The sequence below is a fragment of the Schistocerca nitens genome, chromosome 5, assembly GCF_023898315.1.
Source record: "Schistocerca nitens isolate TAMUIC-IGC-003100 chromosome 5, iqSchNite1.1, whole genome shotgun sequence".
NCBI classification, from domain to species: Eukaryota; Metazoa; Arthropoda; class Insecta; order Orthoptera; family Acrididae; genus Schistocerca; species Schistocerca nitens.
Window position 1 is genome coordinate 25,709,395 of NC_064618.1, and position 72,089 is coordinate 25,781,483.

General features: G+C 44.6%; 1 protein-coding gene across 1 annotated transcript; it reads right to left on the reverse strand.

Moving 5' to 3' along the window:
• Positions 1 to 23,462: 23,462 nt before the first annotated feature.
• LOC126260949 (uncharacterized) lies at positions 23,463 to 41,443 on the reverse strand. The gene is made up of 7 exons (XM_049958460.1): positions 41,311 to 41,443; positions 38,605 to 38,628; positions 32,242 to 32,453; positions 31,922 to 32,045; positions 30,127 to 30,279; positions 27,993 to 28,168; positions 23,463 to 23,619 (listed from the first exon to the last, which is right to left on the reverse strand). The coding sequence occupies exons 1-7, from the start codon at positions 41,369 to 41,371 to the stop codon at positions 23,512 to 23,514; spliced, it is 858 nt and encodes a 285-aa protein (XP_049814417.1). The 5' UTR covers positions 41,372 to 41,443; the 3' UTR covers positions 23,463 to 23,511.
• Between the last annotated feature and the right edge of the window lie 30,646 nt (positions 41,444 to 72,089).

Below are 72,089 nucleotides of genomic sequence, written 5' to 3' on the forward strand. Positions count from 1 at the left end.
AGAGGCGTTCAATGAATTCGAAAGTAAAGTTCTATGTACTGACTTGGCAGAAAATCCTAAGAAATTTTGGTCTTACGTCAAAGCGGTAGGTGGATCAAAACAAAATCTCCAGACACTCTGTGACCAAAATGGTACTGAAACAGAGGATGACAGACTAAAGGCCGAAATACTAAATGTCTTTTTCCAAAGCTGTTTCACAGAGGAAGACTGCACTGTACTTCCTTCTCTAGATTGTCGCACAGATGACAAAATGGTAGATATCGAAGTAGACGACAGAGGGATAGAGAAACAATTAAAATTCCTCAAAAGAGGAAAGGCCGCTGGACCTGATGGGATACCAGTTCGATTTTACACAGAGTACGCGAAGGAACTTGCCCCCCTTCTTGCAGCGGTGTACCGTAGGTCTCTAGAAGAGCGTAGCGTTCCAAAGGATTGGAAAAGGGCACAGGTCGTCCCCGTTTTCAAGAAGGGACGTCGAACAGATGTGCAGAACTATAGACCTATACCTCTAACGTCGATCAGTTGTAGAATTTTGGAACACGTATTATGTTCGAATGTAATGACTTTTCTGTAGACTAGAAATCTACTCTGTAGGAATCAGCATGGGTTTCGAAAAAGACGGTCATGTGAAACTTAGCTCGCGCTATTCGTCCACGAGACTCAGAGGGCCATAGACACGGGTTCACAGGTAGATGCCGTGTTTCTTGACTTCCGCAAGGCGTTCGATACAGTTCCCCACAGTCGTTTAATGAACAAAGTAAGAGCATATGGACTATCAGACCAATTATGTGATTGGATTGAGGAGTTCCTAGATAACAGAAAGCAGCATGTCATTCTCAATGGAGAGAAGTCTTCCGAAGTAAGAGTGATTGCAGGTGTGCCGCAGGGGAGTATCATAGGACCGTTGCTATTCACAATATACATAAATGACCTGGTGGATGACATCGGAAGTTCACTGCGGCTTTTTGAAGATGATGCTGTGGTGTATCGAGAGGTTGTAACAATGAAAAACTGTACTGAAATGCTGGAGGATCTGCAGCGAATTGACGCATGGTGCAGGGAATGGCAATTGAATCTCAATGTAGACAAGTGTAATGTGCTGCGAATACATAGAAAGATAGATCCCTTATCATTTATCTACAAAATAGCAGGTCAGCAACTGGAAGCAGTTAATTCCATAAATTATCTGCGAATACGCATTAGGAGTGATTTAAAATGGAATGATCATATAAAGTAGATCGTCGGTAAAGCGGATGCCAGACTGAGATTCATTGGAAGAATCCTAAGGAAATGCAATCCGAAAACAAAGGGAGTAGGTTACAGTACGCTTGTTCGCCCATTGCTTGAATACTGCTCAACAGTGTGGGATCCGTACCAGATAGGATTCATAGAAGAGAGAGAGAAGATTCAACGCAGAGCAGCGCGCTTCGTTACAGGATCATTTAGTAATCGCGAAAGCGTTACGGAGATGATAGATAAACTCCAGTGGAAGACTCTGCAGGAGAGACGCTCAGTAGCTCGGTACGGGCTTTTGTTAAAGTTTCGAGAACATATCTTCACCGGAGAGTCAAGCAGTATATTGCTCCCTCCTACGTATATCTCGCGAAGAGACCATGAGGATAAAATCAGAGAGATTAGAGCCCACACAGAAGCATACCGACAATCCTTCTTTTTACGAACAATACGAGACTGGAATAGAAGAGAGAACCGATAGAGGTACTCAGGGTACCCTCCGCCACACACCGTCAGGAGGCTTGCGGAGTATGGATGTAGATGTAGATGTAGAACCTTCTTAACAGGAACTGGCGGTGCGTTAGCGAGCAGTTTATATATGTGTGAAGATGGCGGCTGTCGGTAGGTGGCGGAACTCAGATGACAAACCACAGGCGGCGGCTCTGGGAGCGACGGGGGCGGCGTGGCGCCAGGTCAGGCGTCGGCTGAGGTGTCGTCCGGGGCTCTCTGGCCCCTCTCCCCTCTGCAGTGGTCGAAAAGTTTGCTTCAGAGTCTAAAAGTTAAATATACATGTTTTATTGTTATCGGCACAAATATATCACGCAAGCACAGACTCCTCAATGTGGCAACGTTTTTAAAAGTTACTGCTTCATCGCTAAAAAGATATGACACATCAGTAACAGTTTTAACGAACAAACTAACCTGGATTTCATGCCACTTTACACACAGCACATGGCTGACATTATATGCAGCGTATTGTTTTACTTAATAGTGGTATATAAAAGTCTGTGAGGAACTCGAAAAACGTTCCTACAGAGTTTTTTTTATACACATCAACTGACATCATAGTGTTAGTGGAGCAAAATCTCGTTCATTCATTTTTGGGTCATAAATTAAAGAGGCGCCATGGCTGAAAGTGGCGTATAGTAATGGAGTTATAAGTTGTAGTGGGGTCCTGGTTGAAAGTGACACACAAATAGGGCACCGCCTTGGATAAATATGGCATCTATGCAGCTTTCTAGCCCAGTAGTAACTTCCATTTTTTAATTTCCTGATATTTACGCAGCACCCAGTTGGCCTAGAGAAGAAAGGAATAGGGTAGGTGGGAGTTGATCTGCAAACAATGCAGACTGCACTCATATAGAATTAGGCCCGTTACTGTTTGAATTTCCCACCGCTCTGTGCTTAGGACAATTGGTGTGGTACTGCTGAGACGTCTGAAGATGTCAGGGGTGCTGGATATTAAAAGTGCAGCATCTTGAAGACTATATGGACGGCCCTGCGGTGCAGTTGGGTCCTAGCTTGTAGTCTGCATTACCTGTCTCCACTAACCCTGTGCCAGAACCCATACTATTAATGAAAGCGAAAATTTGTGTTCGGGCACTGCAGTTCAGTAGTAAGAAAAAGGAGGAGAAGGAAAAATAGACTGTGAAAATAGAACGTGTGAAAGGAATGAAAGGAGAAGACAACGGGTTTTTCTGTGTCAGAAAACGTATGAGTTGCAATTTGTTATAGTTAACCCTTACTTCGCTCTCTCAAAATCACCTGCCGGAAACATTGTATAAATGAACATTGTACATAGGAAAGAGCTTCCAGTCTTACTTGCTCTAATTTTATAACTGGCCACTTCACTTCCGAGGATATTTCCAGGTATTAAAGTACACATACGGTATCACTCTCGTTGTTGTTGTTGTTGTTGTTGTTGTGGTCTTCAGTTCTAAGACTGGTTTGATGCAGCTCTCCATGCTACTCTACCCTGTGCAAGCTTCTTCATCTCCCAGTACCTACTGCAACCTACATCCTTCTGAATCTGCTTACTGTATTCATCTCTTGGTCTCCCTCTACGATTTTACCCTCCACGCTGCCCTCCAATACTAAATTGGTGATCCCTTGATGCCTTAGAATATGCCCTACCGACCCCTCCCTTCTTCTGGTCAAGTTGTGCCACAAGCTCCTCTTCTGCCCAATTCTGTTCAATACCTCCTCATTAGTTATGTGATCTACCCATCTAATCTTCAGCATTCTTCTGTAGCACCACATTTCAAAAGCTTCTATTCTCTTCTTGTCCAAACTATTTATCATCAACATTTCACTTCCATACGTGGCCACACTCCACACAAATACTTTCAGAAACGACTTCCTGACACTTAAATCTACACTGGATGTTAACAAATTTCTCTTCTTCAGAAACGCTTTCCTTGCCATTGCCAGTCTACATTTTATATCCTCTCTACTTCGACCATCATCAGTTATTTTGCTCCCCAAATAGAAAAACTCATTTACTACTTCAAGTGTCTCATTTCCTAATCTAATTCCCTCAGCATCACCCGAAGTAATTCGACTACATTCCATTGTTCTCGTTTTACTTTTGTTGATGTTCATCTTATATCCTCCTTTCAAGACACTGTGCATTCCGTTCAACTGCTCTTCCAGGTCCTTTGCTGTCTCTGACGGAATTACAATGTCATCGGCGAACCTCAGAGTTTTTATTTGTTCTCCATGGATTTTAATTCCAACTCCGAATTTTGTTTTGTTTCCCTCACTGCTTGCTCAATATACAGATTGAATAACATCGTGGATAGGCTACAACCCTGGCTCACTCCCTTCCCAATCACTGCTTCCCTTTCATGCCCCTCGACTCTTATAACTGCCATCTCGTTTCTGTACAAATTGTACATAGTGTTTCGTTCCCTGTATTTTACCCCTGCCACCTTCAGAATTTGAAAGAGAATATTCCAGTCTACATTGTCAAAAGGTTTCTCTAAGTCTACAGGTGCTACATACGTAGGTTTGCCTTTCCTTAATCTATTTTCTAAGATAAGTCGTAGAGTCGGTACTGCCTCTCTCCTTATGCACTCGTATTTAGTGTTTACATTAAAGTCCTACAGCTTCTGTTGCAAAATCGAAGTAATTCTCCTGTATACTGTTTCTTATAAGTGCACCTTCAAGTCATTATAGTATTACTAAAGTGGGATTTGTAAAGGATTCTTATCAGTCTTTACGTTTATTCTGCCGGAAGCAAATTAGTAAACCTCAAAACCCAACATCGATTTTTATCTGATGGCAGCATATGCTGGAACGACGTGTGCCATCAGACAGAATAGTGTCATAGTAACGACAGCGCCATTTGTGTCAACCCTGTAATAGGGAACAGCCAGAAGGATTAGTGTGCTCCAAACATGTGAAGGAGGCAGGGAACCAGTTCACGAGGATGCACTAAAGTTTCCTACACCAGCTGAGCGAGACTGAAAGAGGTCAAAGCGTGGTCTTCTAAGTGGCGGGACGGTTCCTTCGAAGGACTGTCACACAAACTGGACGTGCTGCTTCACTTGTGCAACGATGCTGGAATCAGTGGTCACGTGACCATTCTGACACTTTCACAGGTTCTGCACGTCGAGACAGCACAGACTCCCGCCACGATCGTCGTATTGTAAAGGCATCGGTGGCTGAGGTCAGCACGAGCTGCTGCGAACCGTCTGTCAGCAGTGGGACTAGGGCCGCGCACACCTCTATCCCGTCTTCTGCTGCCACCACAGCACCGGCGCGCACGGCTCCTCTCGTGCCTTCAGAGGGTCACTGCGAAGCTGGAATGGCGCGCTGTGGGCTTCAGCAGTGAGAGCAGATTCTGCCTTCACGCGAGTGTCGGTTGTTTGCGTCTACAGTGAACGCTGTCGCATAGAACGCATTCGTCCAAGGCACACAGCCCCATCCCGGGCCTCACGGTCTGCGCCGCGGTAGGCTAAGGCCCTCGTTCACCTTTGGTGTTGCAGGAGGGGACGCTAACCAGCGCTAGATACATGCAGAATGTTGTTATACCTGTTATTTTGCTATTTTTGCAACAAGAAGGTAATATGTTGTTCACACAGGGTAATGCTCGCCCACAGACTGCCCACGAAACTCAACATGCTCTGCAAGACGTGCAACTACTTCACCGGCCAGCACGATCTCCGTACTTGTCTCCAGTCGAGTGCAGGTGGGATGTGATGGGACGAGAAGTGACCTCGTGTGACTCGTCAACCGACAACTCTCACACAACTCCGGGAAAAGGCTGGGCAGACGTGGCGTAACGTATCCCAGGCCAGAATTCGTCACCTGTGTGATCGACTGGATGCAAGAATCAGCTCCTAAATCGATGCCCATGGAGGCGACACCACATACTAACATGGATGATACACCAGGAGTCATTTCCGGGTACCTCAGAACCGCTTTTGCTATTGCTCTATAAATGCAACCATTTCATGTACGCTGCTGCAACAATAAATCTTGAGTGAATTGCAAACCTCTTTGAAAGCGCGTTTATTTTTCCAGCAGTGTTGTGTGTGTGTTTGCGACAAAAATTCCAGAATGTTTTGTAAACGCTCTCTTTTAAGTACAGATATGTGCTGTCATTTCTCTTTCATATTCTAGCGTAAATTTATTTATTCAACCCATGGCCTTCGCATTTTGATACGTAATGTATCTGCCAGGGGTGTTTTTTAGTTAAGTACCGTTTTGAAATTAAAAAAAGACGTGCTAAGGTATCTCAACAATTTTATTTTTACATGAAAGCCTGTACCTTAATCTAATTTTCTACATGATTTCCGTCAATATTGAGCCACTTCCTCCTCATATAAGTCTGCCGCCTGACTTGTTAACCACTGCATCACCACTGTTCGTCATCGTCTTGAGGACGCTGACCGCCCAGGTGTTTCTTCATGTGCAGGAACAGATGGTAGTCACTGGGTGCAAGATCGGGGCTGTACGGAGGATGATCTAGAGTTTGCCATCGAAAAGATGTGATGAGATCTTTCGTCTGATTCGCCACATGCGGACGGGCATTGTCTTGCAGCAAAACGATGCCCTTGCTCGACTTCCATGGACTGTTGCTTTCATTCTGGTGTGACATAGGCCACCTGTATTTCATCGCCCGTAACAATTTGGCTTAAGAAATCATCACCGTCGTCGTGGTACCTCTCAAGGCAAGTCGGTGCACTGTCTAAACGTTTGGTTTTGTGCACATCCGTCAACAATTTCGGTACCCAACGTGCGCACAATTTTCGGTCACAATCCCATACAAAACACTACGAGAAACATTAGGAAAGTCATCCCGCAAGGAGGAAATCGTAAAGCGTCTGTTTTCTCTCGCCTTATTGTCCAGTTCCTGCACCAAACTTTCATTACCGACCGAAGGACGCCCACTCCGTTGTTCGTCATGCTCATTTGTGCGGCCATCTTTAAATGCTCTCACCCACTTCCTTACCATTCCATCACTCATAATGTTTTCTCCGTAAACTGTACAGATCTCCCAATGAATATAGATCGCTTTTAGACCTTTATCACTAAGAAATCTTATAACAGCCTGTGCTTCACAGTCGGCGGGACTCACGATTATCGGAGGCTTCTTAAACAATCAGTACACAACGTAAACAGGGAAGAATCAGACTGTAATGGCATCAGTGCGTAGATTAAGGTATAGGCTTTCATGCAAAAATAAAATTATTGACATATCTTAGCACTTCTTTTTTATTTCAAAACGGTACTTACTTAAAAAACCCTCCTCGTACTATTGCTATATAGGCCATGTTTAAAAGAAAAAGAAAAGTCCTGACTGGAAGTAGGAAAAATGTTAATTTGCCACTGATTCTACTGCAAAACAAAGAGGGTGACGCAACAGAATTTCTTTAAAAAAATCTATGTTTAAAAAAGAAACTCGTCACTTGCAGTATCCTATGAACTTTAAGTCTTTCATTTCAATGTAATGTACCGTAATATTTTCGGTGGTTTTCTCGGAATCGATCGCGATGCAACAGTACCATTCCACTGGACATACCGATCTCATGACGAAACATGCCACCATTCATTGGATTTTATCTACCTCTTTTATTAATCCAGCCTGGTAAGTACCTGAAACTAACGAGCAATCCACCAGAAACGACTTTACATCTCTTTTGTAAGTCTCTTCTTTCGTGGATGTATTGCATTTCGTTAAGTTTCTCCCAGTGCATCTCAACATGGGATCTACTTATCCTATCATTTACTTTATGTGATCATTCCATTTCAGGTTGGTCAGGACGGTTGCTCCTAGACGTTAAGTGGAAATTAACGTTTACAAGCGCTTTTTGCCGTCAGTATTGTGGTACGGTACTGGATTTCTTTGCCCATTTATGTGCAATAGTTACATTTATAATTTAAATAATGAAAACCACACTAGTTTATAAGTTAACAGTTAAATTTAATTATGATAAAGCCCTACCCCGAGAGCCATTGACGACAGTCGATTCTCTTCGCTAAGGGCCACAGGTGCCGCAGTCCTCTTACTGACAACTGCAGTGTCAGCGAACATTTAAACACACACTCCGTATGCCACTATTAATTTCATGTTGGAGGATTCATCATAACAGTCTTATCAATTTCCTTTTCTATTTCCTGCATGTACTGATTACTTATATGTCTCTGTACATGACCTAATCGCATTTATGTTATTCTTCTGATCGGTATGCAAGGTATATAAAGGCCATTCAAATGAAACCCGATCACTAGTGTAAAGTAACAGTAACGATTTTATTAACTCAAAAATGTAGCTATTCACAGTACACATACTCAAAAATAATCACCAAAACTGTTGGCACACTTATCCCATTGTGACACTAGCCGATCGCTTCCACCCTTGAGGAAGCTAGTAGGCTGCTGTCGGATCCAGGTACACACTTCGTCGTCCGTTGGGAATCGATGTCCGCGAGTAGCTTGTTTTAGAGGTCCAAACAAATGAAAATCACAGGGTGAAAGGTAGGGACTGTACGCTGGATGTTCCAGCGCTTTCCACCGGAACTGTTGCGATGTGTATTCACTGCGTTGGCCGTGTGTGAGTGGGCATTATCATGCGGGAGGATAACGCCATTGGACAACATGCCTCGGCGTTTCAACTTGATGGCTCGTCTAAAGTTCTGTAGTTGCTTGATAATGCTGGGCATTGATGGTGGTTACCTGTTCCAGGAACTTGACAGGCAGTGGGCCCTTGTGGTCAAAAAGGAAGGACATCAAGACCTTACCAGAACTGGTGTGCACGGCCTTTGACTTCTTTGGAGGTGCTGAAGTCGCATGTTTCCACTGCTTGCTCTGATACTTGTTTTCCGGATCAAAATGGCGCACCATGTTTCGTCACCTGTGACAATACGAGACGGAAAGCCGTATTGCTCCTTGTGTTAACGTTGCAGATGATTCATAGACTGTGCTATTCGAGTATTGCGCTGTTCGGCGGTCAGTTGGTGGGGAACCCACTGCGCAAAGATTTTTCGAAAGTTCAAGTGTTGATGCATTATGGTGTGGACGGTGCCCACGCTAATACCCAGTAGCCGATGGATCTTGTCCACGGTGATTATGCTGTTGTCCAAGACTTAAGCATTCACTTCCGCAACCATTACCGGTGTGACGACACTGTGAGCCTGTCCAGGACGAGCATCGTCTTCCAGCGGCACACGCCCCTCGAGGAGTCGTTTGCTGCGCCCGTCCACAACGCCCGCGTGTTCGCTAGTGGGCGATAGCTTGTGTGGCCACGTCCTCCTCCTCCTCTTCGGCGTGAAGCCACACTGCCACTGTGCTTCATCGTACGGTGCGCGCGCCTCACTCTCTCTACCAACAGACGGCGCCGCCATACCCGTGGTTACGTGGTGCCACCTTACGTGTAAGGCAAAGGTAGACGGACTGACCAGGTTTCATTTGAATGAACGTCATGCGATGGTTCTCGCATGAAGGTCTCATAGTCTTTGTTGCATACAGTGTCTCCAAATTTATCCAATAATTTTTCATAGACTCTCATTCAATTTCCCCAAGCATTTCTATCATATTTTTCGAATGAGATATTCTGACGTGATACAATCCAATTAGCGTGGAGTGTCTAACTTTATCCACAGGATCATGTATACTGGTATGGCTGCTTCATGGGTCAGCTACAGCAAATCACGAAACGTGATTTCATCGATAGTAGTGTTTCTATATTATTTTTACTGCTACAGAAAAAATAAAAAAAAAATATATACAATTTTATTTTCACACAAGGTCGAATATTTTTCGGTCACAATCAGACACATACTGGTGTATTATGATAAGCAACCAGCATGTGTTTTGTACACATACCACTGCTCTCCACATGAATTGGAGAGGAAATTCAGCGGTACACGTGTATTGAAGTCATATTTATAACTTCACAGGTACATAGCATTGTTGCAAAGTAAGGCAATCTATTCTGCAAAACTGCAGTCTATTTGACACGTTTTTGATGATTATGATCCCAAACAGGAATCATTGACTGACTGGCAAGGTGGTCTCAAGGGTCCTTAGAGAAGCGCACCCGTACCTAATCCTTGTTTACACAGCCTGTACTATTTAAAACAGATAACGTTGTACTGTTGTCCAGCAGAAAAGCTTTGTTGTACATGTTTAAAATTTCTAAAAAATTATACCAGCTTAGAACTGAGTGGGTTAGAGCTGAGCTGGTGTGCCAATCAGTACGCCAATGGCGCCTATGCATCAGACCTCTGAACAAATCAGACAGAAATAAAGTGCTGCTGTGGTATTTAACAAGGCAGTGCGGGATAACATTACGTATCTTCGGCACCCAAGTGACACTGCAAAATCAACACAGACAGAAAAGAACCAAGCTCAGCGATCCACAATTATTACTGAATTATCACAGTAAGGCAAGGAGTGTTGACGGGTTAGGTAAATGAGGGAAATGCACTCTTACACTCAGAACTGCTGCATCATTGGGAGAGACTCGCCCCATCAAATAGAGGCTTTCAGAGCTAAAGGACACTTTCTATTCTGCTGCCATTTCTGTCAGTGTCGCTGCATCCAGAGAGGATGACGAACTATTGAGTTTCAGTGAAACTACAACAATCTGATCGATGATGTCTCCAGCCTGCTACTTGCATGCTGGAGCAGCCGTGGTCTACCAGTGCTGACAACTGGGTGATCGCGGACGAGAAGACTGGCGAGTGGCCAGCACCGCTCCACTACCAGGTTATTCGGATGATACGCAAGCTGCCATCTTCGTACTGACCAGGCGGGCCACATCGCTGCAGCCGCCTGGCTGACTCATGAGCGACTGCTGCTGTCTTGCTCGCTCCATTGTGGTTCACCAGGGGCCTAGTCTTAACAGCTGACAAGCTGGATCACAGTCGGCAGTGCTCCATATGAGCGCAAGATGGGCTGTACTCGACAGAGCTGAGTTGGGAGCTGTACAAGATCATTGCGAATCGTTGGGCGGGCAGCCCCTTCCTCGCCGCTAACTGAAGCTATGAAGACACTTACACGTCTGAACACTGTGCTTGAGAAATAAATGTTATTACAAGTACCGCTGTATGACTGAAGCCTTTTTCTGGAAAGTTAACTGATGACCCAACTGCATTCTTTGACAATATTAAGGCTACCGCCACAATGAGTAGGTACTCTCTGTGTAGCTAATCTGCGATTGGCAGGTGAATCAAAGACACGTGTATTGTACCACGAAGTTCTCAATAAGACATAAACGTTTCAGCAGATAGCTGAGAGGTTACAGCAATGTTATCGGAAACAAACCGGCACAAGGTTTTTCAGGAAAAAAAATTGAGTACCTTAACACAGAAACTGAAGGAATCGGTAGAGAGATGTTTTTAGACAGAATCCAGATGACAACTGCACAGACATACCAGTTGACGCAAAATTTGGAAGCAAGTAGTGTGTTGCTGCGGGAAACCGAGAATAGGACTCTCGACGTTCCCCAATGTGGTATCGCTGCAGTAATGTCACGTAGGATAATGATGGAAAACACTAGTCATTTATTGGTGACTCCGATGGTAGCGACGGAATTAAGAGATATTGACGTTGCTAGTAGAACACTATGGGCGCTGGGTTTTTTTCTGTGGAAATAAAGCGTTATTCGAGACATGTTCAGAGAGTAAGTGCATTACGTTTTTTTTTAGAGAAAAGTGCATTTCAGAACAAATTACAGGATATTTGTGATACACAAGCTGACATACTGACCGTCCCGTTCAATGTATGTGGTGACCCATCGCACAAGCTTCTTAAAGCCCTCCTCGAAAAACTCTCCCAACATCTCCTTCTACTACTTCAGAACCTCTTTCTTCACGCGATTGCCATTTGAAAATTTAATTCCATTCACATGCACATTCAGGGAGGTGAAAAGATGATAATCTAAAGGCGTCAAATCAGGGATATGTGTGTGTGTGTGTGTGTGTGTGTGTGTGTGTGTGTGTGTGTGTGTGTGTGTGTGTGTGTGTGTATGGGGGAGGGAGAGAGGAAAAGGGGTAGTAGAAACATCCCAATTGATGAGTCCAAGAGTGCCTTTGTGGCTAAGGCTGTGTGAGGATGATGGGAGTTGTCGTGTCACAAGTAACTTCCTATCGTCAGCATCCCTCTCATTTGTTTTGAATGCTCCTCTTGAGTTTTTTTCTCACAATATGGTTGTGCATTGACGCTGTGCCCCCGAGGCAGAAATTCCACCAAAATGATGCATTTTTTGCTCCAAACCACTAAGGTCACGCTTATTTTGCCCAAAACTATTGTTTATTGTTTTGAATTTTTTAAAAGATAAGAAACTGATGTGATTCCATTGCGACGACTGTCTTTTTATCACATCGGTATAATGAGCCACCCACGTTTCATCCCTAGTCGCGATAGAACTCAGAAAATCCTCTCCTACCAATACAAGTCGCTCAAGAAATTTGCGGGTTCTATTGACCCAAGTTTTCTTGTGCTGCTCTGTCAACTGTTTTAGGACAATTTTGCGCACTGTTTTAGGTATCCCAGCGTTTCTGTGAGTGTCACGTACAAGCGCTCTGCAGAGCTGTAGGAACATCGCAGAAATTTCATCCACTGTGTCTTCGGTCTTCACGGACAATTTCGTCGATTTTTCCCAGGAGGACTCAGGGTGTTATACCGATCCCCTTATCCGACAAGCTCGAGGTGCTGTCTTTCACTGAAACTGAAACTGAGCTAGTGGAACTCATTTCACCTGTTTTGAGGAAACCTGCTTTGTTCTGTGGCAAGAGGAGGCATATGCCAAAGGATAGAGGTCTATTAACTGTCGGCGTTTCAGATCTATGGCGAATTATGGTACCCCTGAGGGAATGTTACAGGAAACAACATCCAGTGTACTCAGTGAATATGCCTGGGGGCCTCATTCAACTTGCTGAAGGGGCAACAAACTGCAGATTGTGAAAGAAACGGTACTTGTTATCTGGGCTCAGAGGTCACAGTTGAATCATTCCAGCAACTGGCAGAGAAGGCTGAGAAGGCCAGCCTCACTCATGAAGTTTCTGCTAAGCTCACAATTTGAAGCACTGTTCCTAGAAATGATCGTGGCCCCCTGGTTCTGCGTCGAGTAGAAGCACTGGACCAGAGACTTCGGAGGTGCTGTGACAAGCTGGGCTGCGACGTCCTGGATCCGAGCTATGGGTCTGAGAACAGTAGGTTTCCCCAAAAGTGTTGCGTGTGCAGTACACATCAGAAGCTACTACCCAGGTAATTGACTATTTCCAATTTTCTCTGCCTCGTGATGGCTGGGTGTTGTGTGCTGTCCTTAGGTTAATTAGGTTTAAGTAGTTCTAAGTTCTAGGGGATTTATGACCACAGCAGTTGAGTCCCATAGTGCTCAGAGCCATTTTTTGACTATTTCCATATAGCAACAGATGTAGGAGATCCTGAAGTACAAGTGTAAGGTCCGAAAGAATGTCCCCCTAAGGCGAGAGTATTAAAATCTAAATAGTTAAATGCCGAACTATTCGCAACAAAGTGCCAGCGTTTGCAGCTTTCCTGAAAAGCAGTGATGCTCACCTAACACTAGGAACAAAAAGCTGGTTGAAACTTGAAATTCATAGCAGTGCGAATTTTGGAGAAAATTTAAGTGTATATCGAAAAGATAGGCGAATTGGAAATGGAAGTGCTGTATTTGTCGCAGTGGACAAGAAACTCAAACCCACCGAAATAGAAATTGAAACAACATGCGAGATTGTTGGAACAAGACTCATTGTCAGAGGTGGGCATAAAACGCTAACTGGGTCCTTCTATCGCCCAGCAGACTCTTCTGATAAAACGGAAAACTTTAGAGAAAACCTCAGTTCACTTGTACGTAAGTTGCCCAATCATACTGTAATCATCGGTGGAGACTTTAATCATCCAAAACTCAAATTGCAGTGTTGTTAGTGATGAACGTAACAAGACATTCCGAGAAAATACTAAAAAACCTCTTTTTTTAAACTACGTAGAAAAGATAGTTTGGAAGCGCACTCGTTATGGAAATTTATTGGTTATAATGGCAGGAAATAGACCTGACGTCTTGGAGGATGTCCATATCGCACCTGGTGACAATGACCACGACGCAACTGTGGCAAAAATAGTTACCAGATTACAAAGGATAGCTAACACAAGTAAAACGGTACAACCAGTAAACTAGGTAAATCTCAATGAGGAATTTGATACTTTCACCACAGAGAAGGAGCGTGTGTAGAAACTATGATTCATGATTAAAAGTATCACAGACGATGCACTGCATAGATATGTACCCAGCAGAATAATTCATAAAGGTGTACGTTCACTGTAAAGAAAAATTTAAAGAAACAGAAACTACTGCATAACAGGTGTAAAACAAAGTGTAGGCTTAGAGACAGAGAGAGAGAGAGAGAGAGAGAGAGAGAGAGAGAGCGAAAACACGTTTGCCTACCAAGAGCTATCTTGAACTGTGGCAAAAATAGTTACCAGATTACAAAGGATAGCTAACACAAGTAAAACGGTACAACCAGTAAACTAGGTAAAAAGCAGCCATGTCAATCTCAATGAGGAATTTGATACTTTCAGCACAGAGAAGGAGCGTGTGTAGAAACTATGATTCATGATTAAAAGTATCACAGACGATGCACTGCATAGATATGTACCCAGCAGAATAATTCATAAAGGTGTACGTTCACTGTAAAGAAAAATTTAAAGAAACAGAAACTACTGCATAACAGGTGTAAAACAAAGTGTAGGCTTAGAGAGAGAGAGAGAGAGAGAGAGAGAGAGAGAGAGAGAGAGAGAGCGAAAACACGTTTGCCTACCAAGAGCTATCTTGAATGATTACCGTAGCAGAATATTATCAAATGACATTTCACAAAACCCAAAGAAATCCTGTTCGTATGTAAAGACTGTTAGTGGCACCGAAGTTAGCATCCAGTCCCTAGCAAATGTGACAGCAATTCAGACTGAGGGTAGCAAAGCAAAAGCTTCTATAAGGAGACATGAGAACTCTTCCCTAGTCAGTCGATGTTCCTGTGTGAGATCACAGTAATTGACAACATTGCAAATTGATTGGAGTTTTGCAATATGTATTGCTTTACTGTACAACAGAGCAATGTACCTAGCAAGTTATAAGTATCACTTTAATAAATATATCCCACTTCAATACATATACAGGGTGTTACAAAAAGGTACGGCCAAACTTTCAGGAAACATTCCTCACACACAAAGAAAGAAAAGATGTTATGTGGACATGTGTCCGGAAACGCTTACTTTCCATGTTAGAGCTCATTTTATTACTTCTCTTCAAATCACATTAATCATGGAATGGAAACACACAGCAACAGAACTTACCAGCGTGACTTCAAACACTTTGTTACAGGAAATGTTCAAAATGTCCTCCGTTAGCGAGGATACATACATCCACCCTCCGTCGCATGGAATCCCTGATGCGCTGATGCAGCCCTGGGGAATGGCGTATTGTATCACAGCCGTCCACAATACGAGCACGAAGAGTCTCTACATTTGGTACCCGGGTTGCGTAGACAAGAGCTTTCAAGTGCCCCCATAAATGAAAGTCAAGAGGGTTGAGGTCAGGAGAGCGTGGAGGCCATGGAATTGGTCCGCCTCTACCAATCCATCGGTTACCGAATCTGTTGTTGAGAATCGTACGAACACTTCGACTGAAATGTGCAGGAGCTCCATCGTGCATGAACCACATGTTGTGTCGTACTTGTAAAGGCATAAGTTCTAGCAGCACAGGCAGAGTATCCCGTATGAAATCATGATACCGTGCTCCAGTGAGCGTAGGTTGTAGAACATGGGGCCCAATCAAGACATCACCAGCAATGCCTGCCCAAACGTTCACAGAAAATCTGTGTTGATGACGTGATTGCACAATTGCGTGCGGATTCTCGTCAGCCCACACATGTTGATTGTGAAACTTTACAATTTGATCACGTTGGAATGAAGCGTCATCCGTAAAGAGAAAATTTGCACTGAAATGAGGATTGACACATTGTTGGATGAACCATTCGCAGAAGTGTACCCGTGGAGGCCAATCAGCTGCTGATAGTGCCTGCACACGCTGTACATGGTACGGAAGCAACTGGTTCTCCCGTAGCACTCTCCATACAGTGACGTGGTCAACGTTACCTTGTACACCAGCAACTTCTCTGACGCTGACATTAGGGTTATCGTCAACTGCACGAAGAATTGCCTCGTCCATTGCAGGTGTCCTCGTCGTTCTAGGTCTTCCCCAGTCGCGAGTCATAGGTTGGAATGTTCCGTGCTCCCTAAGACGCCGATCAATTGCTTCGAACGTCTTCCTGTCGGGACACCTTCGTTCTGGAAATCTGTCTCGATACAAACGTACCGCGCCACGGCTATTGCCCCGTGCTATTCCATACATCAAATGGGCATCTGCCAACTCCGCATTTGTAAACATTGCACTGACTGCAAAACCACGTTCGTGGTGAACACTAACCTGTTGATGCTACGTACTGATGTGCTTGATGCTAGTACTGTAGAGCAATGAGTCGCATGTCAACACAAGCACCGAAGTCAACATTACCTTCCTTCAATTGGGCCAACTGGCGGTGAATCGAGGAAGTACAGTACATACTGACGAAACTAAAATGAGCTCTAACATGGAAATTAAGCGTTTCCGGACACACGTCCACATAACATCTTTTCTTTATTTGTGTGTGAAGAACGTTTCCTGAAAGTTTGACCGTACCTTTTTGTAACACGCTGTATATCTCCCTAAGTATGTCTACTGGGGAGGTATATGTACAAAACACTTGCAGGTTGCTCATCACAATATGTAAGTACGATTAGGGATCTCTGATTCTGAACGCAATAAATTCGACCCTGTATCATCATAAAATTGTCTTTATTGTTGTTGTGTATCAAAATATATAGTATTTCAAGAGCAAAGCACAGGTGGTACTACTGTTCAAACTAATTTGACATATAGGAGTAAAAAGTAGACATGTACCACATAATAGCATTGCTGCTGATAAAATTGCATTATGTGATTGAATGGTGTGGGTGACCTGTGAAACAGTTGTACCTATATAGATGATCCAACGGAACATTGCATTACAATTCGGAATAACATAGGCATAGCAATGTCGAATTTGTCGGTGGTGTTTTGTTGCAGGATTCTAGTGCGCGTCATTTACGAGATATTGTAGTTTGAGAAGTTCTTACACCGACACACAATACTTGTGGTTGCACACACTAAAAAACAGCGTAAGTCCATATATTAATTATGTGGATTCTGACCAGTGACGAGACAAATGATCATCAGCGGTTTTGTTCAAAATGACTACTGGCAGTGGAAATACATGCTTCCAGTCTGGTATGAAACAACTGCTGCACACATGCTAGCTTTTCAACGGAGATGTCTCAGTGCACTGCCGTAATACGTCATTGCACATCATTGGATGTAGCTTATATGGCCTTGTAGACAGCGTCTTTGAGATTTCCACACAGAAAACGGCTAGAGGCGTCAAATCTGGGAAATGAGCTGACCAAGGTACAGGTCCTCTGCGTTCAATTCAACGATTTGGAAACAACTTTTTAAGACTTGGTGCACTGTGGGCTGTACAGCCAGCATGTTGGCACCACAGGTTCTTCTTTGTGAGCAAAGGAACCTTTTCTAGAACCCATAGAAGATGGTCTGCATGCATTCAGTGTTCGTCTGTGGAAAACGGGCCTATGAGCTGACGGTTCACCATCCCACACCGCACGTTTACACTCCATGGACGCTGACATTTCACCTGACTAAGCCAACAGGGTCTGTCAACAGACCAATACTGCATTTTTGGCGGTTTGCTTGCCCTTGATTTTTAAATATGGCTTCATCACTAGAGCTCACAGCGGAATGGTTCCGCTGGCATACTCTGCCCGCTTATATAGGGGACAAGTGATCGTGGTTACGTAACGCGCTGATAACTGACTTAGACTCTGCAGGCGCACACAGGCAGACGTTATCCCGTACGCGCGCTGTACTCGTTTTGGAAGCGGGCGTACCCGCGGGTGGCGCGGAGCCAAGTCGGGCGGGTTGCGTCACCGACTCGCTAGGCGCTAAGCGGGCAGTGCAGCACTATATTTTCCAATTTTTTCAAACTGTTGCATCCTTGAGCCCCCGTTTCACGATGTACGCTCCCCGGTTGCTAAAGTCACAGATCACACTTTATTAATAATTATAGTACAAAATAATATCCCCAGTGACAGTCACATTTTCAGCAAGTACACTAAGTCCTTTCATCCATACACGAATTTTTTCGCCATTAGTAACTTTCCTACAGGAGCGTGTATACAATGTAAATGGCATATTACTATGTACATAACTAGGTCTACTTTGGGTCTTCGGGTCGATACCACAATGCCAGGTCTTTTAGGCAATAACATCTCGGTCGGTGATGGTTCAAATGGTTCAAATGGCTCTAAGCACTTAACATCTGAGGTCATCAGTCCCCTAGAACTTAGAACTACTTAAACCTAACTAACCTAAGGGCATCACACACATCCATGCCCGAGGCAGGATTCGAACCTGCGACTGTAGCGGCTGCGCGGTTCCAGACTGAAGCGCCTAGAACCGCTCGGCCACTCCGGCCGACGGTGATGATTCTAGTCCAGGAGCAGAGACATTGTCACAGCGAACGATGGCTAGGCTAAACCAGCCACTACCAGAATTGTCACTAGTGACGTCCAGAGTAAAATTAACCCTGCAGTCTTGAAGGAATATAGGTCCATTCAATATAACAGCTTGATGGAGAGAGATGTGATAGGGATGGAACCTATTTCGTTGGAGGATGTATGGGACACTTGCCTGACTCATACCACTTCTTTGAGCGATTGCGCAGGGGTTAATGTGCTGATGAACTGCGACAGTAGCAAGGACATTAGTTTCACCCACGTCTGTCGGCACTCGTTTCCTTCTGTTACGTTGACTAGGTGTTACACTACCACTTCCACGTAACTGGTTGAAGAGGTTCATAATTAACTGCCGACATGGATGACGTCTTTGGGGCTATACACTGTACAAGAACGAATTGTATTCTTCCTACTCTCTCTACTTGCCATGAGAATATGGCCTCTTTCTGTGTAGGTCGCATCGTCCACTGACGAACTACTGCTTGGACTGTCACACTAGCAAGGAACACAGAACCACACTGAAAGCAAACAAAGCAACAATGTGTCTAGCAACTACACAGGTTGAAAGGCACAAACAAGTGTCGATGTGGAAATCCTGCAACAAACACCATTGACTACTTTTAGATGGTTAGTATCAATAATCATTGTTCCTTTAAAAAAAGTGTATGTTTACACAAAAATATACTTTCTAAGTTTATTACAATCTGTTTATTGGCCACCGATACGATCCCCTGACTGCCAATCGATTCTGTGAAATCTGCACATCAGTAGCACATTTCATTTCTGTAACAATTGCGGTCCAAGTTTTAGGTGATCAACCCCATACAGTCAGTCACAGGTTGCAGTCCAGTGGAACTGTGCTACTGCATCATGATCAGAATCTGGCTGAACCACCAAGAATTTTACGCTACACTACATCGAAAGGAAACACTTCAAACGCTTAGAATACTGCTAGTTATGATTTTCTTTTTCAAATGTGGACTGTGTAGCAATGGTAAACTAAAATTCTTTTTTAGCCTCTTTCTCTGCAGAGGCATCAGTGGTAAAATAACTTATTGTTCCTACCAGTCAGGACTTTTCTTGTGTTAAAATATGTACTATACAGCTAATGATACATGCATTATACATCAAATTACATAGTGCACAGATCAAATAAATAATGTCATCCTATGCTATCAAATAAAATTATGCCACAGCATAAGAAAGAAATGATGGCTTGTATGTGCACCTTTGTAGTGGGTTGATGAAACATTTTAGAACCATATATATATGTACTAGAAATAACTATCAGAGCCCTTTATCATTTCCAATTTAGTGATATTACACTTATTTACAGGTATTCTTAGAAGGAATTAATCGGATTTAGCAACAGGAGCTAAAGGAGTTTAATGTAGTCAATAGACATATACGGAAGATGACACCACACGTCATCTTTAATACCTGGGTATATCCCAGATGACAAAGAGCGTGTAAGACTGGTATCTACCTCCTATGTAAGCATCCGATTAGACAATACCTATGGAAGATGGCATGAAGGCTCGTCTTACCTACTCCCAGAGCGGTGAGTGGAGTATAATTTGTGTAACCACAAGCACTCACAGCCGCTTCCTACCTGGCATGGAGCTGCTGGCTGCAGTATTAAAATCATTCCACACACTGGATCTCCAGGTGACCAGAGGCTCTTGTAGGTGTGTAGGAGGGAAGAGAGGTGCCTGTGGCAGTGACAGCGGGTGATGACTAGATGTGTAGCATATGCTGATCATGTGTGTGGTGCAGTTAGGCTCTTCAGCATCGGCATGGTGCAGATGGGTGCACTTACCGAGGGACCACAGGAGAAACATTTCCAAATTTTGTTTCATTTAAATAGAGAAGTAAATGTTCCTGTCCTGTCCCAGTGATGGTGTAACATCACAAGGCAACTTGGTGGGGGAGATTGTTTAAATGTATAAGTATGGAACACCAGTGTAGTTTATTAATACGCTTCCACAGTGTAATTTCAGTGATGGCTTGAGTCACCTGCAGCGTGTTTCTTAATGTATCGTATTTGCAGACACATTCCTACTTAAACTGAATTAATTTCTTTAATTCCGCACATATTTTTACATATCCTAAGATATGACATAGTTCCAGCGTCCTCTTAACCAGTCATGTTAGATTTTGATGTCATGTTGTGTCATAGAAAACACGATAAGATGAGTGGGTATTAAATTAGGCCTAAATATACATGGGAAATGTGGTAACCAAGCAGGCTGTCTCAACTCTCCCGTTGAATAGCATAATGCTCCATCCCTCCCCTTATATAAGTCGCCTATAAAGGACTGGTGGGACGGGACAGGGGGTGGGGGGGGGGAGGAAGAAAGGTGATGATCTTGACGCTGACCATTCGATGGTTCCGGCAACCATGAAGACTGTTTGAAATGGCTCTGCCGCCCAACTTGAGCACCCACATTCTGCCTGGATGTCTCTTTCGCAACTGACCATATGGTTTTAAATTTCTTCTATGATATTTTTGTTCTCTTGGCGTAATTCATTGTTTTTGAGCTTCTGATGACGTTCCTCAGCACTTTGTAGTAATGTCTGTAGCTGGGATGCTGCAACAATCCTGTACCTTCGACCGAGTAACAGCAAGCTGTCATCGGCGTGTTTTCAGCCAGCGGACGATCCTTATGCTACTGCACAAGCAGTTAGAAATAGTAGATAAAATTTTTGAACAGAAGAACCCACACTTAACCATACGACCATCTCCATCGTGAGGCTGACCTTCATTCTGACAGTGTTAGACTCGACCATTCGTTCAATAAACGATGCCACAAGCTACTTGGCTATCCCACCCGTGTTCTTTCGTTTTCATATTGACAACCGAGGTCTTCTTATCGAACACACAAGTCTGTGTTATGTACAGGCGGCTGCGTTGCTGGCATGCCTATGGGTTGTTTTTTCTAGATCTGCTGCGAAAACAAACAAATTCTCCTTCAGTTATGCTTTCGTGAGTTATTACACTGCTTGACATCTGCTACGGAACAACTGCCTCTTTCCAGAACAACAGAAAATTGCTACGGAACATCCGACCAATGATAGTAATATGAACTGCAGGGGGCGGGCCGCGTTAACTGCAACGGAGCCTGTGCACGAACGCTGTGCATGCATTCGACACATCATGCAGATTGTTGTGGAACCAATTAGTGCGACATTCCGTGTGACACGGCAACGTGTCTACAAGGCGACATTATTTTGAGTACTTACGATCGTGGACGAACAACTGGATGTATCGAAGCTGTCCAAAGTGTCACTACTGTCACCACGGTAACGGTTGTGTCCAAAAGCTTCATTTCGCAGTTACAATAGGACGCTGGAGGTGGGAGTCCCGTGCGAAAGCATGCCCGCTATGGTAGACGGGCCGCCATACCGCAAGAGGATCGATACGTAGCCCTAGTGTGGAGAAGGAACAGACGTATCAATCCTAAGTAGAAGGCCGCAGATCCTGCAACAGCTACCGGCACACGTGCCTCTGTCGGAACCATTTAGCGGCAGTTAAATATGGCTGGTTCAATGCATATCTCTTCAACCACGTAATCATTGAGAAAGAGTTTGTTGGTGTAGGGAGTGTGCTGGTTGGGTTCAAAAATGGTTCAAATGGCTCTGAGCACTATGGGACTTAACATGTATGGTCATCAGTCCCCTAGAACTTAGAACTACTTAAACCTAACTAACCTAAGGACATCACACAACACCCAGTCATCACGAGGCAGAGAAAATCCCTGACCCCGCCGGGAATCGAACCCGGGAACCCGGGCGCGGGAAGCTAGAACGCTACCGCACGACCACGAGCTGCGGACTGCTGGTTGGGGTCTACAACAGTGGCCCAGAGCAATTTCCTCTGACGAGTCCTTCTTCAGAGGGATTCTGGCCACCAGTTAGTGTGGAGAGAGAGAGAGAGAGAGGAATGGGTTACACAACACTGAAAGTTCGTGAACGTCATCGGTATGGCCTTGGCGCTATGGTATAGGCAGGCATTATGCACAACGGTCGAACATCGCTACGAGGCATCGTCACAGAGAGACTGTTCTGGAGCACGGCCGTCTGTTTATGGGTGCGGTACGTTCCGAGTCTGTTTATGGGCGACAGTGCCCGCCCACACAGGATCGCTGAGGTATCGGTCACACTTGAACGTGAAGATGTTTACATATGGAATGGCCTGCGTACTCCCCGAACCTAAAACCCTACAGTGCGTGCCTGGGATGAGCTTGGCAGACGTGTTTCTCAACAAACAACTCCTCACGGGACTGTAAAAGAACTGAAAACCACCTTTAGAGAGGAGTGGGACAATATCCACTAAGGTCTCCGTTTCATTCAAATAATAATAATAATAATAATAATAATGACTGATGAGGGCATATTCGTCAGCGAGAGTCCGATATCGACCTTTATGTTGGGGGTCTGACCTGAACGTTGTTTATATCTGTTACCTGCTTTCCCCCGTGGTGAAATCTGTACTGTTTTTCGTTATAAATAAACCACCCCACCTCCATTAAGTATGTACTGTGTTTCATGTCGTCCATCATTGCCTGCGATTATTTCTGTCCAGCAACGTCTCTGTCGCTTAGCAACTGTTAAGCAATGTACTACTTTTCTGACTTTCACTCATTTGTATAAATTAGCTTTGATAAAGTAGCGACGTAAAAATATTTTGCTCCTGCTTCACCTGTGTTCACTTATTTATGTGTACTGAAGCAAATAATTCAGAAACTCCGTAACATATTTGGGACACATGAAATTTAATAATCGATTTCCAGTCAACGAATCTCGGCGTTGTTTAGGATTGATGTTTCGAAATTATTCTTGATTAGACAGATTAAGTGTCATCCTCTCTATTCGTGCTACACGCATGAATTTTTATTTCTAACGAAGATTCTTCTGAATGGGTTTCTCTCTCTCTCTCTCTCTCTCTCTCTCTCTCTCTCTCTCTCACACACACACACACACACACACACACACACACACACACACACAGGAGACAGAAACACGCACACGAACACTTCGCTGTGCATTGCACAGATAGACCAGTGGAAGACTATGGTTGAATTGAAAGACACTGCATGTGCAAAGTTGTTATTTATTAGTTTCTTTTCCAAAAAGCGCGCTATTCTAACAGAGTATGGTCAGCTCGTTGTCCCTGAAGTAGACGTGCAGGGAGATGACACCATATTGCTCCACCCACTCGACCAGACAGTCTGGGGAGTGTGGTACCGTCGGCTGCAACAGAGAACGTAGTCATGTAGTCACGTTAACGTCAGGCTGAACGATTGTGCGTAACGTAGAAAAAGTAACACAACAGTAAGGTTATTGTTTGTTTATTACAGTGTTTCCTCATTTAGACAAGTGCTAGAAACAAAAGAGCTGAAGGCCTGTGGCTCAATGCGTGGATGAAGCCTTTCGAATTGGGGGTCACTTTGGGTCAGTTTCAGTACTTTTTTAATGCTTAGCACACTGTAATTGCATTCGGGGGAGACGATGGTTCAGAGACTTTCACGGCCATCCAGATTTATCTGTGATTTTGCTAAATCGCACCAGGCAAGTCCTGGGATAGTTTCTTTGATGGGGAACGGCCGATTTTCTTTCTCACCCTGTCGTGATCCGAGCATGAGCTCCATCTGTAGCGACCGCGCTGTCCAGACGGCGTTGATCTCTAACCTAGTGCTTCTTCCTTTTATTAAGGAGCTCTCACTAAGCTCAGTGCACTAAGTGACGACCTTCTTCCACTACAAAATAATGTTATGTGGTCAGCGGTAATCTCACAGTTTCTGCAGCCGGCACCACTGACCACTAGAGAACGGAAGCCGCCTCGACAAGTACGGGATATTAGCATAATCTGGTTAAAATGAATGATGTCATGCTACGTACGGGAATGGATCACAAAAATGGCACATCCTCGTAAACGGGTTCACATCTTTCATTATAAATTAATAATAGTATCAGTAATTATAATGAGAATGATACGAGTAGTCTGCAGTCGTACGGGAATTGGTCACAGTCGACCTTTATATGGTGCTGCATGAGTCATTCAAGTTCTCAATCCACTTCAGTTTGATAAAAAATGTGTTTTATGGTATTTTTAGTCATGGAAGAGATCCATGAGCTATGTAGGCAAACAAGAAATGGAAAGACAAAAGCAGTTTCGTCTGTGTCTTCATATTGACACAGGTTTCTGTTTATAAGAGTTACCTCTGAGAGCTTCCGTATGAAATGCCCGCCTCAAGTGTGTAGCAGTGAGTGTTGACAGAGCGTCAGCGGTACGCAGAGTTGAGAGAAAGTAATACAACGAGACCCCTAAAGACTACGGGCGGTCGTGCAAAATTGTGGAAGGATAAAAACAGAACAATTGGGGAAAAATGTACTACTGCGAGACATCAGTTGATCGGTATCTCATTAGTAAAAGACAGAATTCAGTCGATGTGTCTAGTCACAGCACGCTGGATGCGGCTACGTGTTTGCTATTATTAAACCTATTAAAACCACAGGTGGCTAAGGAAAATTTTAAATTGGGAGCCGCTCGGAAGAAGGAGAGGAAGGAGGCCAGCGCTAAGAAGGGAAAAATATTAATGCATACAGGAAGCATTGGGAGACAGATCGGATGATTGGAACGAAAGAGGCCTGTCGACGTCGCAAACGGCTGACTGAATGTGGAAACGCAGAAGGAGAAGAAGGAGAAGCAGAGGAATCTGCTAAATTTTAGTCCTTTATTGTAAATGCAAACTCTACTCTACTACTGAGAAAAGTGGCCACTATTTCCGAAAAACGCTATTGTTTAGCTGATGGAATTCTACCACATTGGTTGCGACTGTACGGATAAAACCAACCCGATATGAATAGTTCGTGTAGAACACTGAAGCGCCAAAGAAACTGCGTATTCAGCTACAGAGATATAGGTATGTAAACAGGCAAAATACAGCGCTGCGGTCGGCAATGCCTGTATAAGACAACAAGTGTCGTGCGCAGTTGGTAGATGGGTTACTGTAGCTGCAATGGCAGGTTATAAAGAATTAAGTGAGTTTGAACATGCTGTTATAGTCAGCGCACGAGCGGCGGGACACAGCATCTCCGAGGTAGCGAGAAGTGGGGATTTTCCCGTACGACCATTTCACGAGTGCACCGTATCAGGAATCCGGTAAAACATCAAATCTCCGAAAAAGATCCTGCAAGAACGGGACCAACGACGACTGAAGAGAATCGCTCAAAGTGACTGAAATGCAACCCTTCCGCAAACTGCTGCAGAATTCAGTGTTGGGCCATCAACAAGTGTCAGCGTGCGAACCATTCAAACAAACATAATCGATTTGAGCTTTCGGAGCCGAAGGTCCACTCGTGTATCCTTTATGACCGCACGACACAAAGCTTTACGCCTCGCCTGGGCCCGAAAACACCGACATTGGACTGTAGGCGACTGGAAAGTCTGCGGGTATGGAGACAACCTCATGAACCCATGGAGCCTGCGTGTCATCAGGGGACTAATCAAGCTGGTGGAGGCTCTGTAATGGTGTGTGGCGTGTGCAGCTGGAGTGATATGGGATACGTCTAGATCCGACTCTGACACATGACACGTAGTTTAGCTCCTACTGTAGCTCTGACCCTGTCTACGCTATCGTGAAGTAACATAAACGCAAATGGTGCGATTACGGTAACTGCTCGCTGAGGTCACACAGTGCTCATAGTTTGCGATTCCATCAGAGTAAGTTCGTCTGAAACGCAAAGACGGAATTAGCGTAAGGATAACGAAGAATACGGCGTGCGAAAACTTTGCCAGAAGACACCGATGTCTGAGCATGAAAGGGCCGACCGTTACCGACAAAGGGCAAATACCGTCACGCTGTGGTGTCTTTCGCGAAGTGCTGGCTGCTAACAGCGTAGAGGGAAAATATGAAAGAGTTCTGACAGTGAAAAGGCTCTGCAGCATGGATAATTCTGTCCAAATTACGATGTCCCGTAGGTGTGTAGACTTCGTACTTGGGCGGGAAACATTTCTAGCGGTGGGTACTTCGTTGCCAACGATCACTGAGCGGAAGTGGGGGGAAGAGGGGCGGAGGCGAAGTGGTTCGACAGCTGAAGCCTGTGCATCGTAAGTCTTTCGTAGCTTGTGAGCTACACATACCTAGTCCGCAAACAAGTAGTTGAAAGAGGTCCACGTTTCAAAAAGCCACGCGCAAAAATGGGATTTTTCAGGCTGTCATATCTCTGGTTCTATTGAGATAAGGGGTCAAACAGGAGTTCTGGATAGGCCCATCGGAAGAACGCTCATACCGTAGCTATTGTACAGTACAGGGTGAAAACTTAAGCGTTACACACTTCCTCCAGCACAGGCAGAGTAAATCGTTTGGAACCGTTCCATTAGGGTTGGTCTGTGGTGAACCGTTGGTGGCTTATAAAAGCACAGTTTGTTCATGGGTGGTTCCTGAGAAAACCCCCAAAAACGCGATTTTTTGGTACAAAAAAATACCAGTTAAGGAGACAGCCACTTCTATAATTCTATTCTTGGCAGATCGTCAAAATTCTTACCATATGTTGTTACGATGATATTCTCGGAAAACTTCAAAGCTTTCGTCGGTATCGTTACCAGTTACCGAGATCAACAGCTTCAAATCTACCATACTTATACAGATAAACGGAAAGATCAGTTTTTTGCACTAAGGGCCAAATTACGTATCTAAGTAACTAACCTTAGAAAATGGGTGAAATTTTAACCACACATTTCTTAGACATTCATCTAGAAACACCATTTTCCCGTTTTTGAAAATCTATGTCCGTTATTTAGCTACATCCGAAAAACTACGATTTTTGGGAACTATAAGTACCAATTGGGGGACTGTCACTTCCATAATTTCTATCCGTGGCAAATGGTAGACTTTTTTACTACATGTCCTTAAGACGATGTTATCGGAGAACCTTGAACGTTTTTTGATTTCATTATCCGTTATTGGTATCCAGAGGTTCAAAGTTACTGAACTTATGCATTTACTATCCGATCTGAGGAGTAAATGAACAGTGGAACTTCTTATTAACTGTGTGTGGCTCACCAATGTTGCTCCCAGGCGTATTGGGGCCGAGAGCTAAACCAACGTTGGTAATTAGAACACGACGGAGCTGTCGATGAAAATTGAGGCTCCACGCTGTACTTACTTCTATTTGGAGTCCTGAGTCCCCATTGATTAGGTTATCTGTTGTTCGAATATGGATGCCTCCTTTGTAGCACAGTACCAAGAGGATCAAACTGAAGACTCATAAGTCATGTGACGTTCCGTACTGCTGTTACTGTTATGTGAATCTCCGAAAAATGTGTGCCGATAATGTTCATCACCGTATTGCACAGTGCGGCTTAGTACTTAAAAAACAGTAGTTCTGAAAGTGAGTGCTTATTTAAGTGAGACGCCAAATCTACGCTCGATTTCCAAACCAGAAACCAATATGAGGAAGTTGTAACAGGAATCTTACAATGGCAATCATCACGTATCAAAATTTTAATCAATTGCCGGCATCGTGACTACAGAAACAGCTATGCAACAAAAATTGGAGGGATATCCAGCACGACTCCTCTCTTTCTTCAGTGTGACGTAGCTAACGAAGGCTTAGCTTACCTTGATGGCGGCAGAGGGGATGTCCTCGAACCATTCCCTGTTGGTCTTGCTGGCCTTGCCGAACGTCTGGAAGCCCACGCCGTGCACCTTCCCAGAGTCCTTGCCCACCAGCAGGAAGTACGGGTGGAACTGCGAGCAGTCGGCGCTCTCCGTCATGTTGTGGTAGTAGTGGATGCCTGCAACAGCCAGCGCCCCAGTCAGCAGCTCGCGGAGTACAGTTTGTTCACAGCGTCCAGGACCAAGTCTCAGGGAGGTGCGGGTCGCGCAGGAAGCAGCAGGTTCCACCCAGGGGCTCCCCGCGCATCGCCTGTCAAGGTGGTGTGGCTGTGCGTCGGCTGGGCTGGGGGGATCGAGCCGCGCTTCCGACACACTGCCCCTGCTACACATGTACTTTGAGGGGCAAAGGACGATTATCACTTCTCAGTGCCCACGGTACACAGGGCTACTCTATCGTTAGATCGCCAGTGTTGGCAGTGGCCGGACACAAAATATTTGTGTGCCGAAATCGACCGATTTCCACCGAACCAAAACTAGGGAGTCCTGCTCAAGACGTTATGATCGTAACTCGGTGTTTGAGCAAAACGTCATGAACTGTGTTGTCACAAACACGCCTCATTCTGTGTACAGAATTAGTAACATGATCTGGTTAGTGTTACGTATTGGAGATGGATTAATTACTATTCGTCAGATGCAATTCTCTCTGTGCTTATTATAGGATTGCGTTTCATCTATTTTTTCGAAACGTGAATTATTCTTCATTTCTCTTCCCGCACAGCTTTCGCACATCTAATAAGTTTCTTTAATTTACGTCTATGGTCACAGTCTTTTTTGTTTAACAGATTACCGGTTTCGGTCTTTAATGACCATCATCATATCTGTTTCATAAAAACAAAGTCCTAATGTACTGCAGCCATAGTGGCATCGTCAAATGTTAAATGCGGGATCAGCACCAGAATCGTCAAATACATATAAATCACATCTGTAGCATCAGTAGTGGGTATATGTTTTATTACATACTAGTTGAATATCCAGTGCTGCCCAGGTAAATGTTTATTCCGAACTTATGTCGGTCCATCTTTTCGTCTACCCCTCTTTCTGTCCATGACGTCGTCCCTCCTCTGTTCATTACCCCCTCCCTCCTATCAAAGCCCATCTCATTCTTACCACCACACTACCTCTTTCCAGATAGTAAGTGACATCTGTACCAAGACGGATTGAAATCGATCCACGGGTTTAGGAGGAGTTTGTTACCGGCTGCTTGACCCACGTACCCCTCTGTCACATACATTTAACATATGTCACGCATGCTTGTACACACATCACTGACGTATTTAGTCCTTCAGTTACAGTGTTTGTGACGTCCCAATTCCTGAACTATGTATCGTGCAATGATACAATTTTACAAGTAAATTCAGTGTTTTTTTCCTCTAAATACCGCCTTACAAATGCGTCGCGAATAGAATTACCAGTAAAAAAGTACTAAATTAACACGTAAAGCGTGATGTGGCAGTTTCTTTGCATGAACGGCAAAAATTTGGTGAGCTATAAACCTTTTTCCTTTCATCATTTTGTAGGAAAGTTTCGTAAAGGTTTTAAAATACATGTATAGTGCGTTCCAAGACACTAGGTGCTCTCATTCTCAAATACCGCGTGAGTAATGTCTGGGTTTGGCGCGTCGTGGCCTCCACTTCTTCTTCATACTTTCGTCTAAAACCGCAAATGCTATAAGACTAGCTCTGCCTTTCTTGCATGTATCGTCCAAGATGAAACATTGTCAGTAGTGCGAAGCTTTATCCGGGACCCAAACTGATCGTCCTAGAAGTCGGCTTCTGCCGAGTTTTTAATCTTTTCTAAATAATTCAGTTCACCATTTTACAACGATCACCTGTTAGAGTGATTGATCGATTACGTTCACACATGTCACCACCTGCCTCCTCGGGAGACAAACACGTACAGGAAGCGCCGGCAGCGTCCAGGTGAGGGAACTCACCTGTGGTGGGGATGCATGCCTGCTCCATGTACAGGTGGGGGAACTCACCCGTGGTGGGGATGCACACCTGCTCCGTGTACATGTGGGGGAACTCACCTATGGTGGGGATGCATGCCTGCTCCATGTACAGGTGGGGGAACTTACCCATGGTGGGGATGCACGCCTGCTCGGTGTACAGCGTCTCACTCTCGATCTGCGACTGCTCGATGGGGATCTCGACGCGGCCATTCTTTCCTTCGAACCACAGACCGCTGCCCAGTCCGTTCTTCCAGGTGCTGCGGCCCTCGGTCACCACATCTGCAAAACAGAGGCGCTGCTGCCACACATCTGACCACTTACTATGTGCCACTTGATGAAGCGCAGAGGCGATACAGCGGTTACATTACAACAGTAAAAGCGCCTCTCTTGTTCCTCTGCCGCTGGAGTTTGTTGAGCATCAGTGCAAAGCTCTCCCGTGACGAAACGCGCCGCTCTTCGTTGGATCCTGTCCACCATTTCTATTAGACCTTACCAAATAGTATTAGTCAGTGACATAGGCGGGAACCAGCGTGAAGCGGAGCGTTTCGTCGCAGGATCGTTCACTCTTCGGAAAAGTGGTACGCAGGTGCTGGACAAACTCCAGTGGCAGAGAGCTTACACTTCAAGAAGAGTAGGGCAACACATCACTTCCTCCCACAAAGGTCTCGCTAAATGATCAGGACGAAAATACCAAAGAAATTAGACGTCATACGGAGCTTCAGCGACAGTCCTTCTTGCCACAGGGAAGGGGCAGAAGCTGGTGGTGCCGAAAGTATCTCCCGCCACACGCCGGAAGGTGGCTTTTGGTGTGCGTGTAGATACTCTAAAACCGTCAATGAGAAAACCAAATACTAACTGACGCACGGTCCTAGGAACAATTCATTTAACACTTTCGCAACACTCTGCATTTTGTGCAGGGAAACACAAATGTGTTCCATTTATTCCGTTATGAACAATAGCATTCAATATATTAGCTCGATTCCTTCTGTAGCAAGGCCCTCAAAGGCTCGAGTAAAGGTCGCTGACTGTCTGGTAATTGCAGTAATCTTCCTTGACACATATGCGTAGCAATATCACCACACAGCAATGTAGGGAAAAAAACCAGATTGTTGCTTACCATAAAGAAGACTCTAAGTTGCAGACAGGCAGAAATGAAAGACACAGCTTCTAGAGTAGCATGAAGTATCACACTAAATATGTGAGATGTTCTTGGACTCTGTTCTTCATTGATGTCCGTTTATTTGTGGCCGAAGGCTTTTTTATTTATTTTATTTTTTATTTTTTTTAATCGACAGAAAGCAATACTGTCATTTAATGACGAAAGAATTGTGCCTTGTATTTTTGGAAATTTACTGGCTGAACTTATTGCTCCTCTGTCATCCCCAATCTGAACGACTGTGTTTTTGGTTGGACACCCTCAGCAACCATTTTGCTGCCTTCCCCACTGAATCTTCTTCGAGCCATCAAAGAGAAGTTACGAAAGTAAAATTTCATGAGTCCCATATTACTTCGAGGGGGAGATCTACGATCACAATATCACGTGTCCGCCCCCATCACAACGCTATTGCACTTGATGGCATTGTTGTCGCTGTCGATAGCGACTTCATTAGAGCCTCCTTATTCATCGTCAATAACCCGTTGCTTTCATCACGCGTCCACTAGGCTACGCCTTCTTCAAACCTCATGAACTTTTTTTTTATTGTTTCGCCACGAGACTATATTCGTCCCAAATTTCGTGGGATTCCTACTGCGTCAATTAACAGGCGTTACAGAACCCAGAAGGTGGGGAATAAATTGATTCTTCTCGAAACGTAGGAGACTCAGTGTGAACTGGCGTTCTTGCAGATGTCAGAACTCTTTACAGTTGTTACCTCGGCTGGTAAGACATCAGACAGAAAAACTGGCGGCAGAAGGCACGCACCTTCGGGGACCCAGTAGACGCGGGTCCTGTAGATGGGGATGCCGAAGCGCTCCATCTCGACAAACAGCTCCTGCGAGGACCAGTCGAAGTCCACGCCCAGGTTAGACACGTCGTCGACCACCACCTGAAAAGTGTGCAGGCGGTAAAAAAGACAACACCCGGGTGGCAAAGCGGACAATGTACCTCAGACAGCACCTTAAAATGAGCAGCTTCTTCGACGAGAGCTCCTTCAGTACACGTTGTACAGGTAGTCGGTGCGTTCAGATAACTAAACAGGAGAAGGGAGGAAACTCGACCACAGGAGCTGCGGCAGTACTCACGCTGACGTCGATTCCGGCGGCGACGCCGTTGGCGTCGTAGAGCATGCAGACGCGCGGGTCGTTCTCCATGCAGTAGGTGGTCACGTTGGAGGTGACGCCGGAGTCCACAGCCTCCACCCAGCCGTCGGACGTCGCGTCGCTCACCGTCTTGGGCATGTCGAAGAACGCCGACAGGTGGAAGATGTCCGCGAGGCCGAGCACCGACCAGCGCACTGCGGGACACGTGTAGGGGGCGTCAATCAGTGGGGCGGGGGAGGTGCTTCCTAGTCGAGAGTCCACAATCACTGTCCTCTGTTTACCACCAAGGAAACGAACCCCAGAACGTGATACACGCCTCCCTTGCTCGACGTTACACAATATTCGAGAAATGAATGCCAAACCAACTGTGTACCAGAACCTATCCTACTAGGATCCAATATGGACAAGTCGCCCCGTTTCTTGTCACCAACTTCTTACACACTTCTGCGCTCGGGCCAGTGCATCCCCCCAGCCTCACACCCACACATGCTCTACATCCCGTCCCAGCAGAATTTTAACCACTTCCCCCTAACCGACCACGGAATCTGCGCACAGATCCACCGTCCCCTTCAGATTTAACAGAACATCCTCCCTCCTCTGCGAGTTAGGGCTGCGCTCCCCATATTTCACCTACCGTTTCCAAAAGACTTCTTTGCAGTCCTTCTTTCCGTTTTCAATTTCACATCCCTTTCAAAATAATATCTTCCAAAAACACTGCTAACCTACCACTCCTTTCCTTCAAGCTAGTGCAGTCAACTATATGGATCATTATTCTCGTAAAGACTACAGTCCTGTTTTGTACTTCAGAATAAAACTTATCTGCTACACAAAATCTTATTTGTCAACCCGCCTGTTTCAAACACTGTAAAGCGCATGCTTAATTTTTTAAAGTGATATATTGTAAAATGCTTTAACAGGAAAAGCGGCAACGTTATCCAACCAAACAATCCTCCAAAAAGAATGAAGTAACACTAAAGAAAGAAAAAAAAAATATTTATGCAGAACATATGCAAAATAAAACTGATCCTGCAAATGTGTCCTAAGGTGGGAATCATCATTCAGCCAGCGTGGCGCTGATGTTAGTTGGATTGTGTATCGTAAGGTGCATGAAATACTGTATTTTGAGGACCTGTTTAATTTTGCGCGCCATGTATCATTCCTTAATAAAGGTATGATAAGGAAGCAGTATAATCAGACTGTTTGGAGTCAGTGCTGTGTTTCCATCGTGTTGAGCAAATCTCCTTTCTCCAAGTCTCCTTTCTCCAAGTCATACTGCCGAACATGAGCAGTTAGTACATTCTCACAAGCAAGCTCCAGCCTCCCCCTTTTTGAATCCGTATAAGTTCTTTCGACAGTGTTCTGGATGAAATGCTTATGGCTAGAGTGCTGCCAATGCGTCGGAACAGTACAAGGATATCAACTGTGGCGGTCGCGTAACGAACTACGGAGCAGGACTGTAATCGGTCAGCAGCTGCGTCAGTTTCATTTGCATATGGAGACCAACATACTTGCACTTCCAGCAGCTAAATGTGCACTGAAGTAACATTAAGAGTTTTCTGCTCAAGAAAGACACTGTAACAGATGTACGGTAGTACGTTCTCCCGGAACACGGGCGCGTTAGAAAGCCTTCCATGGTGAGGAACAGTGAGAGGTAGAAAAAAAGAAAGATATAAAGATACACAGATAGGTAGATAGATAAGTAGATAGACAAAGAGAGACAGAAGATAAATAATACCTGTTGTCAGCTTGTTTTGGGGCTGTCAGTATATGGAAAAATGATAACTGCAGAACAAATGTATAATCTTACAACTGTATTTACGCATCCCATGATGGATAACACTTTCATTATATATATTGGTTGGCGGACCACATGTAACATTCCAAAATTGCTTCTGAAGAAGATGAGCGCCACTTTCCATCCAGTGATGGCATAATTTCCCATTTCAAGACTCCATATCCTGCACGCTTCAATAACTCCTGCATTGAAACTACGCCGGATAAAGTATGCACTACCGCAGGAAACTCTGCCTTTCTATTTTCTCTATAGACCGAATAATACCTGGCTGGGTAGAAATGACATATCGCTTGCTTCGGAAAGCAATAAGGCTCAACAGTGTTTTTTCAGCCAGTGCACAAATAAGGACTGCTAGATGGTAATAATATACACCATCTTTGGTAATTATTAATTTCCGTGACGCCCCCTGCATAAGGTTTCGCTCAAATACTATTATACTTTTCCTCCACCAAACACCGTAAAGTGATTTGTGGAGAATGAGGTAGGTGAATGACAGTGGAGTTGTATCAGCGCAAATTCAACTCCATCTTCCCACCTTCATTTCTAACATAGCAGAGAGTGCAAATGGAACACATCCAACCCAGCAGTTGTACGCCTTATTTTATGAGAAGACATGGCACAGCAGTGGAAACCTCACAGGGGAGGGAAATGTCAATAAAAGAGGAGATGTCAGTCATTTTGTGAAGTGCATACCAGGAATGAAGAAGTTGCGAGTGTTCAACGAGCAAAAGCAGTAAGACGAATGATAATGCCAACTAGCAGTGAAGATGTCAGGGGTGAATAAGGTATTTATTGTTATCTTGCACGAACTGCTTTCTTTAGTATTACATTTTACAGATAAGGATAAAAATGCACTTGTTGGTTGTGATCTTCAGTCCAGAGACTGGTTTGATGCAGCTCTCCATACTAATCTATCCTGTGCAAGCCTCTTCATCTCGAAATAACTACTGCAACCTACATCCTTCTGAATCAGCTTAGTGTATTCATCTCTTGGTCTGCCTCTACGATTTTTACCCTCCACGCTGCCCTTCAATACTAAATTGGCGATCCGTCGATGCCTCAAAACATGTCCTACCAACTGATCCCTTCTTCTTGTCAAGTTGTGCCACAAACTCCTCTTCTCCCCAATTCTATTCAATACCTCCTCATCAGTTATGTGACCTACCCAACTAATCTTCAACATTCTTCTGTAGCACCACATTTCGAAGGCTTCTTTTCTCTTCTTGTCTACACTATTTTTCGGCCATGTTTCATTTCCATACATGGCTACTCTCCATACAAATACTTTCAGAAACGACTTCCTGACACTTAAATCTATACTCGATGTTAACATATTTCTTTTCTTCAGAAACGCTTTCCTTGCCATTGCCAGTCTACATTTTATATCCTCTCTACTTTTATATCCTTTTACTACTTTAAGTGTCTCATTTCCCAATCTAATTCCCTCAGCGTCACCTGACGTAATTCTACTACATTCCATTATCCACGATTAGTTTTTGTAGACGTTCATCTTATATCTTCGTTTCAAGACACTGTCCATTCCGTTAAACTTCTTTTGTAGGTTCTTCGCTGTCTCTGACAGAATTACAATGTCATCGGTGAACCTCAAAGTTTTTATTTCTGCTCCACGGATTTTGACTCCAGATTTTTCTTTTGTTTCCTTTACAGCTTCCTCAAGATACAGATTGAATAACATCGGCGAGAGGCTACAACCCTGTCTCACTCCCTTCTCACCCACTGGTTCCCTTCCATTCCCCCTAAACTCTTATAAATGCCATCTGGTTTGTGTACAAATTGTAAATAATATTTCGTTCCCTTTATTTTACCCTTGCCACCTTCAGAATTCGAAAGAGAGTATTCTAGTAACATTGTCTAAGGCTTTCTCTAAGTCTACAAATGATAGAAACGTAGGTTTGGTTTTCCTTAATCTATCTTCTAAGATAACTCGTAGGGGCAGTATTGCCTCACGTGTTCCAACATTTCTATGAGATTCAAACTGATCTTCCCCGAGGTCGCCTTCTACCAGTTTTTCCATTCGTCTGCAAAGAATTCGTGTTAGTATTTTGCAGCCGTGACTTATTACACTGATAGTTCGGTAATTTTCACTCCTGTCAACACCTGTTTTCTTTGGGACTGGAATTATTATATTCTTCTTGAAATCTGAGGTATTTCGACCTGCCTCATACATCTTGCTCACCAGATGGTAGAGTTGTCAGGGCTGGTTCTCCTAAGGCTGTTAGTAGTTCTAATGAAATGTTGTCTACTTGTTTCGACTTAGGTCTTTCAGTGCTCTGTCAAATTCTTCACTCAGTATCTTCCATTTCATCTTCATCTACGTCCTCTTCCATTTCGATAATATTGCGCTCAAGTACATTGCTCTATATACTACATGCACCTTTCTGTTTCTCTTCTTTGCTTGGAAGTGGTTTTCTAGCTGAGCTCATGATATATTTGTTCAAGTGGCTCTGAGCACTATGCGACTTGACATCTGAGGTAATCAGTCCCCTAGAACTTAGAACTAGTTAAACCTAACTAACCTAAGGACATCACACACATCCATGCCCGAGGCAGGATTCCAACCTGCTACCGTAGCGGTCGCTCGACTCCAGACTTAAGCGCCTAGATCCACTCTGTCACAGCGGCCGGCCAGCTCTTGATATTCATACAGGTGGTTCTCTTTTCTCGAAAGGTCTCTTTAATTTTCCTTAACTCAGTATCCATCTTACCCCTATCTACATCCTTATATTTATTTTCTAGCCATCCCTGTTTAACCATTTTGCAACTCCTATCGATTTCATTTTTGAGACGTTTGTATTCTTTTTTGGCAGCTTCATTTACTGCATTTTTATATTTTCTCCTTTCCTCAATTAAATTCAGTATCTCTTCTGTTTTACAAGGATTCCTACTAGCCCACGACTTTTTACGTCCTTGATGCTACGCTGCCTTATTTCATCTCTCAAAGCTACCCATTCTTCTTCCACAGTATTTCTTTCCCCCATCTTGTCAATCGTTCCCTAATGCTATCTCTGAAACTCTCTACAACCTATGGTTCTTTGTTTATCCAGGTCCCACCTCCTTAAATTCCCACATTTTTTCAGTTTCTTCAGTTTTAATCTAAAGTTCATGACCAATAGATTGTGGTCAGAGTCCATATCTGCCTCTGGAAATGTCTTACAATTTAAAACTTGGTTCCTAAATCTCTGTCTCATCATTATATAGTCTATCTGTAACCTTCCAGTGTCTCCTGGCCTCTTCCACGTATACAACCTCCTTTCATCATTCTTAAACCAACTGTTTGCTATAAGTCATTCTCTGTGCGAAGTGCTACCAACTGGCTTCCACTTTCATTCCTTACCCCCATTCCATATTTACCTACTACTTTTCCTTCTCTTATTTATCCTACTGTCGAATCCCAGTCCTGCATGACTATAGAATTTTCGTCTCCCTCCACTATCTGAATAATTTGTTTTACCTCATCATAAAAAATGGCTCTGAGCACTATGGGACTTAACATCTGAGGTCATCAGTCCTTAAACCTAACTAACCTAAGGACATGACACACGTCCATGCACGAGGCAGGATTCGAACCCGCGACCGTAGCACTCGCGCGGTTCCGGACTGAAGCGCCTAGAACCGCTTGGCCACAACGGCCGGCTATCTCATCATACATTTCATCAATCTCTTCATCTGCGGAGCTAGCTGGCATATGAACTTGTACTACTGTGGTAGGCACGGGCATCGAGTGTATCCTGGCTACAATAATGCGTTCACTATGCGGTTCCTAGTAGCTTATGTGCGCTTCTATTATTTACTCATTATTAGACCGTCTCTTGTATTACCCCTATTTGATTTTGTATTTATGACCCTGTATTCAGCTGAGGAGAAATCTTGTTCCCCCTGCCCCTGTTACAAGGCCAGATCAGTCAATCATCCAGACTGTTGCCCCTGCAACTACTGAAAAGGCTGCTGCCCCTCTTCAGGAACCACACGTTTGTCTGGCCTCTCAACAGATACCCCTCCGTTGTGGTTGCACCTACGGTACGGCCATCTCCATCGCTGAGGCACGCAAGCCTCCGCACCAATGGCAACGTCCATGGTTAATGGGAGGGGAGTGGCGGTGGCGATGGGGGAGGGGATGCACTTATGTAAATGATAGTGTGATGAATGTATTATGCGACGTGCCTTACGCACAGAATAGGGTTCGCTTTTTAATTAGAAAGAAAGAAACTACGATACGCCATACGTTCTCAGTCGGCATTCGATAGTTTATCAATTGCTAAGGCAGTGGTGTCATGTTAAGGACCTTTTTATTCTGCGATAGAAGAATGTACGGAAGACATGGATGAGAAGTTGTCGAACAGAAAAAAAAGTGTGGTTGTGGACTGTGAAGGGTAGAAAACAATGGCATTGTGCCAGAGTGTAGGGAATATAGCTATACCCAGAAAATTAGTATACTTCTCCCCTTTCTCATGAGATGTTACCCAAACAGTACTTACGATTTACCAGAAGAAAATTTTCTTTTGCTCGTTAAAAGTGAACATCCGACCCACCTCTTAGGCCGTCCCACGCCGATTCTGCAACAGAAGAAAAAAAAGAATACGGTTATTAGTTACAGATGTTGTACCACTAATGTTTCTGAAACTGTATGTAATGGCCTTGTCTTTAACTTTATAGCTATCGCCGTCTTCTCGTCAGCCTATTTTCAGCAACGTTTTGCTCCTTCAACTATTGCCTGTCTCATCTCACAAGTTGTGGTTTTCTTCCGCTACCCTGCAATAAGAACACGATAATAAAGCCTTAGATGATAGCGGTGAGACAACCGTGCAACCCGTCCGTAGATGTTTGTGTATACAGTGTCTTTGTGTTTGTTTATTGTCCATTTAAGACGTAAATAAGCTTTTAAGTAATGATAAACCTGGGTGTGCAGCTATTTTCGCACGTGTAGTGGTGTGCGAAGCTCAAGGACGGAAGTTGATTTCGTACGATCTGTCCCTGCCAACTAACGTAGCACGATGAAACTTGACCGTACATAGAAAAAACTGCTACAGTATAGCACACAAGCTGACGGAAAGAAATGCGGAATGAGACCAATAGAAATGGCATCTATATTCGAAGGCATCCGCTATTCGTGATGGCCCCCTGGACATTACAAAGGCGGGACACAGTGTTTGTGACCACCACGGGCGGCATTCCACGTCGTGCGACGTCGTCCCGTGCTGGCCACACGCCCGGTGAGACAGGCCGCCCTATTCCTCCAGCACCTCGGCTGGCGACCGACGGATCGTCGTCGGTGCGTCTGGACCTGCTGGAGTACGTCAGCTCGCAGCCCCACACGCTCATTCGCTGGGATTTGAGTCGGGAGAGCGGGCAGACCAATCCTTTCGCCGGATATCCTCTCATTCCGAGAGTCCCTCCCTCCACCTGCGCTGTTCACTATTGTTATCCATAAAACTGAACTCAGGGCCGAACGCATCCCCGCAAAGAGGCGTTTGGGGAAGGAGCACAGCGTCACAATAACACCGACCAGTGGGTGTACCGCGCTCAAAGGTTTGGAGGTCAGTACGCCCACGCAACATTACGCCCCTCTGCACCGTAACAGCTGGACCGTCGAAACGATGATATTCCACAACGCTAGGCGTACCCTCATACGACCGATTTGGTGGTCCACGTTTTACTGTGTGGGGAGGTAAAATGGCTCCAAATCTCTGAACACGGTACGCCCAATGGTCCAAGTTTGTGTCGTTGTACTGCTTCTCAAATTTGGGAAGTTTGTGGTAAGGTCTTGTGGCAGCAAACTGCTGAGGTCATCGGTCCCTAAGCTTACAGCCTACTTAACCTAACTTAAAGTGGACAACACAGACACAGTCATGCCCGAGGGAGGACTCGAACCTCCGACGAGGGTAGCCGCGCGGGCCAGCTTTACAGGGGGGTGCATTCGGCCCTGACTTCGCTGTTATGGATGACAATGTGTGATCGCATCGAACAGCTCATGGGGGGAACACTGGGAACGAGGGGAGATTCGGCGACTCGTGTGGCCTGCCCTTTCGCTGGACTTAAATTCCATTGAGCACGCGCGGCACACTATGGAGAGGTGCACTGCAGTACGTGGACACGCACCACCCACCACCCAGCAGTGGGCAACCGCGCTGGTGGACGAATGGAACCCCGTACCAACATATCTCCTCGCCATGCTTGTGGCCGGAGTGGGAGCGCGCTGCAGTGTCTTCCGTGGTGACCACACCATTAAAAACTGTGTGTCACCTTCTGTAGCGTCCAGGAGACCATCAGGAATAACGGCTGACTTCAGTGTAATTATTGTCTTTTAATAAAAACGCAATTTCTTTTCGGCTCATTCCTTATTGCTTTCAATTACCTTCTGTACTATAGCGTAGCAGTATATTCCATGTATGGTACAAGTTTCAGCGAGGTAAGTTACTTGCCAGTGAGACATCATGTGAAAATTACGTTCGTCCTTAAGTTTTGGACACCACTGTTAGAATTGTTTCCCTAAGGAAAGGTAACTATAGTGACTTCTTTCTTTGTATCTGTGACACAAGGAATACGCACAAATATGAACGCTCTCGGTGAAAGGCTTCTAATGGAATATAAGATCTAGTTCGTCGATTTATGTTTGATTCAAAAAATGGTTCAAATGGCTCTGAGCACCATGGGACTCAACTGCTGAGGTCATTAGTCGCCTAGAACTTAGAACTAGTTAAACCTAACTAACCTAAGGACATCACAAACAGCCATGCCCGAGGCAGTATTCGAACCTGCGACCGTAGCGGTCTTGTGGTTCCAGACTGCAGCGCCTTTAACCGCACGGCCACTTCGGCCGGCTATGTTTGATTTCCGGCACTGAAATCATTTCAGCCGCAGCAGAGTCTACAGAAAGTTATTGTTGAATCGCGAAGTTATATTGAAGGACAGTAAGAGTAACAAGCGCTAATGTGAGATTGCTTAACAATGGCACTTTTAATAGGTTAAATTGATGAATCTAATTAACTTCGTTACTTTCGGTTTTCATAGTGCTCGCTATTAATTGCTACATGTATTACTTTAACATTCTTTCCTTTGGTTCTCGGAAATCGTTACTTGTATCGACATATTGGTCACACTTGTGGTCGGGAGTCTACGTACTGCTTTTTTAGGAACCTTACTCGGAAGCAGACATCTAACTTTACGAAGTGGCAGTGAAACACGGGTGTAGATGGACGGCCGCTTTAACGCGATCTGAAAGAATGTGCGGGACTCACCTTCGGCGAGCGCAGCCGCGACGCAGGCGACGAAGAAGACCAGAGCTCTGAAGGCGACCATCGTGCTGTGAATGCAGAACTGTGGCCGCCGCCCGCGCCTTAAGAACCCGCGCCGTACCTGCTCGCCCGTGTACACAGCTGGCTGGGAGGGTCTGGGGCAAATTTGCGCTCGGTCGTGAACAAAACAACAGCTGGGTCAGCCAGCCGCAGCCGGCGTAGGCGAAATGACTGAACGAAAGTTCTAGAAGAATGTAAGGTAGTGTTCCGCTGTACGCTTCCGGAATGCTCGACCTCGCTTCCGAACGGATGGAAGGAAGGTTAGACTCACTTGCCGGGGCCTTCTAATAAGTAGATGCCGAGTCCAATGTTGGACAAGGCCTCATCGTCATCATCAACGTCATCATCAGCTATTTATAATTCGCTGCTGGATCAAGGCCTACGCCGGAGTCTTCAATGTACCGGGTGATCAAAAGTCAGTATAAATTTGAAAACTGAATATTTCACGGAATAATGTAGATAGAGAGGTACAAATTGACACTCATTCTTGGAATGACATGGGGTTTTATTAGCACCAAAAAAATACAAAAGTTCAAAAAATGTCCGACAGATGGCGCTTCATCTGATCAGAATAGCAATAATTAGCATAACAAAGTAAGACAAAGCAAAGATGATGTTCTTTACAGGAAATGCTCAATATGTCCACCATCATTCCTCAACAATAGCTGTAGTCGAGGAATAATGTTGTGAACAGCACTGTAAAGCATGTCCGGAGTTATGGTGAGGCATTGGCGTCGGATGTTGTCTTTCAGCATCCCTAGAGATGTCGGTCGATCACCATACACTTGCTAGTTCACGTAACCCCAAAGCCAATAATCGCACGGACTGAGGTCTGGGAGCCCGCAGCTCGTGGTCGTGCGGTAGCGTTCTTTCTTCTCGCGACCGGGTTCCCGGGTTCGATTCCCGGCGAGGTCAGGGATTTTCTCTACCTCGTGATGACTGGGTGTTGTGTGATGTCCTTAGGTTAGTTAGGTTTAAGTAGTTCTAAGTTCTAGGGAACTGATGACCACAGATGTTAAGTCCCATTGTGCTCAGATCCATTTGAACCATTTTGAGGTTTGGGGACCTGGGAAGCCAGGCATGACGAAAGTGGCGGCTGAGCACACGATCATCACCAAACGAAGCGCGCAAGAGATCTTTCATGCGTCTAGCAATACTTTTTTTTGTTCTAATAAAACCCCATGTCATTCCAAGCATGTGTGTCAATTTTTACCTCTCTATCCACATTATTCCGTGGTTTATTAAGTTTTCAAATTTATACTGACTTTTTGATCATCCGGTAGTTGTGTCTTCATCTACACAGCTATGATACACTTACTATACAATTTGTAATCGCCTCCTTTAACTACAGTGAGATTTTTGTTGTGTGTCCGAAGTTGAGAGTTTGTTTTATATGGAACTAAATCTCCCACGGTTACACGTTACATCACTTACTTGGTAATTATCAATCTCTGGATTGAAAACCAATTTTCAAAATTTTCAAGAGTAAGCAGGATGACGTGGATAGAACTACTACTCGTACGTGTTGTGATGAATGGTAACTTGCTCTATCTGTGAAAAAAAAAAAAAAAAAGAAATTAAGTAGTGAAAAAAGTTAAGTAGGAGAACCAACCGTGTAATCTTCTAATGTACTGCTAGTGGTGTATTGCTCGATCCACTCACATCGATTAAATATCTGGGTCTAAAGTTTCAAAGCGGCAAGAAATGCAATGAGCACGTAAGGCCGGTTGCAGGGAAAGCGACCGGTCGACTTCGGTTTCCTGGGGGAATTCCACAGACACGTAGGTCTTCCGTAAAGAAGGCGGAGAACAAGACGCTCGTGCTACCCATTCCTAAATGGTGCTCCAGTGTTTGGGCTTCCCGGCAGGTAAGATTAAAGAAAGACATCGAAGTTGTTGAGCAGTTTGTTTATTAGACTTTTGATTTTCTAGATCTCTCAGACACGATCTTGCGTGTCTCCCGAAATATCTCGTTAAAAATTTCAAAAATATTTTGCCCGCCTTCAGGAGCTCACGAATCTGCCTCTGCGGGCGCTCATTAAACGTATTGTGGGTCCTGACTTTAGGTGGAACGAGGTACTGAAGAAATCAGATTTCTGCGTAATCGAACTCCCTTCACCTGCCAAAATTCGGCTAATCATTCCGTTAAAAGTCTTGGCCGTATTTATGGTTCGTGCTTCAATCGGTTGAAACTCAACCCTTACAGGATTTCTTCGTTGTCCGTTTGTCTGTCCGACTGTTGCGGGTGGACGTATCAAGTTGAAATTTATGTCACACACGAAGGTATACGGCCCCGTGCTGGAGCAAAAACTTTCAGCTTCTTAAGTCTTAATTAACGTGGAAGCCATAAAAACATCAAACATGGAGACAAAATGTAGGCATCTAAAAGCTACTTGAAAAAGGAATGAAATCACTTAAATTTGTTTCCACAAGAGGAGAATACAACGTCCCAATTCGGACCTCGCAAACACTTACATTTTGCTGACATTAAATATAACAACATAAATAATCATACATGTGACGAGAACAAATGGGTAACACTGTCAATCTTTACAGATGAGAACACGACTATATTCACGAAGGTTCGCGCCCTGGCAAGGGAGATACTTAACTTCAACATATAAGGTGATTACAGTAAGCCCTAATTCCACTCGACGAACGTAGTAACGATATAAGCGAGACAAATGTAGTGAAGGAGGATAGCCGGATGTGCCGCAGTAAAAAGGGCCACTGTCAACCCCGTCAGGACGCGATCCCCGTGATCACGTCAGTTTCAGCTACCTGCAACATACACAGAGTTATTTTTAGCTCCTAAAAAACAATTAACATGAAAAGGCACAACGCGTAACACACTTATAAAATATAAACGACTACTTCACAGAAATAGCTCCTCTTAAGACAAAGCAAACAGCAGCATATTAATAACACGTAAAATACTTCTAACCTATAACAAACTAAGGTACCACGTAATAGAGCCGGCTGGAGTGGCCGAGCGGTTCTAGGCGCTATAGTCTGGAACCGCGCGACCGCTACGGTCGCAGGTTCGAAATCCTGCCTCAGGCATGGATGTGTGTGATGTCCTTAGGTTAGTTAGGTTTAAGTAGTTCTAAGTTCTATGGGACTGATGACCTCAGAAGTTAAATTCCATAGTGCTGAGAGCCATTTGAACGACGTAATAGAATATCGTCTTGAGCTCATAGAGTACTCAGTTTGACTTGCCTGTTTATAGGCCTTACAACCCAACAGTGTCAGCTTAAGCAAACCCGCGAATACAAAACTCGAAATATGACAGGAATAATGATTGAAGCCACTGACAATGCTAGGCTGCCACACAGAGGAGGCAATAGTAACTTACAGCGGCACACAACCGACCTTACATCTCCAATTTAGTATAATCAGAATAAACAAATTTGTGTATAATAATTACTTACAGTACCATGACAACCTCCGAATAACACTTATTACCCAAAGTAGGTGCCGGTATGGAAAGGCACCTTTAGTAATACAGAGTTCGAGTGTATTCAGTTATTGGAAGGGTTTCAACTTTACATCCCTTTCCACATAGCTCTCTGTTTACACACTTCTATAACTTCTGCAACTAAAGAAGGGCATATAAATGCACATATAACTGACACAGATTTAAGCAGAATAAAACCGTACTTTGGTATGTCGCAAATGGCTTCATTTGCTTTACACGTGGGATATTTTCACCATCCAGTAATTCCGAAATATATTCAACAACGCGTGAGAGCAAGACGTCGCCGTGGTATCAGCTATTTACTTCACATAATTTCCTGCACAGACACACGGCAGACGAAGCGTTTTCACATGGAACAGCGGCGCGCATCACACATTTCCTCCGTCACGCCATGGACGCATCTCAATTTTAATGGCCAGTAACAAGAACGTATACATGCCCTCGCAGCAGAAAAGCCCCAAAACACAACAGTGCACCACCCGAGGTCCCATTCAGGCAGTGACGGGATCTCTCGCTGATCCTGCCCACAGCGTTCAGGCGTCGAACCACAGGCCTCACGGTAAACGTCAACAAGTCACCTCGGACCCTGCCAATCTCCACTCCGCTGTCTCTTCTCTCTCGTCAACCACCCGACCACCGGCCTGAATCGCGGAAGGCAAAGATGGTGACGCTATAATCGATGGCAGCGATGCCATTCAAAGTGCGAGAACACTAGCGCCAGCCACGCCACGGCTCAACAACATAAAACTTTGTCGAAACTCCTGCAATTTCCGGAACCATTATCTTTGCAGTATCGATACCGATAACAGACGAAATCGTTGAGACTCTCGATTCTGGCATGGGTGAATTGCCTATATCTATAACTAATTTTGTACAGAACACTCAGACAGAGTGCGGGTCCTTTTCGCAGTTGGTGAGCGGAGCTTTTGCAACTGAAATGCCATGCGTTTGACCTGGCATCACTTGCAATTTGACATTGCAAGACCTTCAATGACAAGTTAAGGAAACATGTAGCTGATTTTATTGAGGGTCTTTTCAATTATTTCGTATTTTTTGATTCCATCACCCTTGGCACGTTTTCAGTGTTTCTGAAAGAAGCTTTAGGAACCTGAAATGGGGGAGGAAACGAAATGATACATCACAAGTCGAGACGGAATGCGATGTTGTTTCAGTTACATGACAGAATCCACTCTACAAGGGTTAAAAGGGATTTTCTGGCACGAACACACTTATCAGTGTGACGTTGCAAGCTATCTGGTTTGAATGCATGCGTCGATTCACTTGGGAAAGGTGCCGTAAAGCGGACGTAACCTTTCCTGAGGCGAGCTGGCCCACAATTGGAACTCGTCCTCGACATGCTGGACAGTGGCTGTGTTCAGGACAAATCTGGCGACGCTTCTGGCCACGAGAGCACCCGAACACCAGGCACGCTGATCACAGAGCCACACGCCACGTGTAGACGTGCATTGTCTTGCTGAAAAGTGCAACGACGATATCGCCGCACGAGAAGTAATACAAGAGCACGCAGAAGGTCCGTGACGCGCTATTGCGGCCTCAGACTGGCCTCAGTCACTACAAGTTGTGACCTGAAGCGACATCCGATGGCTCCTTACACCGCGTTCCGGTCCGGGGTAATGGCGAACCCCGATTCGTCACTGAACACAGTGCGACGCAGTGCATCTGCAGTCCACGCATGCCGGTCACGGCGCTCCTCCAAACGCAGCCGCTTCCGTTGTGGTGTTAACTGCAGCATACGCCTGCGACGGTAATTCTTTAGTACGGCTCTCGGTGGTCGGTGACCAACGGCGTGGCATGACGCACAGTGTTGGAGGGAGTCCACTACCCGCCGCCGGAAGCCAGGTACAGACGTGACGGACCTGCAGTGTGCACAACACGGCGATGCTCTCTTGCGGTGGTCAGATGTGGCAGACCGGAAGACTGGCGACGAGCACGCCCGGCCTCACTCTCACCTTCCCAGGCCGTCCAGCATCGGTCCACCGTCACAGCTGAATGCCCCACAAATACGGATCTTACACGTCTCGACCTGATACCCAAACGGAGACCCACAGTGATGGCCCATTTCAGACTCTTGCTGACAACATTGTCCCACAGAAGTATACAACACGTCGATGTCCTTCACAGTCATTACTCAATGTCTGAAGGTGTTCACGCCGCTGTGTGTGCGAAGCTGAATTGATATCCGAGCATGTCGTGTGGGTGTTTCAAATTTTTGGCAGGCAATGTACAACTTCCCCTTCCTAGTGAAGTGTTACGTCCTCCTATACGGCAGACTACGAGAAATATGTTTATCTTCCTATCATTTACGACCGTCCTCTCTAAATCGCCCACCCTGAATCGTGGACCTCACCCCACTGAGTTGTCTACCGTGTCTAACCGATAAGCTATCTGAAGACACCGGAAAGGTCCAGGTAAATAACGTAATGGAAAAACAGAGATTTCGAATCGAAAATATAGAGTGCAATATATTTTCAGGAATAGATGTCAACTCTGGCTATGATTTATTTGTTATGAACTAAATCTCATAAACTGCACAACGGTAGGAAACTAAGAAGGTAGATCTCGATAAACTGAAAGAACTAGAAGTTGGTGAGAGTTTGAAACGGAGCTTTAGGCAACTTTTGACTCAACTATGGAAAACGAATACAGAGTATCGAATAGGGAAAAAGGCACTGCTGAAAACTTTGAACGACGAGCGAGATACTGAACTCAATTGACGAATAGTGTAAGTATTAGAAAATGATATCGACAGTGCAAAATAGCAAAACATGAATGGCTAGAGAAGAAAATTAATGCAAGAGGTAGAAGCGTGCATGACTACAAGAAAGACATGCCACCTGTAAAAAAGTTAAAGGAGAGTTTAGAGAAACGATTGGCACCTGTAGGAACACCAAGACCTCAGACGGCAAGCTGGTGCTAAGCAAAGAATGGAAAGCCGAAAGGTGGAAGGAAAGTACAGAAGGGCTCTACAAGGGAAACGAACTTGAAGGCGTCATGGTCGCAGAACACTGAATTTTTTAAAGTATGATTATAAAACCGGTAAATCCCTTAGAGATGCGGAGAAATTTACGCCAAGTCATGAAACACTGACTATATGACTTGTCTTACAGGATCGGTGGGAAGATGGAAGAAAGAGAAATCTAAAGCTATAGCAGTTGTAGCTTTTACATTACACAATGTTGCCAGGGAGACATTCTTTGAAATTGTGATGACTGAAGGAATAAAACCCAACACGCGCAAGTTTATACATAACATTTACAGAAACAAGACATCTATTATACGAATCAAAGGTACTGTAGGGAGGTAGATATTGAGAATGAATTGAGACATAGTTGTAGCCTTTCTACGATGTTATTCAGTTTGTACATCGAGCAAGAATGAAATTTGGAGAGGGACTTCAAGTTCATACAGAAGATATAAAACAAAACATAACTTGACTCTAGGAAAGGCACGGCTGATAGCACGCATCGTGGGCCTCGACGAATTGTCAGTTCAGTAATGGTGGGAAATGTGAGAGGTAAACATCTGTACACACATCAAAGAAAAGTTTTGCATCAGCCCGGTTCCCAGAACTCCTGAAGATGGATGTTGACTGTGTATATTGTATCACAGACTCGGTCCCTTTTGACTGTTCAGAGGTGTCACTAAACCCACCCAAAGACGTAAACAACCATTCATGAGCAGCGCCTATTATATGGAGTGGGTCCGACAGCCGATCAGTTCCAGTCATTCCACCAGGAAGGAGGTTCACGGCTCGTGTTGTCTGTAGTTCAACTATGCCTAGACGGTCAATACCGCGGTTCGAATGCGTCCGCATTGTTACTTTGCGCCAGGAAGGGCTCTCAACAAGAGAAGTGTCCAGGCGTATCGGAGTGAACCAAAGCGATGTTGTTCGGATACGGACGAGACACAGAGAAACAGGAGCTGTCAAGGAGGTGCCTCGCTCAGGCCGCCCAAGAGCTACTATTGCAGTGCATGTCCGCTACCTACGGATTATGGCTCGGAGGAACCCTGACAGCAACGCCACCATGTTGAATAATGCTTTTCGTGCAAACACAGGACGCATGATGCGCAACTTCACTCCCGACGTCCATGGCGAGGTCCATCTTTGCAACCACGACACCATGCAGCGCGATACAGATGGGCCCAACAACATACCGAATGGACCGCTCAAGACTGACATCATGTTCTCTTCACCGATGAGTGTCGCATCTGCCTTCAACCAGACAATCGTCAGAGACGTGTCTGGAGGCAACCCGGTCAGGCTGAACGCCTTAGACCCACTGTCCAGCGAGTACAGCAAGGTGGAGGTTCCCTGCTGTTTTCGGGTGGCATTTTGTGGGGCCGATGTACGCCGCTGGTGGTCACGGAAGGCGCCGTAACGGCTGTACTATACACGGAAGCCATCCTCCGACCGATAGTGCAACCATATCAGCAGCATATTGGCAAGTTATTCGTCTTCATGGACGATAATTGGCGTCTCCATCGTGTACATCTTGTGAATGACTTCCTTCAGGATAACGACATCGCTCGACTAAAGTGGCCAGCATGTTCCCCAGGCATGAACCCCATTGAACTTGCTTGGGATAGATTGAAAAGGGCTGTTTATGGACGACGTGATCCACCAACCACTCTGACGGATCTACGCCGAATCGCCTTTGAGGAGTGGCACAATCTGGACGAACAGTGCCTTGATGAACATGTGGATAGTATTCCACGACGAATACACGCATGCATCAGTGCAGGAGGACGTGCTACTGGGTATTAGAGGTCCCGGTGTGTACAGCAATCTTGACCACCACCTCTGAAGGTCTCACTGTATGGTGGTACAACATGCAATGTGTGGTTTTTATGTGCAATAAAAAGGGCGAAAATGATGTTTATGTTGATCACTATTCCAGCTTTCGGTACAGGTTCCGGAACTCTCGGAACAGAGGTGATGCAAAACTTTTTTTGATGTGTGTGTAAGGAAGCCAAGGCTTAACCTCGTTAAGCAGGTTTAGAGGGATGCGGAATCCTTTACTTGCTTTCACTTTCCGCTCCTAGCCCATAAATCTCTGTATATCCTACAAATCGCATAAACTCGACGCTGACAACCTCACTCCTTCCGCTCTAACTTTCAACCTCGTTAACTTACCCCACCTACATCGACACATTCGACCAACTGCACTCCATCACTCTCTGCATATCCTGTCCCGAGATAATTCTAACACACTCCCTCTCCCAGACAATGAAACAGGTCCTGACATCCCCATTCCTTCCAGACCTAACCCACTTCTTGCCCTCCTCCACATAAGGCAGTCTCTCACATCTCCACCCTCTCCTACTCTTTCCTGCTCATCACTATTCCCTAGCCTCTATCCTACTTTCATACATTCCAAATTCCTTATTTCTCCAACTCCCACCCTCACACGTTATACACACTCCCAAATACCAAACCTCTTGCTTCGTTGATACCCTGCACTTTACATCTTCACAACAAAGCAACCTCTCGTCTCCCGAAATATTCCCTAACGAAGTAGATCCTTTCGATTTTTGTGAGGTGACGGGATTCACAGTTTTATCAGCATTACCATTAAAAATATCAACGTACCTGAAAACTGTAACTACTCACAAATTTCTTTCGTTAAGAAAAGGCACTTCTGCTATTCTGATATCTCATCGTCTACAGTGAGGAATGAGGGAATGAAATGACAATAAAGAAAACTAATTTGGCTACAACAGGCAGAGAATTAGGGACACTGTACTTGTCTAGCAACTTATTGACTTTATGCCGTAAACACATAACCAATCTGACTAGGACATACAATAGAATTTTGCACTTTTGTATGAGACATATTGCAATATTGCACCAGAATGAAATTGAAATTAGTTTCACTCCCTGGCTCTCACCAAGATCTTCCCGAGATTTTCGTTAGTTTAAGGTAAATACCAAAATTAACTTACGCATACTACTGACAGAAAAAGTGAACCACCCAGATTGGGAGGAGCAAACGAAATGAAACTCAACGAGTTGAGAGGGTATGGGACGTTATTTCAGCGATTAGAAGATCGAGACAAAGTTACAAAGAATTTAGGAATGTCTGATCACTTATCAGTGTGACGTTGCACTTCCTCAGGCCTGGATGCACGCTCTAATTCGGTAGGGAAGGGTGTCGCAAGGACATTTTATAGTCTCCTGAGGAAGGGTGGCCGGTGCTCGATACTCTGGAGACTGGATGTGGAGACGGGACGTGGAACTGGCCACGCAGGTGTTTTATGGGAGTCGTGCTGACCACGAGAGTTCCGAACATCACGCAGACAGTTCGTAGAGAGAGGCGCCTGGGTAGAGCGTCCTGTTGAAAAATGGCACGACGGTATTGTCACACGAGAGGTAACACACGAGGATGCAAAATGTCTGTGATGCACCGTTGTGCCATCAGAGATGCCTCAGTCACTACTAGTCGCGACCTAAAGTTCAAATGGCTCTGAGCACTATGGGACTCAACTGCTGAGGTCATTAGTCCCCTAGAACTTAGAACTAGTTAAACCTAACTAACCTAAGGAAATCACAAACATCCATGCCCGAGGCAGGATTCGAACCTGCGACCGTAGCGGTCTTGCGGTTCCAGACTGCAGCGCCTTTAACCGCACGGCCACTTCGGCCGGCGCGACCTAAAGTGATACGTGATGTCTTCGCACTACAGAACGCAACGAGAAACACCACCGTGGCTCTCCATTACACTGTAACAGAGGGAACATTCAGAGGTCAGGGCCACACTCGTCAACGATGATCACCCAGGGCAGTGGAGACACGATTCTTCGCTGAACACGGCTGGATGACATCCGTCAGCGGTCCGTGCTTTCCAGTCCTGGCGCCCCTCAAAATGCAGCCTTCTGTGTTGTGTTCACTGCACCCTAAGCTTGGGACGGTATTCCTTAGTCCGTCCGCTGCTAGTCTCCAACCTATGGTGAAAAACAACACAGAATATTGCAAGCAGTCCATTGGTTGTTCTCGGGTGGTAGGTGCAGATGTGACGGAGAGCTTGTCTCGCGGAACGACGACCTTCGCTTGTGGTGGTTGGACGTTGTCCACCGGATCCTTGACGGCGAGCACACCCGATTTCACGCTCCCCTGCAGCCGGGCATCCAGCCACTCCACTGTCACGAGCGAATGCTCCACGAATCTTGGTACAGCAGGTTCGACCAGCTCACCACATGGAGACCCTCCTTTCAGTGTCTTGTCACCCACCGATAACATTGTGTCCGACTAGTATGTGGGATTCCGGGCCCTTCACAGTGGAGACGTCTGACGCTGTTCAAGCCAGGGCTGCTGACAACGCTAGACACGAACAACACGAACAAACTCTGGTCGCCGTTCTACGGATCACAAAGAAGTACAGCTCTAATCATATACGTGGCCAAGGGGAGTGCGGACCTTCTCGAAGTTATATTGACATCCGACGAAATCTTGTCACTGCTTCACTTTATTTTGAGGCAGTGTAGTTCCCGTCCCAGATTCGAGAGATTTCCCGTTGGCCTCATTACTGTCTAGCCTTACATTTGGCTGAAAAAATCTTGACAATGCAGTGGGTCAGAACTCGAATGTCGGCCGTCGTGGCCGAGCGGTTCTAGGCGCTTTAGTCCGGAACCGCGCTGCTGCTATGGTCGCAGGTTCGAGTCCTTCCTCGGGCATGGGTGTATGTGATTTCCTTAGGTTACTTAGGTTTAAGTAGTTCTAAGTCTAGCGGACTGATAGCCTCAGATGTTAAGTCCCATAGTGCTTAGAGCCATTTAAACCATTTTTGAACTCGAATAATCTGATCTTCTTTTAGGAGAAGAGAATGAAAACTTCAGGAAATTTTTTTTTTCAAAATGTACATAAATTAATGTTCTGTGTGTCACGCGGCGCACATTTAACTGGTAGTCCAATTCTGCCCCTACCCTACCCAGCATATCAGGAGTGACGGTAAGAAAAGCTACTGCAATGTGGTGTCCCAAGCTTTCGAGGATCTGTGGCAGAGATGGAACGTAAACGCTATCCTCGATTTAAACGCACAGGGAGTGGCGGACACGGTCTGTCCGTCGACGTCTCGTTCGGGCAGTCCCGTACACAAATGTGCCAGCGGCGAAGGATGAAATCTCTGCCATCAGTTTCAAATTGTTCACGAGCCACAACTGCAGTATGTCGGGATGCTGTTGACAGTTCTTTCACCAAAGAAGAAGGCTCGACAGAAACACCACTAGCGGCCTGTAAAACTTGCCACGGACAGCTCTTTGCACACTCACTTCTTTCCAATCGGCAACGAGCAGATTTCAGCACAAAGAATACTTGCTCTGCCTGGTTCAATTGTTATGGTATGTATAACTATTTACCTATGCCGATTTTTTAAAACGTTTCGTGGCCTTTTTAAATACCTTACCTCTTTAACCGTTTATCCAAGTTAATATTTTATATCTCCTCTGTTAACTTCAATAATGACACAAGAGTATAACGTTTTCTATTCAGACACTAACAAAATCTTACTCATCAATAAATCAATAACCTCTTTTAAATGAGTTTTAAATGCCTGTTATATATGGAATTTGACCCGAAAACTGATTTTCAAGTGGAAATTGAGGAACTCTTCAGTCTGTACCGAGCTTCTGTATTTAAAAAGTTACGCAGGGTTGCCATCCATTTAAATTGTGAGATTGATTTCCTTTTTCCATGAGCACTGAACTAATAAATATCAGTAAAGAAATCAACTGAATAGGCGAAATCAGCAAAAGGAAACGGTATAACTATACATGGTACATCAAATAAATCAAAGTGAAGATGACGTTAAGCATCAATAAAATCTAAGATATTCTGAGATGTTTTAACATTATCGAAATATTATGCCTTCATGCTGCGTTTCAGATACACCAGGTTGGACGTATTAAAATAATGGAAGGGTTTCTTTCGGAAAGAGTCATCATAGTTTATTTCCATAAAAATATAATACGAAGTAATTCACAACAATGCTATAACAATTGTTTGCCGTTGCAGTTATATAATTTCTTAGTTCACTTAGACAAACACTATGATGAGCTCTGTGGTGCAGTGCGCTGACAACAGAAGTCGGAAATGCTAGGAGCGCATTGAATAGCTTCGCACAAGCACACACGATTCACACAAACGACGAATAGACATTGAAACAAGTTTGTCATCATCACAAGTTATTACCTTAAATAAGAATACTACGGAATGCCTTTCCCAGAAAGAAATTTATCTGCAACATCTCCTACATAAAGATAAGACGCCATAGATTGAAACACGCCCAAAGTGCGTGAACATTTAAGAATAAATATCAAATACAATGATGCACCTAATTATAAAGTACAGTGCGCTGTAATGTGAAAGAAAATGCAAGTCATACAAAGAGCTGATGTCTCTATAGGTGAATCACAGGATGTCTTCTTACGAACAAAGTAAACATTTCCCTTCTTCGTTATGGAACTGTTACAGCATATTTCTGGCAGAACTCTAAAAAAAGTGCTTCACTGTTGTAAATAGCTTCATGGGATAAAAATGAGGACGTCAAGTACTGTAGAACTAAGTTCTTATAGAATATTGACCATGAACCCAAAATACGTCACTCTTACGTTACTTAACCAGCTTAAGGTGACAGTTTTCTCATGTGTGAAGCCTAAGATAGACAGGTACATTAAAACTACCAATCAAATTAATGGACCACAGGAATGGATACGTATTACATTAAGGAAACCATTCAAGAGTAATACAGAAAAGGACAAATCTAATCTAATTCTTCATAATATACCCAATACCAAATGTATGGAAATTAGGGGGAGGGCGATGAGAGGAAAGGTGTAGTGGAAGGGGGGTCATAGGGAAGGTGGGGGGCGGGAATGTATGATCTTTGTTTTGAGTATGGAGCTTTGTTACCATGAGTTCGAAGACAGATTCTGACTGATTCTATGTAATATTTTTATACCTGTGTAGATTTACCACTATTTTGTCTCATTTTTATGAAATTGTTTTATACCTGATTGTGTGATTTTACTCATGCTGAACTTTCTTATCGTGTCATGTTGTACTTAGCTGTCTATTACTTCTGATTTTATCTAATCGTTTGTACTTGACTATGTGTTTTACCTCTATTTTACGTCTGATCTTCTGTAATCTTTTATAGCTAGTGTGTGGTTTCGTTAATGTTGGAGAGTCTTATCTTGATATGTCGTACTTTTGTCTATGGTTCTATTTTTTGGTGTCTTGAAAATTTGTTTTCGTGTTACTAGCGCCGTCGACGCGTTCAAAATTTGTTTCGTGGATTTGGCGAGTATGACACTGATATGATGCAGTTCAGATGGATTATTACGTCCATTTCAAATTGTATCCTAAATATCTTCTTTTTAAATATTTTTATTTCTATTTGAAATACGTATTTTGTAATGCTTATAAAAAGAGAGAAAAAGAGAAAACTATGTCAAATAAAGTTAGTGCTAGACGGGGCAGTTCTGATAATCACTCTCTAGCCTCGTCACCCTAATACCTTCCTCGTGCGGTGTATCACGTGAATGAAGTTCAGCTTCGCACTGCTTTACAAGATATGTTTAACGCCAATGAACAAGTTTACGTGGCTGTCGTGATGGATATTATTACATAGCTTATTGGTGTATAGCAGTTATTTTTGTAATGTGGTACTGTTTTGTAATGGACAAAGTACTTACTATTTGCTTCCTGTTTTTTGGGATGATCTGATAATGAGCTTAGGCCCCAAGTTAGTCATCGACTAACAAAGGAAACTGATATTGCAATTACGACGATTCCCTGCAATTTCTTGGGAAACCGTGCAATTGCTGGCGTCATGCATTCCAGTATGCTGGCAATTACCGTACAAGTTATTAACTAAACTGAAAGTAATTGAATAAGTATTGAGAAATAAAACCCATTCATGTGAAATACAATCCACATGAACTTTCCCGTTAAAAGAGAACTTATACTATTGAAAAGCACATGGTGGACTAACGGACTTCCTGCACCATATGTTCTGGTTAAACAAAGCAAGATCGAGAAAAACACTACTAAATTCACAAAATAAAATCGCTAAAATCCTCTGAAAAATTTAGAAACCCTACCACCGAAATTGAAAGTGTACCAGAAAACTAAACACGGTCATCCGTTAGGATAGCGACACCCCATCACACCCTAACATGAATTTACCACAGCTTCGACGCACACTCACCGGACGCTAAGCGCCGAGTGCGTGGTCGCCCCCACGGGTAACGGACGTCCCACGCAGCCGAGGGGTCCTTCCCTCCACCAACCTAACCAGTGTTCGACGAATACCGATAGCGCTCAAATTCCTGACTCAGTAAGGTTCGTTATCTACAATGTTACTACTACAGCGGAGAAGCATGTGCAGTGCTGCTCCCTTGTCGTTGTTGAGGTCTTCAGTCCGAATACTGGTCTGATGCAGATCTCCATGCGACTCTACAAGCCTCCGAATAATGGCTGTAATCAACACCTGTCTGAATCTCCTTACTGTATTTGCCTGTGCGTCTACATCTACGATTTTTACCCCCCCCCCCCCCACACACACACACACACTCCCAATACTAAACTGGTGACCCCTTGATATCTCAGAATGTGTCCTATTAATAGATAGTCAAGTTGTGTCACAAATTTCTTGTCCCCTTCTCCCCCCCCTCCCCGTTCTATTTCATATCTCCTCAATAGTTACATGATTTCTCCATCTAATCTTCAGCATTTTCTGTAGCACCGCTTTTCAAAAGCTAGTATTCTCTTCTTCCCTAAACTGTATATCGTCCATGTTTCACATACATACGGTACACAACTGGCCATTAAAATTGCTACACCACGAAGATGACATACTACAGACGCGAAATTTAACCGACAGGAAGAAGATGATGTGATAGCAAATGATTAGCTTTTCAGAGCATTCACACAAGGTTGGCGCCGGTGGCGACACCTGCAACGTGCTGACATGAGGAAAGTTTCCAACCGATTTCTCATACACAAACAGCAGTTGACCGGCGTTGCCTGGTGAAACGTTGTTGTGATGCCTCGTGTAAGGAGAAGAAATGCGTACCAACAGGTTTCCGACTTTGATAAACGTCGGATTGCAGCCTATAGCGATTGCGGTTTGTCGTATCGCGACAGTGCTGCTCGCGTTGGTCGAGATTCAATGACTGTTAGCAGAATATGGAATCGGTGGGTTAAGGAGGTTAATACGGGACGCCGTGCTGGAATCCAACGGCCTCGTATCACTAGCAGTCGAGATGACAGGCATCTTATCCGCATGGCTCTAACGGGTCGTGCAGCCGCGTCTCGATCCCTGAGTCAACAGATGAGGACGTCTGCAAGACAACAACCATCTCCACGAACAGTTCGACGACGTTTGCAGCAGCATAGCGGTTACCCTTGACGCTGTATCACAGACAGGAGCGCCTGCGATGGTGTACTCAGCGACGAACCTGAGTGCACGAATGGCAAAACGTCATTTTTTTCGGATAAATCCAGATCCTGTTTACAGCATCATGATGGTCGCATCCGTGTTTGGCGACATCGTGGTGAACGCACATTGGAAGCGTGTATTCGTCATCGCCATACTGGCGTATCACCCGGCGTGATGGTATGGGGTGCCATTGGTTACACGTCTCGGTAACCTCTTGTTCGCATTGACGGCACTTTGAACAGTGGACGTTACATTTCGGATGTGTTACGACCCGTGGCTCTACCCTTCATTCGATCCCTGCGAAACCCTACATTTCAGCAGGATAATGCAAGGCCGCATGTTGCAGGTCCTGTACGGGCCTTTCTGGATACAGAAAATGTTCGACTGCTGCCCTGGCCAGCACATTCCCCAGATCTCTCACCAACTGAAAACGTCTGGTCAAAGGTGGCCGAGCAACTGGCTCGTCACAATACGCCAGTCACTACTGTTGATGAACTGTGGTAACGTGTTGAAGCTGCATGGGCAGCTGTACCTGTACACGCCATCCAAGCTCTGTTTGACTCAATGCTCAGGCGTATCAACGCCGTTGTTACGGCAAGAGGTGGTTGTTCTGGGAACTGATTTCTCAGGATCTATGCACCCAAATTTCGTGAAAATGTAATCACATATGAGTTCTAGTATAATATATTTGTCCAATGAATACCCGTTTATCATCTGCATTTCTGCTTGGTGTAGCAATTTTAATGGCCAGTAGTGTACATGGAGGGCAAAAGGGCAAGAGGCAGACCTAGAAGAAAGTACATAAGCCAGATAATGCAGGACCTAGGATGCGGAAGTTTCACGGAATTGAAGAGGCTGCCCGACAATCGCACTGAATGGAGAGCTGCTGCAAATCAATCTTAGGATTGGCAACTTAAGAAGAAGAAGTGTACATGGCTACACTCAAGGAAAATACTTTTACAAAAGAGCTAGTTTTGACTTTATTCGACTATATTCCGTTTTCCTTCTTTTCAATAATTCGAAAACCGTCTTAATCGCATTTATTATTATTGGTCGACTGCTGGTGTAAACGCCCAGAAGATGACACCTACATCGGGTTGAAACCGGTTGGCGGTGTAATAATAATAATAAATGCGATTAAGACTGTTCTTGAATTATTGATTAATCGAACTAATCACTGCTTCTCTCTACAACCATGTTGTCCTAAAATCCTTGTTTTGTTTTTGTTGATATTCATTATATATTCTCCTTTCCAGACACTGTCCATTCCATTTATCTGCTCTTCTAAATCCTTTGCTGTCTCTAACAGAATTACAATATCATCAGCAAACCTCTAAGTTCTTATTTCTTCTCCCTGTACTCTAACTCCTACTCCAAATGTTTCTCTGGTTTGCTTTCCTCGTTGCTTAATGTACAGATTGAATAACATCGGTGAAAGCCTACAACTCTGTCTCAATCCCTCCTTAACAAGTGCGTTCCTTTCATGCCGTTTCACTCTTGAAACTGTGTCTGGTTTCTGTACAATTTGTAAATACTTTCTGATAGCACCAACGAGGAAAGAGACACATTAGCAAAGAAACTGAGTAGCATGCACAAAAACATTAAATTCGCCATTGAATATGAGACCAACAACAGCATCAATTTCCTAGATGTAAAAATCACTAACAAAAACCATGAACATCATTTTGAGAAAGCCAACATCCACTGACGTATGTATCAACAGATCTTGTCATCCAAACCAGCATAAGATGGCGTATTTTAGATCCACACTGAACCGCCTACACAAAATTCCTCTTGAACCAGATAAAGAAAAAGCAATTAATATCATTAAAACCATAGCCTCAAACAATGGATACAGCCCTCTCATGATAGACAAACCATCATAAAAAATCCAAAAACCATCAGCCAACACAACTGTGCACCAGACAACCAGGCAACTTGCACAAGACACAGTAGAAAAGAGTAGGAAATATGTTACACTAACCTTCTTAGGGAGCATATCCTATAAAATAAGCAACCTATTTAAAAACACAAACTTTAAAATAAGCTTCCACACAGACAACAAACTCCAGCACTTAGCACTTCACAACTTAAAGAATAACAATCACCACACAAAAAAATCTGGCGTATACAAACTCAGCTGTCAAATATGCCCCTCTTGCTATATAGGACAAATTGGAAAAAGCATTGAGACAAGGTTCAAAGAGCATATAGGTGCCATACATTTGAACAACATTTCAAAATCCACATTTGTCATGCACACAACTACCAACAGCCATGGAATGAAGAGCATTGAAGACCATGTACAAGTACTGCACCATACTGAGAAAGGTAGCCTTATGAATTTTCTTGAGGAGAGTGGAATATACACTCCTGGAAATTGAAATAAGAACACCGTGAATTCATTGTCCCAGGAAGGGGAAACTTTATTGACACATTCCTGGGGTCAGATACATCACATGATCACACTGACAGAACCACAGGCACATAGACACAGGCAACAGAGCATGCACAATGTCGGCACTAGTACAGTGTATATCCACCTTTCGCAGCAATGCAGGCTGCTATTCTCCCATGGAGACGATCGTAGAGATGCTGGATGTAGTCCTGTGGAACGGCTTGCCATGTCATTTCCACCTGGCGCCTCAGTTGGACCAGCGTTCGTGCTGGACGTGCAGACCGCGTGAGACGACGCTTCATCCAGTCCCAAACATGCCCAATGGGGGACAGATCCGGAGATCTTGCTGGCCAGGGTAGTTGACTTACACCTTCTAGAGCACGTTGGGTGGCACGGGATACATGCGGACGTGCATTGTCCTGTTGGAACAGCAAGTTCCCTTGCCGGTCTAAGAATGGTAGAACGATGGGTTCGATGACGGTTTGGATGTACCGTGCACTATTCAGTGTCCCCTCGACGATCACCAGTGGTGTACGGCCAGTGTAGGAGATCGCTCCCCACACCATGATGCCGGGTGTTGGCCCTGTGTGCCTCGGTCGTATGCAGTCCTGATTGTGGCGCTCACCTGCACGGCGCCAAACACGCATACGACCATCATTGGCACCAAGGCAGAAGCGACTCTCATCGCTGAAGACGACACGTCTCCATTCGTCCCTCCATTCACGCCTGTCGCGACACCACTGGAGGCGGGCTGCACGATGTTGGGGCGTGAGCGGAAGACGGCCTAACGGTGTGCGGGACCGTAGCCCAGCTTCATGGAGACGGTTGCGAATGGTCCTCGCCGATACCCCAGGAGCAACAGTGTCCCTAATTTGCTGGGAAGTGGCGGTGCGGTCCCCTACGGCACTGCGTAGGATCCTACGGTCTTGGCGTGCATCCGTGCGTCGCTGCGGTCCGGTCCCAGGTCGACGGGCACGTGCACCTTCCGCCGACCACTGGCGATAACATCGATGTACTGTGGAGACCTCACGCCCCACGTGTTGAGCAATTCGGCGGTACGCCCACCCGGCCTCCCGCATGCCCACTATACGCCCTCGCTCAAAGTCCGTCAACTGCACATACGGTTCACGTCCACGCTGTCGCGGCATGCTACCAGTGTTAAAGACTGCGATGGAGCTCCGTATGCCACAGCAAACTGGCTGACACTGACGGCGGCGGTGCACAAATGCTGCGCAGCTAGTGCCATTCGACGGCCAACAGCGCGGTTCCTGGTGTGTCCGCTGTGCCGTGCGTGTGATCATTGCTTGTACAGCCCTCTCGCAGTGTCCGGAGCAAGTATGGTGGGTCTGACACACCGGTGTCAATGTGTTCTTTTTTCCATTTCCAGGAGTGTATGTACACAAAAGGAAATCGCCACAAACTCTCCTCAATGAACAAACCGAGTTAGCCAATGCAGCCTTTCTTCAAACTTTTATTTACCTGCTCTCCAATTTAAAGTAAAAGAAAGTCCACTTTTGTAATACTTGTAATATTTATAAATCCACATCCATCCCAACCCATTTGAATGTAAATAGTAAGTAACGTAACGTTACCAAAACCGGTAACTGCGCTATTTAAGTAAATAAATAGCATTGTAGAAAGTGGCTGGTTGTTGTAATCTTCTGTGTTAAGAGTCAACCTATAAGCTGTAAATAGCCTTTCGCTCCCTGTATCTTATTCCTGCTACGTTCAGAGTCTCAAAGAGATTACTTCGGTCAACATTATCAAAAATTATGTTGCTCTTTCCTTAACCTATCTTCTAAAATAAGTCATATGGTCAGTCTTACCTCGTGTGTTCCTACATTTCTCCGAAACCCAGACTGATGTTCCTGAGGTCGGATCTACCAGTTTTTCCATTCCTCTGTGAAGAATCCGTATTAGTATTTCCGAACTAAGATTTATTAAACTGATAGTTCGGTAATTTTCGAACCTTTCAGCAATTTCTTTGTTTATAATTGGAATTCTTACGTGCTTGCACGGCGTAAAATGGGAGTGAGAATATCTGTAGAAAGGAGAGGTGTGACCTGGCAGCAAGTGGAGCAAGAAAAGTGGTGGGAGGACCGAGCCAAAAGGAGAGGACTCGTCAGCATCCAGACCCAGCAGTAGCTGGAGCGGGATTCGGATATAGATAGATAGATAGACATGCTTATTGAAGTCTAAAGGTATTTCGCCTGTCTCATATATCTTTCACACCAGATGGAAGATTTCTGTTATGACTGGCTTTCCAAAGGCTACCAGTAGTTCTAACAGAATCACGTTTATTCCTGGGGCTTTGTTTCGACTTATATCCTTTAGGGCTGTATCAAATTCTCCTCGGAGTATCATATCTCCCATCTCATTTTCCTCTATAACCATCTTCTATTATAATGCCTTCATCTCCCTTGCACAGACGCTCTACGCAGGATGATCGTTAATACAACTGACAACCTGCAGGGACGGATTCATGAATGGAAGTGGAGGAGAAAACGTCCCACGAACATGTGTCCGGAAATGGACGGTGTTCGTCCAATGAAAGCTAATCGGCCCGAAACAAAGTGTAGAGCTGCACAGCTGCATCGCATGCACGTTACAACACATGTTCAAAGTGGCCTCCATGGGACTGCAGGTGATAGGGATGGTAGTGGTTGGCACGCAGGATACACATAAACGCACTTTGGCTTACGCCATACTGTCGGGCCACACCAACACCCAAAAAGGGCTTGAAATGTTGTGAGGTGCGGTTGGTGCCTGCGAGGGTGCTTGCTTCGGTACAGCCGCGCTGCCTCTCGACCGTCTCCATCTGTTTGGCCGTATACAAACACCATCTCTGCTAGTTCCCGGCATAAATAGGTGACCATTCTGCCGCTTACATTACGCTGCGTCAATCACACTGCCGCAATCCCCCTCCACCTCGCCAACCCCTCTGGAAACCTCCAAAACTCCCCCGCACCTCACTGATACACGCACACATTTGATATCTAATTAAATGATATGTTAATTAAATACGATGTTATTCAATCTGTATATTGAGCAAGCAGTAAAGGAAACGAAAGAAAAATTTGGAGTAGGAATTAAAATCCATGGAGAAGAAATAAAAACTTTGCAGTTTGGCAACAACATTGTAATTCTGTCAGAGACAGTACAGGACCTGGAAGTGCAGTTGAACGGGATGGACAGTGTCTTGAAAGGAGAATATAAGATGAATATAAAAAAAAGCAAACCGAGGATAGTGGAATGTAGTCGAATTAAGTCGTGTGATGCTGAGGGAATTAGATTACGAAATGAGACACTTAAAGTAGTAAAGGAGTTTTGCTATTTGGGGAGCAAAATAACTGATGATGGTCGAAGTAGAGAGGTTATAAAATGTAGACTGGCAATGGCAAGGAAAGCGTTTCTGAGGAAGAGAAATTTATTAATATCGAATATAGATTTAAATGTCAGTTTGTCTTTTCTGAAAATATTTGTGTGGAGTGTAGCCATGTATGGAAGTGAAACGTGGACGATAAATAGTTTAGACGAGAAGAGAACAGAAGCTTTCGAAATGTGGTGCTATAGAAGAATGCTGAAAATTAGATGGGTAGCTCACGTAACTAATGAGGAGGTACTGAATAGTAATGAGGACAAGAGGATTTTGTGGCACTACTAGAAGAAGGGATCGGTTGGTAGGATATGTTCTGAGGCATCAAGGGATCACCAATTTAGTATTGGAGGGAAGCGAGGAGGGTAAAAATTGTAGAGGGAGACCAAGGCATCAATACACTAAACAGATTCAGAAATATGTAGGTTGCAGTAGCTACTCGAAGATGAAGAAGCTTGCACAGGACAGAGTAGTATGGAGAGCTGCATCAAACCAGTCGCTGGATTGAAGACCACAACAACAACAACAACAACAACAATTAAATCGATAAATTAATCAACCCCGACCCTCTAGCAAACCCTACACCCCTGCCTTCACACCCCCACTTTGCTCCTCTGTCCCATCTCGAAGTTGGCAGGTAAACGACTCAGTCTGTGCTGGAGAGGACAGAACTCACGATAGGAAATTCAAATCAATCTCAGTTACATAGCAAAGGATATACTGTCTCTTTATAAAATTCAGCTTTTAGGGGTCGGATCTCTCTTTTATTCGGTTGGAAAAGCTCGTCACTCTCTACTGTTTTGCAAGACGCGGGTCTTGCAAAATACATCGAAAAGAAGTATCTAAATAGATCGCTTTTTTATCTGTACCGCAAGGAATAACATCACGAAATGGACGCCAACATAACCCACTGCACGTAATTACACCGTTAAATATCTTCCACTTGCGTCTTCGCACCGATCATAAGATAAGGCCAATGTGCCGGCAGCTGCATGTCTTCCCGCACACGAATCCAACTGCAGCAACCCTTTGAGCTCCGAATACTGGACAGGTAGCCGCCAGTCACCTGCAGAGGAATGCGTTGAACCAGAAGTTGGTTTCCTTTGAAATTTGATACGAGACTAACTTCCTGTTTTGTACCCAGACACACACGTTCCACACCATGGAATTGGAAGCAGCTGCTAAATGCGTTCGCCCTACAGTGCACGTACAGACTGTGCTAGTTCACGATACCACCAAGAGGGGAAGCTACGAGAAGCAGTCTGCTCACCGTTCATCCCTCCACCCTGTCCTCTGCTTCCCTCCCTCCCTGTTCCTCTGGTCAGTTGGTTACTTCCTGTTGGTGGCGGCAACGAAGCATCAGGTGGTGGCAACTCTTTGGTATTGTTACCTGAGAAATTACTGTCGAAACACATGCTTGCCCCCTCTCTCTGTGTCTTTGTCTCAAGTCGTTACTTCCTGATTTGTGAACCAATGTATGCAAACACACACAGACCAAGATGTCCTTCCCACCCCTCCTAACTCCCATCCCCCTTCTCTATTGTCCTCGCCACATATGCCAACCTTGGACTGGTATTCGGTATATCGCTTTGTTCTCACACTGCCGGCCGTTGTGGCTGAGCGGTTCTAGGCGCTTCAGTCTGGAACCGCGCTGCTGCTACGGTCGCAGGTTCGAATCCTGCCTTGGGCATAGATGTGTGTGATGTCCTTAGGTTAGTTAGGTTCAAATAGTTCTAAGTTCTAGGGGCTAATGACCTCAGATGTTAAGTCCCATAGTGCTCAGAGTCATTTGAACCATTTTGTTCTCACATTTCCACAACTATGCAAACCTGTAGTGGATGGAGCAAACACATTTGAGAAGAAGTAGGTAGCATCTGTCATGTGCCACACTAGAACCTCCTTTGTTCCCAGCAAAGCAGGAGATACCTGGTAAATCCCCAGCTGCGGATGTCTTGAAAATATCCCCTCACTCTGTCAGATTGACTGACTGAATCATTCAATCGATACACTTTTTGTGCGTGCAGTTTTTCCTTGCATCGTATTGGTGAATACTAGGATTGGTATATTCGGTGGGATTTGATGGCGCAACTGTACTGTTTCCAAACTCTTCTGGATTTTTTCTCTCCTTCCTATTGGTGGTTACTGGCATAGTTACACCATTTGATAGGAAGTCAGTTCCGTTGGAGGTAGCTAAAAATTTCAAATATTAGCTCAGCTGGACGCTATGTCGTTAAGCAATTTGTGGAGGGTTCTGATTGGTATGCGTGTTCGCAATACAACTATCGGAAACAATGAATTGATCAATCAGGAATTTCATGTTGCTGTCACAGATATTGGAGAGATAGTACTCTTCTACGTCTGGTCAGTTTCAAATTAACACAGAGATAATCCTGCTGGCCAGGTTGGTTAAAGATAGAGGAAGAGTTACGAGATACCTAGAGTAAGGCCATCTAAAGTATTGTTCAGGATCCTTAGCCAGTAAGTTCAACGAACGAGTGGCTCGTTTCGAAATAGAGGGCAGATATTTCAATCTCCAACCTATTCTACTAATTTGGGACAATTTTGTGACTCTCATTCACATAGGGGGAGAGGCAATTCGTAACAAAATCTTACTTAATTTAAAAAAAAAAGTGTTTCAGGTAAGAAACAGAGTTTTTGCACCGCCCCTCTGCTGACAGCTATGTCCTACACTAAGAGACAGTTATGTAGGTAGTGTAACAGGATTCACATTATGTCCACGTGTATACGACCCTCACAAAGTAGTGGAGGAGGTGGTTTAGTAAAGATACCGAAGTTAAGAACCGGGCTGCAATGTCATTGGCTGATAGCATCACGAGGTTGTTGTGATGAAGCGAATTGTTTACATAACAGTTCTTCGAGAGTGGTGGTTCGACCAGGAGTAATAGAGTAAAATGCGCTGATATTACAGAAAAACAGGTAAATTTACGAAAATTGATGGGAAAACGGCAAAAAATGTGGAGGGATGAAGGTACTTCCATGCTCACCTGGATGTATGAAAATCATTCCATCCTCCGCTGATGCGATTGACAACTCATAATATCTGTGCTCTATGAGTTTAAGTCCTGCAGAATATCTCCTTGTTCCACATGCGATTATGCATTCTAAGTCATAAAAATGAATGAGGTCATCACCCTCGGATAGGTATTTGAAAATGCTCCACACTGTCGCAAACTCTTCCAGTTTCCATATGTTGTAATGTCTTCCACATTTTTAAGAAACACCACCTGCGTCTTTTATTTCGATCACTCTTTGTGTTGTGGAAGTTCACACCATGTAATGTCCGTCTTTCTGTGAGAGCCAGTTGATCAAAACGTGTTATTGTCAGTTAGCACCTGACACAGACCTCGAAGTCATGGTAGAAAAACAAAATGTGTGGCTGTATACACAGCTGTAGTAAAACACTGCTTCGATGTCTCACAGCTAAAAGGCAACGTACTAAACTGCTTATGAAACGACAACACAAAAACCCTCTCCTTGTGACTGATAGTCGATACGGTCTTCCTCCAGTACAGGCGACAGAACTGAACATAGATCAGAGGAAGCGACTTCAGTCACTGGTCATACTCTCCAGTGGGCCAATACATGCGTGTTTAATGGGTTCACAACATATGGTCGATGACAATACACGGACGGTATGACGGTATTTGTATCGCGATATATCGGAAGAGAGAGCCATATAAAACCCGTATTGAGTTCTCTACAAGTTAAAATTAGCGAAGATTTTATAGTTCGTAGTATTACTCCACTGCGTGTAACAAAAATTACAAGGGAGAAAGAGAGAGAGAGAGAGAGAGAGAGAGAGAGAGAGAGAGAGAGAGTGAGTGAGTGAGTGAGATACTGTGCTGTCAACAAAGACTTGGACGCCATTACACTGCCACATTTCTAGCTTGGTAACCACAGGAATATGGTATAAATATGGTATAAATATGCCTCAGCTGCACTTCCGGCGCTACATTATGAAATGTTACCTGACTTCCAATGCTGCAGTACCAAGAGGTCCTGGACGCCCTGCAGGTAATTCAGACCAAGGCAGAGTGCTGCATGATATTAGATATGATGAAACAAATCATCTGGTAGCCATGGTGCCACAGAAAAAGGAAGACGCTGTGCGGTGGAAAACTGCAAAGGAATCCCAAGAACAATATGCTGCAAATGTGATGTTGGTTTGCGCATAGAATGTTTTGTGCCATATCACAGAAAGTTAGTACTGTCGCCTGAACTTGATGTAAATCACATAAAGTGTATTATTTTACTTGCTGTCATATATTCTGCCTAAAATGTATGTTCTGCCTAGCGTGACATATATGTTACGCCCTGTTTTGTTTCGATTATTACTTTTTTGTTTTGATTGTTGTATTGCTTTTCTTTGATCACAATAAACACATAAATATCTAATTTGTACAAATCAGAAGAAAAAAAAATAATTCAGGCAGAAATGGGTTAACGACATAGCATGCAACTGAGCTGATATTTGAAATTTTTAGCTACCTCGAACATAATGGACTTCCTAACAAATGACGTAACTGTGCCAGTATCCGCCAATAGGAAGCAAGAGAAAAAAAGTCCAGAAGGGTTTGGAAACTGGGCAGTTGGGCCATCGAATGCCACCAAATATACCAGTCCTATAGTATCCACCAATACGATGCCAGGAAAAACTGCCTACACGCAAAGGGCATCCATTGAATTAATTAGTCACTCAATCTGATAGTGAGGGAATATTTCGAAGATATCCACAACTGGGGTTTACCAGATATCTGCTGCTTTGTTCAAGACAAAAGAGGGTCTAGTGTGACACTGGACAGAGGCTACCTACTTCTTCTCGAATGTCTTCGCTCCATGCTCTACAGGTTTGCATAATAATGGAAGTGTGAGAAGAAAGGGAAATACCGACTGCCAGCGCAAGGTTTGCATGTGCGGTGAGGGCGACAGAGGTGGGTGAAAGTTAGGAGGAGTGGGGAGGACATCTTGGTCTGTGTGTATTTGCATACGTTGGTCCATGAAACAGGAAGTAGCCACGTAAGACAAAGAGAGAGAAAGCATGTGTTTCGACCTTATTTTCTCAGGTATCAATATCAAAGAGTTGCCACCACCTGATGCTTCGTTGAACAGGATTTACCAGAGGACGGAGGGATAAGGGGAGGAGGGGATTGGATGGAAAGAGGAGGCGTAAGGGGGTTCCTTCTCCCAGGGTCCTTTGCTGGTGGTATTGTGAATTAGCTCAACAGAGACAAGGATGTCATCAGGAGTGCCCCAATGAGGTGCGATACGATCACTGTTATTCTCTATATACTTAAATGATTTGTCAGACAAGTTAGGCAGCAATCTGTAGTTGTTTGCTTATGATGCTGTGGTGTATGATAAGGTATCGACGTTGAGCTACTGTAGGAAGATACAAGACAAAATTTATAATTGGTGTAATGAATGGCAGTTAGCTCCAAATGTGAGAAAACGTAAGCTAATGCGGATGTGTAGGAAGAACAAACCTGTAAAGTTTGGGCCGTTCGACGTGGCCGAGTGGTTCTAGGCGCTTCAGTCTGGAACCGCGCGACCGCTACGGTCGCAGGTTCGAATCCTGCCTCGGGCATGGATGTGTGTGATGTCCTTAGGTTAGTTAGGTTTAAGTAGTTCTAAGTTCTAGGGGACTGATGACCACAGATGTTAAGTCCCATAGTGGTCAGAGCCATTTGAACCATTTTGACACTTCACCAGTTAGTTGTCCTGCAACTGTCGAGGAAAACTTGAATTTTTCAGCGTGAAACCGATCTCTAACAGGCTATATATCCACATATCATATTGGGATAGTAAACACAATTCGTATCCAATGCCATACAAAATCACCACTTCTGCATCGTGCATACAGCTATCGTCCACCTGCACTCGCACATATACCGTGAAGAGAAACATATCCCAAAAAAGGCATAAGCACGTTTACCGCACACAGTCCTCGCAGCACTAGACACTTCCTGCGAGGTCGGTCGGTCATCCATCGCGGCTGGTGGTCACGAGCCTACTGACAGCGCGCAGACGCGGGCCCGACGCAGGACCAGAGCCCAGAGCACCTTCAGTGGACTGCGGTCACTCCCTGAACTGGTGTACAAAGGCTGGGTGGGTTCCACTCGGCACAAAGGCGTTCTTATTTCTGGCTCCAGCCTGCTCGCTTGCTGCCACGCTTTCTGTAGCCACCTCCAGATTCTGGGATTGCAAGATCAATATATTTTCACATGGTTTGCCAGAATGTCATAGCATTTGCGCGATAGTTCTCGATATCAGCCGCAAGACGGTTATCTACCGATCGCTTGCACAGTATAATTCCGAAAATAAAGAGTGGAAATTATTTCCCTAGAAACGCGAGCTGCAAACCACTGAGTAACTAGAAACCTTTTCGAAAAAAATAGAGGAAACTGATTGGCCCACTCGTGAATACTGACGTCGGTGATAAAACAGATTCCAAATCATGCTTCTACTTCACAAAGTCGACTAAGGTGTTTCTCATGTCTAGGGAATCAGCAACCGTGACTTCCAACCATCTTTCACCATCTAGATGCAGACAACACACAACAGTCGAGGTTCTCTCAACCAAATAATAACGGGAAATGTGTAGAAGCAGTCAACCGGACAATTTACATGGGAGGGAATAACGAGCCAGCGCAAACAGACGTCCATATTGAATCTTCTCAAATTTCCACGGAGAACGTACGCGATCACGAAGGCCGCCCAACACATACTGAGTATTTGCTCGCTGTACAGTCGCCTAGAGGGCGACACGGTTAGGTCAGCAACATCCCTGTACCTCAGCCGGCTTCTCCAGGCCTGAGAGCTCCCGTCGTAAGCTGGAAACGTCAATCGTTCTGGCCATAGGCTACAGCCGCCACACGCCTCGCACTCCAGGCAGATTCGTCGTAGGAAACTGGCCATATATATTTTACCACTGTACTTACAATTAAACATTACGATTGCAGCTTGAGTCTGACAACATTAAACAAAGAGCGGAGTATTGGATATTCCCCCTCCTGATGGCTCTGGCTCTGGAAATATAATTATCTGTACCATTCATATCGGTGGACTTAATTTTCCACTTTAAAAAAAATTTCATTCCCCTTACGACTATCACAGTTTTCCACGTCAAATACGTACCTTCTCTTACGAAAGGACATAGTCATTTTCTTTACACATGACAACACCACCGTCATCCTCATATCTGCAGCCTTTCGTCATCTACTGCAGGACAAGGAGTCCTCCTCGTTCCTCTATGCATTACTATCTTCAGTTAAGCTCATCCATTTTGCTCTTCAACCCAGTTTTACATTTTGTCATCGTCTCCGCCCTCCATCACCTTTCGGAATCCATTAAACAATTTCCCTGGGTCATCTGGTATCTATTCGCTTCGCTGCACATCCCATCCTCCATTTTATTCTCATTTTACTGACAATGACGACTACAACTTCAGATTGTTCTCTGACCCAATTCTTTGATTTACTGTCTCTCTAGTAATCCCCATCATATATCTCTCTTTTGGTCACTGAGCGACTATGAGTTGTATAATGATGTCCTTAATAAAAGTCCAAGTCTCACTCCTATGACTTAAAAGTGGTAGTCTATGCTGATTGTAAATTATTCTTTTCACACACATTTGAAGCTTGGTTTCGAAAATTCTACTTCGCGCAACAAGAGGAATCCAGAGAATATTTATTCTGTTTATTTGTTTTCTTGCACATCAGGAAATGCGATGTTGTACGTCCTGACGGACACTGCTGTACATTCCAAAGACGGCTGACTGAAAGAGTATACATTCTCCTTTCGTTAGTACTACAGGCAGGAGCGGCTCCTTTTAAAGGATCCAGGGGGGCCCAGCCCCATCAAAAATTTTGTGATACATTTTTCTCTTTCAGTTTTATATGAAACAGTTCGAGTATGAGATGGCTGTGGCGTAGTACGACTGACAGAAACCCGACGTAATCAGGCCCCTTTCTCTCTATTGCAGGCACACAAAACGCGTGATTTTTTTTTCTTTCCTTATCCTATCCACCTAACGCCGAGGGCCAGTAACAGGCGGCCTGTAGCCCCTAACAACCTCCACATTCCAGTCCAGCAGACGCAGTTTCTCCCCCTCCACTTGGCCCATTGCCATGCTGTGCCAGCTAGGGTTGCTTGGTTTGTGGGATTAAAGGGACCAGACTGCTATGGTCATCGGTCCCTGGCAGCTAGAGCCCCAGTGGACGGGCCACCTTACGTGTGCCCGTCTTTCCCCGCAAGCACCCCTGCCACGTTTCCGCTCTCCTCCATTTGCCCGCCTATCCACAAGTCTTCACAACGTTTGGGTTCAGCCACCTTGGGCCCGCAGCACCTGACTGTACTTGCTGTCACTTTCCTTGCCCCTCCCCTCCTGTCATTCATCAACGGGAAATGTGGACAATAACGAACGAGGCCATCTCTCAGTAGTGTCCAGTATTCTGGAGCTGCGTGGTTGAAACTCGAGTGTTGGTACACTGATTTCAAAACGTATAGGGTAGATTGTTTGCTTTAAATGCGAACATTTTAGCTTAAGCTTCACCGTGACTTTTATTGACATTAAATGGAACAATAGCTTTACTGTTACCAGCCACTGTTTATTTACCTCCACGACGCGATTCATAGGTTTAAACTTCCATCATCAGGTGGATTTACATTTGGTAGTATGTCTGTGTGTATGTTGTGTTACATGACCACTGGAGGTACTCTATTTTACACATTTTATTTTTACCGTTAGACATACGTTAGTATTTTGTCAAAACAAAAACCATAACCATGCTCTGAAATAGAATTTAGTTTCTCCACTAGACGGTGCCACATGTTCCTTCAAAAAACCGTAACGCAACACACACGTGTCATACTAACAAATGTAAATCCACCTGATGATGGAGGTTTAAACCTTTGAAAGGCGTCGTGAAGATAAAGAAACAGTGACTTGTAACAGTAAACATGTTTTATTTAATGTAGATTTTTTGCTTAAAGC

Coding starts and splice junctions, on each gene's coding strand:
- LOC126260949 (XM_049958460.1), bottom strand. CDS start 41,371: ATGGTCGCCTTCAGAGCTCTGGTCTTCTTCGTCGCCTGCGTCGCGGCT. Junction 38,629..41,310: donor CGCGGCTGCGCTCGCCGAAG/GTGAGTCCCGCA, acceptor CTTCTGTTGCAG/AATCGGCGTGGGACGGCCTA. Junction 28,169..30,126: donor GGCGTGCATCCCCACCATGG/GTAAGTTCCCCC, acceptor TGGCTGTTGCAG/GCATCCACTACTACCACAAC.